This window comes from Lampetra planeri, chromosome 45 (assembly GCF_965212315.1).
Source record: "Lampetra planeri chromosome 45, kcLamPlan1.2.h2, whole genome shotgun sequence".
Classification (NCBI taxonomy): Eukaryota; Metazoa; Chordata; class Hyperoartia; order Petromyzontiformes; family Petromyzontidae; genus Lampetra; species Lampetra planeri.
Window position 1 is genome coordinate 9622650 of NC_136151.1, and position 72089 is coordinate 9694738.

Below are 72089 nucleotides of genomic sequence, written 5' to 3' on the forward strand. Positions count from 1 at the left end.
AACATTTATTAAATCCTTTATATTAAGTTAACTTACTTGCTTGCTTACGACCGTGCAAATCTTTCAGTCGTTTTTAACCCACTTCCCGTGATCCAATCGAGCTGACATTTTCCACACAGACTCGTTGTGCGTGACAATTAATGTTCGTGAAAAATGTTTTCCAAAATGTTACACTTTTTAGGACAAAAATATTATATTTAATTACCAATTGCTTAATGCTGCCATGCAATCATCTGACCCATAGGTGGCAGCCATCTCAAGCCAGAGGACGAGAGGACTCTAGCCGCCACGCATATAAAGGATTTATAGTGAAAAACTTTGTTTTTACGTGTTAATTTATTTTTAAGATAAAATTAATTAGCACATTTAATTTCTTAATTCTCAAAATTTTTAACAATCACAGTCTATACAATTCCAATAGTACCCTTTATCTGCAACGTCCTCATCGCTCTGTGGCCATTCCTTCATCCCTGCTTCACAGCCCTAACGTGACGCTCTTTGCTGCTAACCGATACGATAAGAATCACGTTCGTGGGAGTAGATAAATATGAGAAAAGTGTCGAACGGATTGTGCAGTGAAAATTAAACGGCAAACATTTCCGCAGGGCAATCACAGTTATTCACGCAACATCGGCAAGCGTAACTGACAACGTATCCATAACTGAATAGGTTTTATTTGGGTTAGATGTTTGACGCGATCTAACAAACCCTCACGTTATGAGTATTGGTCGCGAATGCCTACTGTGTTGAAATACTAAGGCGTATTCTTGTGAAGGTGTAGAACGAGCAGGCGTTAACAAGTGCTTATCCACTTTCTCCTCGCGATTCCAATGGGCTGTGGTGGTGGTGATAATATTAAGAGCGAGCGGCATTTATATGCTGCCTGGCTGGTTTCGACTTCAACTTTTGACGGAAATTCCCGGACTTGAACAAACGAGGATGTATTTGTGTGTGTGTAAAGGTTAAGACAAATCACAAACACACACGTCTGTGTCTAAGTGTGTGTCTGTGAATGACTGCTTTGGGTACGCGGTCCAGACCTCCCCAGAAACCCTGGCTGACGGAGGAGGTGTTCAGGTTAGTTGAGAAAAAGCGACAGGCCCACTCTCATCGGCTACAGCATCCTACGTCAGAGAATGAGGAGGTTTACCGCAGCCTTCGCTCGGAGGTTCGGAGAGCCGTAAGGCGCTGCAAGGATGGGTGGTGGTCGTGGGTTGCTGAGGAGATGGAGACTGCCTCAGTGGCCCGCGATCACAAATCACTATTTAACTCCATCAAAAAAGTAACTTGCAGCGCCACACCTATTACCATCATTAGGGGAAAAAACGGTGATCCAATATCCGACCCCCAAGAACAGGTTTGCAGATTTGGTGAGCATTTCTGTGAGGTCCTGGGGGAAGATAAATCCCTCTGCCAGGAAAACATGGCACAAAGTGGGGATAACCCTGATGAGGCTGCGGTGCCTCAAATATTGGAATAGGTCACCCCCTGCGAGTGGCTGGCTGAGGTGCCATCTGCTGAGGAAGTACTGAAGGCAATCCGGAGTCTGAGACCAAGAAAGGCACCGGGCAGAGATGATCTCCCAAGCGAAATACTCAGGGAGGGTGGCGTTTGTGCACAGACTGCCCTATATGACATCATAACAACAGTCTGGACCACTGGACCGGTTCCGCAAGATTGGAAGGATGCCCTGGTGGTCCCCCTCTTTAAGAAGGGGGACCGAACAGACTGCAACAACTACAGGGGCATCTCACTCCTCAGTGTGCCGGGAAAGGTCCTGCCAAGGATTATTCAACATCGCCTTGCTAGGCACGCTGAGGAGAGGCTTGCGGAGCCCCAATGCGGTTTCAGGAAAGGGCGGTCCTGCACATATGCCATATTTTCTGTCCGTCTGCTACAGCAGAGGTGTAGGGAATTCCAACAAGACCTACATCTCTGCTTTATTGACCTGGTCAAGGCCTATGATACCATCAGTAGGCCTGGGCTCTGGGTTGTTCTTCGTGCTTTCGGAGTCCCTGACCCTCTGCTCATGATCATTAAGGACCTTCATGATGGTGAGCGGGCCCGGGTAAAACTACGTGGCTGGGAGTCAGAGCCTTTCCCTGTACACGTTGGGGTGCAACAGGGATGTCCTCTGGCTCCCACATTATTTAACATCTATTTTGACCACGTAGTTCGTGAAGCCTTCAATAGCTGTACCGGGGGAATTTCTATTTGGTACAGATATAATGGGAGGCTGATCAATGCCCGGGTGCGATCAAGGGATGGCTCCCTATTGGTCAACCACGTTATGTATGCCGATGATTTGGTAATAGCTGCTCATTCAGAGGAGGAGTTGGAGACGCTGCTGCTGAGACTGGAGCGTGCCACTAAGAGGTGGGGCCTTACCATCAGCCCCACCAAAACTAAGCACCTGCCTGGGTATTTTGTACCATCGGACACTCCACCCCCACAACTCCCAATCGGTGATGGGGTGGTAGTGGAGAGAGTGGAGAGTTTCCCATACCTGGGCAGTGTGCTTATGACTGGCTCCAGTTTAACAGCAGAGGTCTCACTCCGAATCAGTCGAGCGGCAATATCTTTTCATCGGTTGCGTAACGCTGTGTAGAAGCTACCTGGTCTGTAGCTCCGAACGAAGCGTCAGGTCTTCTCGGCCACAGTCATTCCCTCCCTTCTCTATGCTTGCGAAACGTGGACCCCCCTAGTGCAGCATCTTCGCCGGTTGGAAACATTTAGGCTGGCCAGCCTACGATCCATCCTGGGTTTCACCAGGCTGGATTGTGTGAGGAGCTCACAAATCCTTGAAAGATCTGGGCAAAGTCCCATCGGTGAGCTCCTGCGGCAGGCAAGGCTGCGTTGGTTGGGTCATGTAGCCCGCATGCCCAGCCACCGCATGCCTAAACAGCTTTTGTTCGGCCGGATCGAGGGGGCTAAACGGGCGCGGCACGGGCTAGAGAGGAGATGGAGTGATGTGGTACAGGAGGACGTGGAGCTGAGTAGACTTGCCGATGACTGGTACCAGCGGTGTCAAGATCGGCCTCTGTGGAGGAGGCTCGTGAAGGAAGCTACTGGGCAGTTGGAGGCAGTCGCCCTCCAACAACAACGGAGGGCGGAGGAGCGACGCTCACAACAACGAACGGAGCGCCGGGTGGCTAAAGCACATCAAGTTGGTACAGTAGGGGGAACAGGTGGTGCATCAGCCAGTCATCTTGGTCATCTCGGTCAGTCGACCCGTGGCACCTGGGTCTGCCCCGTGACCTCCTGCCAGCGGGCGTTCGACACTTCACGTGGCCTCAAGGTGCACATGGCCTGGCACAAGCGTCGTGGTGACATCACCGCCACTTAGTGGCGAATAGCGGTTGTTGTTGTTGTGTGTGAAGGATTTAGACAAACACACACACCTGCATGTGTTTGTCTTAGCTTGTGGTAATGCACAGGTCACTGAGTGTGTCTGGGTGTACAGGTGTCTGTGTGTGGGTGGGTGTTGTTTTGCCGGACACACACAGATGTGTGTTTGCGACTTTGTCTTAACCTTTACACACACACACAAATACATCCTCGTTTGTTCAAGTCCGGGAATTTCCGTCAAAAGTTGAAGTCGAAACCAGCCAGGCAGCATATAAATGCCGCTCGCTCTTAATATTACCACCACCACCACCACAGCCGATTGGAATTGCGAGGAGGAAGTGGGTAAGCACTTTTAAACGTCTGCTCGTTCTACACCTTCACAAGAATACGCCTTAGCATTTCAACACAGTAGGAGCTCGTGACCCATACTCATAACGTGAGGGTTTGTTAGATCGCGTCAAACATCTAACCCAAAAAAACCATTCAGTTATGGATACGTTGTCAGTTTCGCTTGCCAAATGTTGCGTGAATAACTGTGATTGCCCTGCGGAAATGTTTCCATTTTATCTTCACTGCACAATCCGTTCGACACTTTCCTCATATTTCTCTACTCCTACGAACGTGATTCTAATCCTCGGACAATTAAATCGTCTGAAATTATCGCCCACGACTAAAACTACCCATTAACTCAACACTCTCCATATAGACTCAACACTGCCATTAGAATAACACTATCCATATAGATTCAACACTGCCCATAGACTAACACTACCCAAATAGATTCAACCTTGCTCATAGACTAACACTACCATGAATGGTGTCGTTATCGTATCGGTTAGCAGCAAAGAGCGGTCAGTGACCGCCGATCACGTTAGACATGTGAAGCTTGAATGAAGGAATGGCCACATAGCAATGAGGGTTTTGTAATGCTGCCGATCTCTCCTGTTACTGCAGCCCCTTCTCCCCCCTCCCACCCCCTCTGGGATCAATATCACAGAGGCGTTGTTTCTCTGTGTACATAAGTGTGTCTCTCTGTGTGTTTCTGTGTGTGTCTCTCTGCGTGTGTGTCTCTTTATGTGTCTCTCCTCTATGTGTGTCTCTCTCTCTCTGCGTGTCTCTCTCTGTGTGTCTCTGTGTGTCTCTCTCTGCGTGTGTCTCTCTATGTGTCTTTCCTCTATGTGTGTCTCTATCTCTGTGCGTCTCTCCTCTATGTGTGTGGCTCTCTCTCTCTCTGTGTCTCTCTCCGAGCTTGCATTTACATACAGTTCTCACCTGATGACGGTTGCTTGTGTTGCAATCGAAACGTCGTGATCTATTATTTATTATATTTTTTTTCTTTCTACGTGACTTTACCGAAATAACCAAACAGTTGGATGGGAGATGTTGTATAGACTGTGATTGTTAAAACAATGAGAATAAAGTAATAAAGCAATGAAATAATGTACAAATTAATCTTACCTTTAAAAGTATTTTTGTCTGTCTGTCTTTGTGTGTCCTTGTAACGCTTTAAACTGACAAACTGTTGGGTTTACGTTTCATCAAAGTACACAGATACAACGCACTAAGCCCACGAAAAAACACTCGCTATTTGTCTTAACCCTTGGTCCAATGGAAACGAATAAAATCACACTTTATAACCATGTGTGCGCCAAAGCACGCATCTGCGCATGCGCGGAAACGCTGACTCGCTGTTGCACGAGAAAGGCACATGAAGTCGATGAGCGGCGACGAGAGGGAGGTCTCCTTCGCTTTAAAAATGCCAAAAAGATAAAAAAAGCACAGTTACTGCTGCACATCTGCATGTTGAGGGAACTGCTGAACAGTGTGACGTCCTCTTGTCCCCTCCCCACCCCAATGTGTGCATTTAGTACTATAAAGTCGGTAGATACTACTGTAGAGTCGGTAGATACTACTGTAGAGTCAGTAGATACTGCTATAGAGTCAGTAGATACTACTGTAGAGTCGGTAGATACTACTGTAGAGTCAGTAGATACTACTATAGAATCAGTAGATACTACTATAGAGTCAGTAGATACTACTGTAGAATGAGTAGATACTACTGTATAGTCAGTAGATACTACTATAGAGTCAGTAGACACGACTTTAGAGTCAGTAGAGACTACTGTAGTGTCAATAGAGACTACTGTAGAGTCAGTAGATACTACTGTAGAGTCAGTAGATACTACTGTAATAAGCGGATGCCGACACGTTCCCGTGGCTGCGCTGCCCCGCGCCACGTGGCCTTCTCCCCGCTCTCTACCGCACCGCCGGCTGGCGGCGTGCTGGGGAGCGGCTGGAGGTCGAGCCGCCACGTGGCAGGTGGAGATGGCGGGGCAGCAACGGCGGGGAGCGCCTCTTCGATCTTCAAACACCGCCCATTAACCTTTCCCCGAGATCGAATCCGTACTACTGATAGTGCGTGGACTGCATGACAATATGTAAACGTAACCCCACAATAATGCAGGAGATGGCGCTCGCTTATTACATCACCCCCCTCCCCCCACCGTGGTGAAAAAATCTAGCTGTCCCGGCTAAGTAAAGATCGGTATGGAATAATGAGCGCCATAAAAAAATTAACATGAGACAACAAAAAGGCTGAAAATAGGCACAGGACACGCAGGTTAGGAGACATGAGTCCCTCAAAAGAACCGCAGCGTCTTGGAACGTGTCCGTGTAGCCGGTCCATCTGCCTGAGCCGGAATCAATACAGGAGCTCCCGCAGCCGGAAGCAGTGGCTTAGGAGAGGGCGGCACAGCCGGATCTAACGCAGGTGGGCATGGCAGAACAGGGTCGTCCGCCGGTCCCGTCGCCTCACTCAAAGGCGCTGTCGGCGGTAAAAACAAAAACTTTGGAGGATCAACTTGCACAGGGGTAGCAGGTTGGTTGGACATATCAGGCACCAGAAGACCTATTGCTGGAGATGATGATGACCCAACGGGAGCAACAAAGGGTTTCAACCACGATGGGTGAACAAACCAATGACGGTGGCCGTGACGGACGCGAACACCCTGCGGACACATAACCTCTATACATTTTTACCGAGCCCTGCCATGGTTTGTGCAGCTTGGGGGAGGTGCCAACGGGCACCTGCGGGCAATGAAGCCATGCCTCATTACCAGCAGACCATAGCATGTCACCCTTTAATCTCCATGCACAGCGTTCATTTCGTGTCTGGGTCCTGGAGGTATTCAACCTGGCGACCTCCCGCACCTCAGAAACATGCTTAAGGGACTCCTGGACATGTTCAGGAAGAGTCGTCTTAGGAGGTATGACCGGGGAACCCAACTGAACATCAACCGGTGGCATGTTCTCCCTCCTGTACTTGACGAAGAACAGGGAGTAACCCGTGGAAGCGTGTGGCGCCAAGCGGTATGCAGAGGGGACACTGGGTATCTACAAATCCCAGTCGATCTGCCTCTCATTGGCCGTTTGACACAGCATGGCGGACAGAGTACGATTCAATCGCTCAACCATACCGTCCGTCTGAGGATGGTAGGGAGACGTACTAATATTCTTGGTCCCCAAGGCATTGCATACGTCGTGCAACAACTTGGAATAAAAATTTCTACCCTGATCGGTGAGCAACTTTTCCGGCGCCCATTTATCCATTACGTATCCGTTCACAAAAGCCTCCACAATGGACAAAGCCGATTGATCTGGCAGGGGCCAAGCCACAGGCCAACGAGAAAAATATTCGATGCCCACGAGGAGAAATTTGTTCCCGCGAGGTGTAACAGGAGATGGACCCAACACGTCGAGGGAAACCAATTTATTGATGTGCGTGACCGAAATGGATTGCAAGGGCGGAATGTAATGTTGCCAGGGCGATTTCCTTCTGGCGCAATCGGGGCACGGTCGGAGTGCACAAGTGACATCGGGCGTCATACCAGGCCAAAAATAATCCCTCTGCAGGGTGAGCAACGTCTTCCGGACACCAAGATGGAAAAGGTGCTCACTCTGCAATGTGCGAATCAACCCCGCCCGGAGAAACTCCGGCACAACCAGCCGAAGCCGGCCCGACATCTCGTTCTGCCACATCAACAAACCCTCATGAACCAGGAATCGACCCTCCCTGACCGAGTTCAAATCACCCGCAGATGGCATGGGCCGTTTCCACAAGGGAGTCAAGGAATCATCCGAAAATTCTTTGCACAACCATACTGAACGTGGGAGGCGCAATAGACAATCGGCAGGCGGAACCCCCGTTTCATCCAGAAGGGTCTCAACTGCGGACATAACAACTTGACGAGACCCGTCGGCAGGAGTACAGTGGTTCGTACTCGAGCCGCAAGCACAGCGAGGCGTGTGTGACAACCGCGACAACGCGTCAGCATTGGTGTGATGGGCCCCCTTCCGGTATGTGACATCAAATGTAAATTCCTGCAAGCACTCCAGCCAGCATGCCAACTGACCGCCTAGCTGTTCGATCTTTAACAAATATTGGAGAGCCGCATGGTCAGTGTGGATAACAAACCTCCTTCCGTATAAATAGGGCCGAAACAGTCGAACAAAATTAACGATAGCCAGCAACTCCCGTCGTCTAACGCAATAGCGGGTTTCTGCCAGCGAGAGCACCCGACTATCGTAGGCGACGACACGTTCAACGCCCCCCTTCATCTGTGACAGGACAGCTCCGATACCCGTGTCACTGGCGTCGGTGTCAAGGATGAAAGGGCACTATAAATAGGGGTAGTCGAGAGTAGGCGCATCAGACAACTGATCACGCAGGGTATTGAACGCAGCCTCCTCCTCCGGTCCCCAGTAAAAACACTGATTTTTAGCCGTGAGAGCATGCGACGGCTTCGCAATGGAAGCGAACCGAGGGATGAAACGGCAATAATAGGAGGTAAAGCCCACGAAGCTCCGTACGTCTCCAACAAATAAACGGAGGTTCTCATCCTTTTTCTTCACTAAAACAACCGGAGCGCCCCACGGGCTAGTGGAGGGTGAAATAATGTCCGCGGCCAACATATCTTCGACAGCATGCTGTATGCTCTCTTTCTCGGACAGGCTCATTCGATGTAGATTTAAGCGAATGGGGCTAGCGTCACCTGTATCTATGTGATGAGATAACAAGGACGTGCGACCCAAAACTAAATCGTCCTTGCTGAAAACATCGGAAAATTACGACAACCCACGTAAATTTCCACGCTGAGCCGGAGACAGTGACGCGTTTTCATTACACAACTCGGCGATCCATCGATCATCTGACGGACACGCTTTGCTGACAGCGCATACAGTTTGACACGACGTGCGCTCATCACGGTCGGTGAAAGCAATGGTGGCATGAGCAAGGACAGTACCCGCCGGCACAACAATATCACCAAGTTCCCCATTAAAAACCTGCAGAAACGGAGGCTGACCTGCACAGAGGATGGTCTGAGCGCAAACCAGCGTCAACCCCCGCGTAGCAGTATTAGAAGGTGTCAACAAGACACCATTGACCGTGCCCTCGCAACAAATTTGCATGTGATAACGGAGCGGAACCAACATTTGAGAACCCGCCGGAACCGTAACAGTGGCATTCACCAGAGCCTGAACCGGCACGGTGGATGCCGTCCGAGGGAGCGGTGATGACAAAAAGCACAATCTGCGACCCAACAGCAGCTCAAGACAGCCCTGGTCAACGAGAATCTTGACTGGCATTCTCGACAGAAAATACGTGCCCAACAAACACGGCAAGGCCAACGTGCGCGAGATCGACACAGGACCCGATGCCTGGCCGTCGCCAATGGCGATACGTGCATCAACCTGCCCAACGATACCCATACTGCCCCCATTAGTCGCAACACACACATCATAGACCGGACGGATGCATGACACAGGAATGGACAATTGAAAAATAACATCTGAAATGATGATGGCAGATGCCCCCGTATCAACCAACACGCGGACATCGACGCCCTGAATAGCGGCCGTGACAATCGAGGATCCTGCCCCCGCGGCAACCACCGTTCGAGCAAATTTCCTCCACTGTGTCTGTGAGGCCGGCCAACCCTTAGCGACAGTAACCGAACAAGAAACATCACGCGAACCCCCTTGATGTGATGGACCCATCCCAACGACATGAGATGGGTGAGATGGCGAACGTGCCCGGGTGCCCGACATGTACCAACTTGCCTGTGTGGAGGGAAGTGAAGGCGGACGGTCGGCTGCAGGAGACGCAGTCAGTGATCCGGACAGTGATGATGGACGAGCTCAGCACTCCCTGGAGTAGTGGCCCACACGGCCACACTGGTAACACGTGATGGGAGGCGCGGTTGATAGACGTTTTGCGGACGTCGACCCTCCTTAGGTCGCCGGTTCCATGGAGGAGCCGCCGCCGCGACATCACCTTCCGACGGCGCATCCTCGGGGCTGACAACCACCTTGGATGGACACCAGCTGACCGGTTGACCATCAGGAGCAGGGTCCCCTGTCCATGCAGCCATCTGCGCCCACCACTTAAAATTCTCGTGTGCGTTCAGGCAACGCACAGCCCAGTGATGTTTTCGATTTGTGGCCGCACGTGGGAAGGACGGCTCCCATGTCCCTCGCCAGCGCCAACATGCGTTCCATCACCAGCGGATCCAATATCTATTGTTGTACGTTAGGGTAGGCATCAACTGCCAAGGCCATCAAGGCACTTCTGTAGGCGAGGGGCGACTCCGAGCTTCCATGCCTACAGTGCTGAAATTTCCATGTTCTGTCGTCCGGCGGCTCGTTGACTTCCGCCATGTCAGCAAAGTTTTCTTTGAGCGTCGTCTTCTTCTCCGGGAGGTTGGAACAAAAAATGGCCAACGTATCGTCATCCAAGCATGGTGGGCAAGGCAATCAACGCCTCCTCCTCCGACCAGTGGACCGATTTGTAAGCGGCCTCAAACCGCCACCTGAAGGCACTCCAGTCACCCCCAGTGGCCATGAACTCTCGAACTTGGGGCAGGTGTTGACCACGATCGGCGCTCTCCTTCGCAGCGGGTGTCGCGATGCTCCGCCGTGCGGCAGCGGCGAAATGATGGCTGCCCCACCGCTCTCTTCCGTGGTGTTCAAAATGGCGGTCATGAGATGCGTGGTCACCGGGGACTGTGAAACAGCGGCCGTCTCCACCCTGCCCGGGATGGCGGCCGTATTCACCAACGGGGGACCCTCCGAGGCACCGTCGTCAGCCCTCTGCACATCCACCCCCGGACGGTCCGCCACCGGACCTCCTCCAGCGGCGATCGGCGTGACGAGAGCGACGAGGTGGAGGAGCGCTGTCGTCAAAGCGCCCAGCTGCAACTCCACCCTTCACCACGTATCATCAGGGCGAAGCTGATGTGGAAACTCCGCCGCGCCATCTGCCGCAGATGCGACATCCGCACCCATCGTGGGCTCCATAACCGGGACCACGGAACCCGGAGTCAGCAGGAGCTGTGTCGCCGCCTCGTCGTCATCGTCAGAGGACACCGCCAGTGGTTTCTTGTTTTGCTGGTGCTTGGACATCGCCTCTTCAGCAGAGCACCGCCAGAAAAGTCCACTGTCTGACACCACTGTAATACTTTACAGAAAGAACCAGAGAGTATTGATTCCTGCAGTCACGAAAGCTTCAAATCAAGATTGAACCACTAATTAGTGGCTCCAACATGGTAAGTAACTTCGGTATATTTATTCTTAAGTTGCAGTACAGCCACTCCTCTCGCTCCGCGGATGCCGACCCGTTTTCGTGGCTGTGCTGCCCCGCGCCACGTGGCGCTCTCCCCGCTCGCTACCGCACCGCCGGCTGGCAGCGCGCTGGGGAGCGGCTGAGCGGCTGGAGGTCGAGCCTCCACGTGGCAGGTGGAGATGGCGGAGCAGCAGCGGCGGGGAGCTCCTCTTCGATCTTCAAACACCGACCCCTCACACTACTGTACCCCCTGATTATATTATTTTTTCCCAGGCTAAGCACCGCCTCTAGCCACACCCCTCGAGGAATCTTCGGGAATGTTCCAGAGGTTCCCATACTAGGTCCGCCCCTTAACCTTTCCCCCAGATAGAATCCGTACTACTGATAGTGCGTGGACTTCATGACAATATGTCAACGTAACCGTACAATAATGCACGAGATGGCGCTCGCTTATTACAGTTATGTAGTGTATACTCCTTTCCACTAGACTATACACTACAATACTATACACTACGCTATACACTACCGTATACACGACACTATACACTATACTATACGCAGCACTATACACCACAACTACACACTGTAGTGTGTATTGTGTAGCGTAGTACATAGTAGTGTATAGTAGTGTAGTGTATAGTGTGGTGTATCTTTTATTGTATATTGTGTATAATGTAGTGTATACTACAGTTTACAGTGTAGTGTCTCGTAGTGTAGTGTATAGTATAATAGTGTATAGTGTCTTGTACTTTATAGTGTAAAGTAGTGGTGTATAAAAGTGTAGTGTATTGTAGTGAATGGTAGTGTATGGAAGTGACTAGTAGTATATAGGAGTGTAGTGTATACTACTATACACTAGCCTATACACTATGCTACACCCATTTAAAACCTTTAAAACTGTCTGCCTCAGCAGATTCCCCCCTCTTTTTTCCTCCTGATGATGATCGCTTGTGTTGTGATCGAAACGTCGTAGTTTTTTGTTATTTTTGTTAATTTTTTCTATGAACCAATCTACGTGACTTCACCGAAAGACCCAATGAATATTAATTCCTGCAGTCACGAAAGCTTTAAGTCAATATTTACACACTGCGCTACTATACACTATTAAACAATATTATACAAACACTATACACTGCAATGTACACTTCACTATACACTACCATATACTACACTACTATACACCACGAATATAGACTGAACTCTAAACGAAACTATACACCACAACTAATCTTAATTTTAGAACTTTCGTGACTGCAGGAATTATTATTTGTTTCTTTCGGTTAAGTCACGTCTAAAGATAAAATAATAAATTAAATTAAATAATAGAATACGACGTTTCGATTGCAACACAAGCAATCATTATACCTGATGATGATTGCTTGTGTTGCAATCGAAACGTCGTATTCTATTATTTAATTTAATTTATTATTTTATCTTTAGACGTGACTTAACCGAAAGAAACAAATAATAACACCACAACTACTATACACCACGACTACACAATGTTGTGTTTTGTGTAGCATAGTGTATTGTGTCGTATATAGCAGAGTAGTTTACAGTGTATAGTAGCATAGTGAGTAGTGTGGTTTATAGTAGTGTAGTGTATAGTCGTGTAGTATACTAAGCACTCCAATGATATACATTACATTACTATACACTATGCTATACACTACGGTATACACTAAACTATACACTACATTACTATACACTGCCCTATACACTACAATACTATACACTGCACTATACACTACACAAGCTCACTAACCCACCGTGTTGCCCACAGGACTCTCCATAAAAAGGACAGCGCCCGTGGCTGCAATTGTAAGAGGCACGGCAACGACATGGGCTCAGAACAGAGCAAAGGTGAACTACAAACTATAACTACAGTCTATGGGTAGTGTTGAATCTATGGTCAGTTTTCTTAGGTTTTTTCGGTAAAGTCACGTAGGTAAAACATTAAAATTAATGAAAGTAAAATAAAATACAAATAAAAATCACGACGTTTCGGAGGCAACACAAGTCTCCGTCATCAGGCGGGACCGTCACAGCCAGATTTGCTGCATCAAGTGAGCCGAAAAACCCTAAGAATATTAATCATTGCAGTCACGAAAGCTTCAAATCTAGAATCTATGGTCAGTGTTGAGTCTATGATGTATTTTGAGTCTATGGGCAAATATATATTATTTTGTGAACTCTATCATTGCCATATTTCTTGTTAGTCATGGTGTGTCTTCTTTTACAGATCAGACAACCCCAGATGAACTCACCTGCCATATATGTGGGTGTTTATTTTACAATCCGGTGAGGTTGCCGTGCGGCCACAGCTTCTGCGAGGTTTGCATCGTGGTCCACTGGGAGTTGGAATCGACGCAGACGGAATTCCTGTGCCCACAAAAGGAGTGTGGGCAGCAATGGGAGAGCAAACCCATGCTGAGGAAGGATACGACACTGGAGACTCTGGCCGAGCAAGCGAGGGAGAAGCTCGTGTCTGAGAAACTTGATGAAATACAATGGGCGGCAAAGGAAGGAGGAGCAACGGATGAGGGAAACGCATCCTCACCACAATCATCCCCACCGGCACAGGGTGGTGGTGAGGAATGGGTGAGTGGTCCCAACTTCCTTCTGGTACGTAAGAGGTCGGGGGTTCGATCCCGACCCTGAAGACGCCTGTGCTAAATTTGGAGTATGCGTGCATATTTCTCTCTCTCCTCGTGGTTGCGTGAATTTTCTTTCCTCGGGCACTCCACCACTAATCCTTGCAGCGCCTTACGGCTCTCCAAACCTCCGAGCTGCGGTAAGCCTCCTCATTCTCCGACGTGGGATGCTGTAGACAATGAGAGTGGGCCTGTCGCTTTTTCTCAGCCAGCTTGAACACCTCCTCTGTCAGCCAGGGTCTCTGGTGAGGTTTTGACCGCGTTGCCAAAGCAACCATTGCAGCTGCATGAATCACAGTCCTAAACCTCGCCCATTTCCCCTCGGCATCAGGAGTAACGGTCGATGCCAATCCCAGCCGCAAGCGATGATGAAATTCTTGTTTGCAACTTTCATCAGCTAGCTGAGACCATGCCACGATGGGTTTGAATGGGGTCCTGGGTGTACACCCACCACCGGAGTGGAAGAATGGCAGGCGCATCTTACAGATGACAAGTCGATGGTCAGTGGGCAGATCAGCTCCACGGTAGGTCCTGGTGTCAAGGACATGGGCACACATCCGCTGTTCTGTCACTTTGTAGTCCAGCTGATGTTCTTGCTTGGACCCAGCATGCATCCATGATGTTGTGTGGATGTGCTAATGTCGGAACAACTTGTTGGTAATTACAAGCCAATGGTCTGAACAATAATCTAGCAGGAATGTCCACCCCTTAATCGACACTGGAGCCAGAACCAGTCCACCGGACCTCCTGAATGCCACAGAGATCTAGCAGTTACCGGTCCAACTCCCGACAGAGGAGTGGCAGCCTCTCCTCCACAGTGAGCATTGGAACATTTTACGTGGCCACTCACAGTTGCTTTTTGCCGTTACAGAGTTCACACAAATACTGGATTAATACGTTTAAAAGGGTACTCTGAAAGGGTTACGACTTTACGTGATTAGTTGTCTTTACGCCACTGTCAAAATTAATTTATATTGCATTCCCAATCCCTGCTTCACCTTTTGTTGTTGTTGTTGGTGGTGTTTTTGTAACAGTCGAAAGCGTGTAGCAAACTCGTGGAAATATTTGCGGAATGGAAGGCGAAGAGGATTGAGATCTTGAAAATGATCCCCGGCATGATCGTTCAGCTGAGGAAGAGAGCGCGAGATGGCAACATCTCCAAGGCAACCGGCTCTTCCGCGAGCATCGCTGGTGGCATCATACTCATCACCGGCTTAGCCCTCATCCCAGTGACCTTCGGTGCATCTCTGAGCCTCAGCATCGCTGGCACCGTAATTGGGGTTGTTGGAGGCATCACGACCGCGGGAGCATCGATCGCCGTGCTGGTGATGAACAACGCCTCAACCAAGGAGGCAACAGAAAATTTCGAGAAGGATAAAATTGCCAGCGAGAAGCTCGCCGAAGCGGTGAAGTCGGTTAACTCGACGGCCAGAGAGCTCGACGTTGTCGCCATCGGCACGCTGCTAGCCAAGAGAGTCTCCACTACGGAAGGCAACGATGATGAGGTATGCTCAGAACGCAGACGCCTCTGGGAAAAAATCAAAGCTGCTGCTGGAGGAATTTTTGCAACAGGCAGTACGGCTAAAGGAGCATACACCATCGTCGACAACGCATTCGATTTGGCCGGTGTGGCAAAAGTGGCCGCGGTCGGCGCCAACGCGGTCGACGATGTCGGATTTGCGGTGGCGAAGGGAGTGGCGAGCGGCAGCTTGAGGATAGCCGGGATCGCGGTGGGCTCCGTGCTCCTCGTCGTCGACGTCGGCAGCCTGATCTGGACCGGGGTCGATTTGCACAAGGGGACCCCGTCACAGATTGAAGCGCACTGGCAGAAGACGTATGACGACTTGAAGTTTACACTGATCCAAATGGAAAAAACCAACGATTACATCCAGAGAATGTAATCGTTGGTTTTGGGTATCCCCCTTGTCGATACGTACGGCAAGGTCTCAGAGTAGGCGGGAGGGGCTCAGCGTCCGCGGTTCCCGCTCGTACCACGACCAACCACCCCCGATTCGTACTTACACTTGGACCTGTATCGCCCACGCAAGAAACGAGTCTGCCCGGCTATAGCATATTTCCTATACAGTAGAGTTTACTCGTATATTCATATAGTAGTATATAGTAGTAGTAAAGTATAGAGTAGTATATAAAAGTGTATACAATGTATATCTACTCTGGTATAGGTGAACCCCAACTTACCCTAATTTGTGCTTACGAGGGCGTGATATCTCACTGCATATATACATAGTGAGACCTCACTATATATGCAAAAAGTGATACCTCACTGTATACACACGAATTGACAGCATTCTTCAGGAACCGCGTGTATCGACGGTTCTGGCTGTGTGATGGGCTTTGTGTCTCACTGGCGCGACCACCGTTATAGTGGTTCTCTTGCGTGGACGCGCTTGCCTCAGTGCAGTTGGCAGCGCCGCATCTTGTGTTACACATAGACATGACATTAACTTGCTAATCCTCCTAATCTCCCTGCCTAATCTCTCCCATCAACATAGTGCTAATCTCCCATTAACACTGCTGTTGAGCGCATATGTGACAATACTCTTATGCGGCGATGGATGTTCATTTCATGCTAATCTCTCTCCCTAATCTCTCTCTCCCTAATCTCCCCATTAACACAACTGACGTGCTTGCATCCGGGGATGAAATTCCTTTCCAGCTCAGACCCCGCTTGCTTGCCCATCGCCACATAAATAACCTGTTTGTTGTAACAGCTCTCTCGCTGGTTCAGCAGTTCCACTGCTGGATTATTTTTTCTGCCTGAGGACGACCGCTTGTGTTGCGATCGAAACATCGTGATGCATTATTTTTTGTTTTATTAAAATTTTCTACCTACGTGACTTTACCAAAAGAACCAAACAGTATTTCTGTTTGGTGTCTGAACATCTTAACACGACCTCCTGCTGTTTCACTACTGTCAGAGAGGGTACACAAAATCCATTCATAGTGGCGTATTTCGAATAATCATTCAAACTCTACACCTAACTCCAACAACAGCAACATCAAAATACAGAAATACAGGGTGCTTCAAAAAAGTGTTAACACTTTTGAGAATTTGCAACGATACCACAAGAAATGCTCCTCCAGGCTCTGTAGAACACCTGGAGAAGATTCCACGCAATGCGTTGACAATGATGATGATGAACAAGTGGGAGACTGACTTGTTGAAGCTATTAACAGCACATTTGTTATCACGTTACAGTCAATTATTATCCATTATTTTCCCATTAAAAACTATCGTCCCATGTAAGTGTTAAAAAATAATTTTAAGCAACCCTGTATATGAGCACCGCCTATATCACTGTCCACACTTACAAAAAACGTAAATACTAAAACGATTGAATGGTTAATTTATAACCAAAAATGTTTTAAATCACGTGCACACAAACACGTGTACACGCACCCTACACACACGTGTACATACACACACGTCTAGACACACACGTGTACACACGTGTACACCCACCCTACACGTGTATACACATACACGTGCACACACCTACACACGTGTACACACACACACTCACGTGTACACACATCCACTTACACGTGTACACACATGTGTACACATACACGTGTACACACACCACACGTGTACAAATATCACACGTATATACACACTACAAGTGCACACACATACCACAAGTGCACACGCATAATTTTCTATAGGTTTGTGTGTGTGGTAACTTTAATGTTGCTTATACCTTTAATTTGTGTAACCATTTCTTGATTTTTGGTTCCTGGTTTAGATTTTGAGCTGACGGGTTTCATGTTGACGTTGCTCGTACAATTTCAATTCACATTCATCGATTGCTTTAATTCATTCTTTTTATCCGACGGATTTAATTCGCTGTACTAAGTAACAACAATTATCATCGCCATGCATACGATGTAACCCTGAACGTGATTATGCAATGATACTTATAGTATTCAGCACAGCGTTGTGAAATGCAATGAGCATGGATGAAGATCAACATACAACTGACATTGTCAATGTCGAAGGCTCACTGCTGGCAGGAGGTCATGGGACAGACCCTGCAGAAGTGCCATGGGTTGCCCACTGAGATGACTGTCATATGCACCACCTATGCCCCCTACTGCACTTTATCTGCCCGGCACTCCGCTTGTTGTTTTGAGCGTCGTTCCTCTGCCCTCTGCTGTTACTGGAGGGCGACTGCCTCAAACTGCCCAGTAGCAGCGTCCCTCACGAGCCTCCTCCACAGAGGCCGGTCTTAACACCGCTGGTGCCAGTCATCGGCAAGTCCGCTCAGCTCCACATCCTCTTGTACCCCATCACTCCATCTCTTCTCTAGCCCGTGCTGCGCCCGTCTAGCCCCCTCTATCCGGCTGAACAAAATCTGTCTAGGCATGCGGGCTTCATGACCCAGCCAACGCAGCCTTGCCTGCTGGAGGAGCTCACCAATGAGACTTTGTCCAGATCTTTCAAGGATTTGTGAGCTCCTCACACAATCCAGCCTGCAGGTTAAACCGAGGATGGATCGTAGGCAGGGCCAGCCTCAATGTTTCTAACCGGCGAAGATGTTCCATTATGGTGCGGGGGGGGGCATGTTTCACAAACATAGAGAAGGGAGGGAATGACCGTGGCTGAGGAGACCTGGAGCTTTGAGATGTAGTTAACATTTGTCTACTGGCACTCAACGTCTGGCCAATATTTTAACCTCTAAGCTGTGACACTCCATGTGAAATGTACGTGAACTGCTTATCGCGAATAAATAGTGCGGTTTATTAATTAATAAAAGCCTCCGTCCAATCACCTCGTCCGTTTGACGGACTGCCTGACCTCTTGCCGAGACATTAATTGCTTTGTAAACGCACTACGTAGTGTGGAATTGTACAATTTTCAATGGGTGCAATTGTGAACAACATCCATTTTAACACGTGGGGCTTCGCAACAAATATCATCCATAAAACAGTTGTAAATGTTGTGGATTTGCTCTCCAACACACAGCTGGTGTAGTACTGTACTAGTATACTACACGAAACACTACACTATACCCTACTATACACTATACAACACACTACTATACACCACACTACTCTATACTACACTATACACCACACTACTATACACTACAATATACACTAGTGCTGTACTAGTAACGAATTGGCACGTTCTATTTACGTGACACTAAACCTTACTGATTGGCTGTGCCAGATGGTGGCAGGTTTAATGACACAACATTTATATATTTACGCTATCTGACCGACAAAAAAAACGTTTATTAAGTGTATCGGCCTCGTTGTGCGTTGCATTGCACCACTGTCCGAGTAGTTAACCTCGCATCCAATAAACCTTCAGAGCCAGGGTGAACATCCGACTCCAACGTATTTAATGAATGAGCATGAATGAACATCAATGAGCTTTGATGAGTATAAATGGCTTTCAATGAGTTTCAATGACTTTCAACGAGATTCATGGTTCTCAACGAGGTAAAACTGTTTGAAAAACAGAACACTAAATACATCATCCATTAATACTTGCAATATCAATACAATGAACACTGCTGCATCATAAAATTGTTTTAGATAACATGAATCTCAACAAAAGATACTGGATGGAACTGGCACCTACATTAGCACTGAGTGTCTATACAACAAGAGAATAAGCTACTGTGTTAAATAAGGTCACTTTGTGCAATCACCATACTGCAGCCTAAATGTACAGCGCTGCGTATAACACTGACCTGTGGATGAGAAACTTCTTCATCCTTGCTCTCAAGAACAAAATAAAGTTACATGGGCACAAGTCTGGCTCGACTTATTTAACTACAACTAATTTATTATCCAACTACAAGTAACATTCACGATAATTATCCAACTACAAATAACATTCACGATAATGATCGATAATTATCGTGAAAGTTATTTGTAGTTGGATAAGTCGAGCTACTTGCTTTATAATGCAAGACAGGTGTCGTTGTTAACTTGGCCCCATATTCATCGTAACAATTTAACAGCATTATAAAGGCATTTACAGCATTGCAACGGAAATTCCAACATTATAACAGCATTCCCAGTATTTTGAGAACATAAACGAACTTGCAGACAACGCTTCTCAAAGTCCCGCAATGTACAGATGCACCCATCTTCACAGAGACGCTAATTGTGCCTCCATTTTGTACTCTGCATAATGGCTGACACCCCCTGCTGGCCGCGTGGCATTGAGACCCTTAACCCAGAACATCCTAGTCACGTGACCAAACTCAGCACCCTCATATCAGGAAGATCCTGGATAAACACACTCCCCATATCTGTCGTGGGACAGACATATTTACTGTGTTGAATCGGACCTGGATCCAGGATCCAGGATCCAGGTCCGATTCAACACAGTACATAAAATCCGTGATCTGGTACCGTCTGTAAAAGATGTGGTTCCAGACATACAGTACCCTGGCGTCTACAAACTAAGTTGCCTCTGTGGTAGCAGTTACATTGGGGAAACCAAACGACATGTCTCGGACCGCATCCGTGAACATAAAGCTGACCTGAAACACGGTAGGACAAACACCTCAGCCGTGGCAGATCACTGTTACAACTCAGTGGGCTCACATGACATTGACTTCTCCAAGACAGAGGTTCTCTGCAAGCCATCTGGCTATCATGAGAGATTCGTTCATGAGGCGATCCACATATACAAACACAAAGACAATTTTAACCGAGAAGATGGATTCTGGCTTAGCAATCATTGGAAGGACGTAATAAACCATTTCGATACACATTAGGGTGGGTAGAATAATACATAGTGTTATTTTAAAATGTATAAAGTATAGGGTGGTTTACAGCAATGCAGTATATAATTTAATGTTGGGTTTATCTATGGCAGTATATAGTACGGTATATGCTCGTGTGATGTAAGAGAATAAAGTTTAGATGGAAGCATATTATATAATTTTTACGACGTAGAATTGTAATGTATTACTTGCTGTTAGTAACTCAGCTTATTGTAGAGTATAGTAAGTATACTGATGGTACTATGCAGTTTATACTTTAGTTTTTTATGTAGTTTATACTTTAGTTTTATACGTGGTTGTTTAGTAACTGCAGCTACATATCATTAACATTCCATTCCTTTGTTAATGCTACTCCCTGCACCCCCCCTTGGTGCTGCTGATCCTGCATAATGCATGGGCATAATATGACTTTGAAACCCCCCCGCCCACCTCCTACGCATTTCCCATGAATATGCTAAATTCCTCTTCATATGCACATTCTTTTTGTTAAGGCGCTCTTCCACCTCCAACCCAGCTTATATATAAGCTCCTAGCTTGGTAGCGTCTCATTCTTCACCTGAAGACGGCTGCTTGCGTTGTAGCGGAAACGTCGTGAGAATTATTTTATTTTATTATGTTTTATTTTTATTATTTTATTACTTCCCTTCTACGTGACTTTACCGAAAGAACCAAGAAGATGAATCCCTGCAGTCACGAAAGCTTTAAATCGAAAAAGGCCAGCGGTTGCCAAGGAGGAAACGAGGGGGGGGGGCATGAGGGCATCACGTGTCGACGGTGACGCGTGCGGTCGTTACGTGGTCGTGACTCAAGGATGTGCGAGAGCGGTTTGCATCGCCAAAGACGCCTCCCCCGAGGAGCTCCGGTAACCACGGCGAGTTGTTGCTTGCAGAGCGGAGACGAACATTGTTTTGAGATGGAGCGGTTTTACTGTCTGGATCGTTGGCAAATCTCGATATGGACACTTCGGACGTGGCTAACTTGACAGGCCTTGAGCAGAACCCCGTGGTTCAAGGTGTTTTACTCTGATCCGTGCAGCCGGGGGTGTTCTCCCAACTGCGAACAAGAGCTGAAGTCCAGCACGAGTTTTGTGGATCAGCACCGTGAACGGCACTTTGAGGGAGCTGTGCAAAGGGGCGACCGATTGTTTTTTTTGTTCGAGGGAAGGGAGAGGGCAACGTGAAAGAACTTCAACGGTGGAAGAGGGACGTCCACGGCGTCTTAAACTCGCATTGCGAGAAGATAGCGGAGCTGTGTTCTGGACACAAACCACTCACCGCATTGGTCTTGTGGTGCGGCGACAGGAGTTTGTTCAAGTACTTTGAGAAGGTCTTGGAAAGCCTTGACCTGACTCTTCATAGGGACTTAAAAATTGCAATTTGCCTGGGTACAGATATTGATGTGGGCCTATTCATTCAGACTTATGGGGAATCGCTAGAGGTAGGCACCTCAAATGTCCACAGCGTTTCAATTCCCAAGGTGTGCTCTTTCATTTCGGAAACGGATATATCCACGCCGCAAAAGAAATACCACATTCTGCCGAAGAGTGGCGAAGAGAACGTCGAGAAGTTAACGGTGGAGATGAAAGACGTGATCTGGCTGTGGGAATATTTCGATGTCCCCTACTGGAATTATGATAACAAGCCCCAGCACTTTGACTAGTCCAAGCTGGACAGTGAATTTGTGCACGGGCACGCGGTAAAATGGCACGAGATCAGCCTCGGCTACGACACGGACAGGGGACAGGTGAAAAAAACAAGAGATTGTGAATCGAATCCAAAGCTTAAATTCAAATCCCGGAGATCTTGCAAGATCACGCTTCACAACGAACCCAGCGCCCGTCGAAACACACTCGGACGCGGCATTTCGTGGCGTCGACACGAGAGTGACAATTCGACTACGCGTGCATTTGCGTCGTCTGTCCAAGGACACGGACGCCGATTTCATGAACACCTGCGGTTAAATTCTACGTCGGGGTTCGGCTTTGAGCACGGGAATCGAAGCGTACCGCGTGACGGAACTCGGGGGGAAAAGGCGCTGAGAGAAACGCAATCGCCGGAGCGAAGTTTCCCGGAATTCCGAGCAGGAGGCCTGCGGCACCTGCGGTCACAGACGCCTCGGCAAAAACATTGAACGGATGCACACTTGGGGGTCGTTTTTCATTGGACGTAGCGCAACATCGGTCGGTGAAAGAAACACACAGAGCACATTACGAGGCCATTTTTATACAAATTGGTCACCATTCGCCATTACACGACATCCTCGTTCAACGTGAGAATCTTATATCATCTTATATTTACATAGCGCCTTGAAATCCAAGGGGCGTTACAAGAGTTCTAAGTGGTACAAAGAGGTTAGGTGAAGGTGATGTGGTGGCATGAGAGAAGAGGCGAGGAGGGGAAACAGAAGAGGTGGGTAGGGATTGTTAGCAATAATTCACGTGTCTACTTGTACACCCACGCACACACGTGTACACCAACGCACACACACGTGTAGACCCACCCACACACGTGTACACACACACACACGTGTACACACACACCACACATGTACACACACACGTGTACACCCACCCCTTGCAGTGGTCTTTGCGCTGCAGTGGCACCCAACGATTATGCTGATGTAGATGTTACTCACGTCTGACATGGTTATTGTTCACAATAGTGGTGTTTTTGTGGATCAGATCGCGTCAATGTATGCATCTTGTGTCGTTAAACCCGCCACCACCCAACACCCAATCAGTAAGTTTTAGTGTCACGTAAACAGACCGCGCCAATTCGTTACCAGTGTAGTGACGTAAATTAAGTCACTGGTAGGGCCGGCCGCCGATTACAAGGTGGAATTGTGTGCCTCAAGCCTCTCTCTGGCACCGGAGCAGCTGCGGCGTGGAAGCGTGGCCCTAGAGGACACGGTTCGGAGAACAGTCATGAGAGAGGCACGTGAGGGCGTGACAGGCTGGGTGACCCCGAGAGGGCACGTGACTGGCGTGGGGTAGCGAGGGGGGGGGGGCAAAAGGGGGGGCTGGAGGGACACGTCAAGCTCCCACGGGGACCTTCTGGGAAGTTCCAGAAGGAGGGAGGATCAAGGAGAGGTCCCCGGGAGACATTGTGGCTGTCTCTTGGACGATCTTCGGGTCTTCGATCGTCACGCTCGGCATCGTGGGTTAGGCAGTACGTTCCTGACCTGACTCGGTTATGTAGTTACACCTGTTGGGGTCTAGTTAACTAGGAGTGTGTTAAGCAGTTACCGTGTTGGGTGTTATAATAAAACGTGTTGCTTCACAGTTCAAGTGTGTGCCTCCTTGGAACCCACTACACTAGTACAGCACTAGCAGAAAGTAGTGTATAGTAGTGTAGTGTATAATATAGTGTACAGTAGAGTATAGTGTAGTGTACAGTGTTGTGTTTAGTGTTGTATAATCGTACATCACTACACCGGTTGTGTGTTGGAGAGCAAATCCACAACATTAACAACTATTTTATGGATTATATTGATCGCGACAGCCTACGTGTTAAAATGTCTGTTGTTCACAATTGCACCCATTGAAAATTTTATAATTATACACTACGTAGTGCGTTTACAAAGCAACAAATGTCACAGCAAGAGGGCAGACAGTACATCAAAAAGGACGAGCTGATTGGACAAAGGCTTTTATTGAGTAATAAACCATGATTAGTATTTGCAATAAGCGGTGCACGTACTTTTCACATGGAATGTCACAGCTTAGAGGTCATAATATTGGCCAAATGTTGGGTGCCCGTAGTATAATGTTAACTACATCTCAAAGTTCCAGGTCTCCTCAGCCATGGTCATTCCCTCCCTTCTCTATGCTTGAGAAACGTGGATCCCCCCCCCCCCCCCATAATTGTACATTTTCGCCAGTTAGAAACATTGAGGTTTCCCTGCCTACGACCCATGCAAGGTTTAACCTGCAGGCTGGATTGTGTGAGAAGCTCACAAATCCTTGAAAGATCTGGACAAAGTCCCATCGGTGAGCTCCTCCGGCAGGCCCGCATGCCCAATCACCGCATGCCCAAACAGCTTTTGTTCGGCCGGACCGAGGGGGCTAAATGGGCGCGGCATGGGCTACAGAAGAGATGGAGTCATGTGGTACAGGAGGACGTGGAGCTGAGTGGAGTTGCCAATGACTGGGACCAGCGGTGTTAAGATCGGCCTCTGTGGAGGAGGCTCGTGAAGGACGCTGCTACTGGGCATTTGGAGGCAGTCTCCCTCCAGTAACAGCAGAGGGCAGAGGAGCGACGCTCAAAACAACGAGCAGAGTGCCGGGCAGATAAAGCGGATAGGTGGTGTATTTAAAAGTCATCTCAGTCGGTCAACCCATGGCACTTGCTGGGTCTGTCCCGTGACCTCCTCCTGCACTTAGCCTGGCACAGAAATACAACCCATGGCACCTGCAGGGTCCGTCCCGTGACCTCCTGCCAGCAGCGAGCCTTCGACATTGACAATGCCAGTTGTATGTTGATCTTCATCCATGCTCATTGCATCTCACAACGCTGCGCTGAATACGATCATTATCCTTGCATAATCTCGTTCAGGGTTACATCGTATGCATGGCGATATTCATTGTTGTTACATATTACAGCGAATTAAAAATGCGTCAGATAATAAGAATGAATTAAAAGCAACGAGGAATGTGAATATAAATTGGACGAGCTACGTCAACATGAAACCCGTCAGCTCAAAATTTAAAACAGGAAGCAAAAATCAAGAAATGGTTACACAAATTAAAGGTATAAGCAACATAAAAGTTACCACACACACACAGAGGTTTAGAAAATGATGTGTGTGCACTTGTGTGGGTGTGTGCACACGTGTGTGTGTGTGCATGTGTGGTGTGTGCGTACACATGTGTACACGTGTGTGTGTGTACACGTGTGTGTGTGTACACGTGTGTGTGTACACGTGTAAGTGGATGTGTTTAAACGTGTGGTGTGAGCGGGTGTGTACACGTGTGTGCGTGTGTACACGTGGGTGGGTGTGTGTAAATGTGTGTATGGGTGGGTGTAATTGTGTGTGTGTACACGTGTTTGTGTGTGCACACGTTTGGTGTGTGTGTACACGTGTGTGTTGGTGGGTTAACACGTGTGTGGGTGTGTGTACACGTGTGTGGGTGTACACGTGTGTGTGTATATGATATTATTGTTTTGGGTTATAAATTAATTATCATTCAATCGTTTTACTATTTACGTGTGGACAGTGATGTAGGCGGTGCCTCTGGAGACCACCTGGAGAAGATTCCAGGCGCGCGTTGACAACGATGGCGAACAAGTGGGAGACTCTTTGACTTTTGAAGCTATTAACATTACATTTGTTATTATGTTTACAGTCCATTATTATCCGTTCTTTTTCCATTGGACACGATAGTCCAATATAAGTGGTAAAACAATTGAAGCACCCTGTTTATCGATGTTGTTGTTGGGGTTAGGGATAGTGTTTGAATGATTATTAGAAATACACCGCTCATTGTGAACAACTTAGAATGGGTGCTGTGTACCCTCTCTGGCGGGAGTGAAACAGCAGGAGGTCATGTTAAGATGCTCAAACATCAAACAGAAAACTTTTGCAAGGAATCAAGTTTCTGCATTCACCACCACACGGAACTTGTGGTGACCAGACAAACAAAATCCATGTCTCAGGTCATATATTGATGGCAGTGTCATTGAAACTGATTGGTCGACACGAGTGACAAGCAGCAGGCTTCTTTAGGGGCTAGTCTCACTGCCAGTGTCAGTAGACCAGGTATATAATATATTGTCACTTATGTATAAAGTATCTTTAATTATAATGTAATTATAACGTTATATGGCATTGTCTTAGTAACTGATTGGCCTACAACAGAGGCAGCAGCCTTCTTTAGGGCCTAGTCTCACCACCATTGTCTCACTACCAGTGTCAGTAGACAGTATAATATATTATTACTTAGTAGACATTGTCTTTATAATAATGCAACTACAATGTTACATGCCATTGTCTTGGTAACTGAATGGCCTACAGCAGAGGCAGCAGACTTCTTTAGGGTCTAGTTTCCACCAGCAGTGCGAGACCAGAGAACGACGCCAAAAGGCGACCAGCACAAGGACCATTCCACACGTCTCGGGGCATTGACAGCTCGGGGAGGGCAGATACACAATGGTCTCACTTCACAGCCCTGATCGTCTCGTTCTAAATCAATGGGGGGAAAGCCAATTTACGGTTTGCTAAATGTGCGTCTTTACACGCGGTTCCTGAAGAACAAAGTCAATTTGTGTCTATACGGTGAAATCTTACTATATATATACAGTAATGTTTCACTGTCTATGTATACAGTGACGTTTCACTGTATATATACAGTAATGTCTCAGAGTGTGTATATATATACACAGCAAGGTCTCACTATACTGTATACACAGTGAGGTTTCACTCTGTTTATACTAACGTCTCAGAGTATACATGAATACAGATAGGTCTCACTGTACATATACAGTTAGTTCTCAGTGTATTTATGTACACTAATGTTTCACCGTCTATATATAGTGAGGTCTCACTATATACAGTAATGTCTCAGAGTGTATATATCTGTGTGTGTGTCTATACAGTAATGTATCAGAGTAAGTATATATATGTTTGTGTGTCTACACAGTAATGTATCAGAGTGTATATTTGCGTGTGTGTGTCTACACAGTAATGTCTCAGAGTATGTGGTGGGGGTCGGGTTCTGTGTGTCCCCTCCTTAGCACGAATTTCCATAAGTTGGGGTTCACCTACACGAGAGTCGATATACTTTGTATACCCTATTATATACTACTATGTTACTATACTACTATGTGCTACTTTATTAATATACTACTATATGACTATACGAGTGTATTCTACAGTATATGAAAGATGCTATAGCTGGGTGGACTCGTTTCTTGCGCGGGTGATACGGGTACAAGTGTAAGTACGAATCGAGGGTGGTCGGTCGCGGTACGAGCGGGAACCACGTATGCTGAGCCCCCATCGTGTACTCTGAGACCTTGCCGTACGTATCGAGGGGGTGGATACCCATCATCTAATTCCTATTTCTCTCGAAGTAATCGTTGATCTTCGCCATTCCGATCAGGTGCAACTTCAAGTCGCTGTACTTCTCCTGCCAGTGCTCTTCTATCTGCGACGGGTTGTTCCTGTGCGCGCTGATCGTGGCCGAGATCAGGTTCAGGATGTTGACGCCGAGGAACACGGCGGCCACCGCGAATCCGGTTATCCGCATGCCGCCTTTCGCCACGCCCTTCGCCACCGCCAACGCGACGTTGTTGCCCGTGTTGCTGTAGCCCGCCGCACCCACCTTCACCAACGCAGTTGAGCTTTTGACGATGTCCACCGTGCCGCCTGCCATCTTTCCGCCCACGGTGACTTTGGCTGTTTCCGCGGTGCCCGAGGGCGCTTCTGTGCCTCCCTTGACGGACACGCTCTCGGACACCAGCGTGTCCATGGTCACGACGTCGCGCTCGGTTGCCACCGAGTAAACCCAACACACCACTTCGGCGAACCTCGCGCCGGCAATTTTATCATTCTCGACATTCGCTCTCGCCTCCTTGGTCGAGGCTTTGTTCATCACCAGCACGGCGATCGACGACCCCGCGGCCGTGATGCTTCCGGCCACCCCCGTGGCCGTGCCGGCGATGGTGAGGCCCAGAGACGCGCCGAAGGTCAACGGGGCGAGGGCCAAGCCAGCAATGACCATGGCACCGCCGACGATGCCCGCAGAAGCGCCGGTCGCTTTGGAGATTTTGCCGTCTCGCTTCCTCTTCCTCAGCTGAACGATCATCTTGAAGAGCATCTTCAAGACCTCAATCCTCCTCGTCCTCCATTCGGGAAATGTCTCCACGAGCTTCCTGCATGCTTGGGACTGTTGTGGAAGCGAAGATGATGACAGCAACAAAAGGTGGAGGCATTGAAATGTGACAGTGGCGTCATGACAAGTAATCACGCAAAGTCGTAACCCTTTCTTAGTGCCCTTTGAAACGTGTTCACCCAGTGTGTGTGTGTGTGTCTTTGTGTGTGTTTGGGGAGGTGGAAGAAGTAGTCACACCCTGTGAGTGGCTGGCTGAGGTGCCATCTGTTGAGGAAGTACTGAAGGCGATCCTGGGTCTGAGACCAGAAAAGGCACCAGGCAGAGATGATCTCCCATGCGAAATGCTGAGGGAGGGTGGCGTTTGTGCAGAGACTGCCCTACATGACATCATAACAACAGTCTGGACCACTGGATGGGTTCCGCAGGATTTAAGAAGGGGGACCGCACAGACTGTAACAACTACAGGGGCATCTCACTCCTCAGTGTGCTGGGAAAAGTCCTGGCAAGGATCTTTCACCATTGCCTTGCCAGGCAGGCTGAGGAGAGGATTGCGGAGCCCCAATGTGTTTCCAGGACAAGGGGGTCCTACACGGATGCTATATGTTCTGTCTGTCTGCTACAGCAGGGGTGTATGGAATTCCAACAGGACCTAAATATCTGCTTTATCGACCGGTCAAGGCCTATGATACCATCAGTAGGCCTGGGCTCTGGTTTCGTCTTCGTGCTTTCAGATTCCCAGACTGTCTACTCAGTTTTTCATTAAGGACCTTCATGATAGTGGTCAGGCCCAGGTAAATTTGTGTGACTGGGTGTCGGAGCCATTTTTTGTTCTGAAGATTTCCACAGATGCACTGGTGTATTTTCCATATGATAAAGATGCAATTGGAGGCTGATCGATGCCCGGGTCCGGTCAAGGGATGGCTCCTTATTAGTCAACCATGGTATGATGTGTGCAGATGATCTGGTGAGTGGGTGAGTGAGTGTGTGAGTGGGCCAGTAGGGGGTACAGCTAGTGGTGTATTTCTAAGTCATCTCAGTCGGTCAACCCATGGCACCTACAGGGTCTGTCTCATGACATCCTTCCAGTGGGCGTTCGACACGTTGTAGAGACCCATAGAGATGCATAGAGACCCATAGAGATACGTAGAGACCCATAGAGACACGTATAGATACAAAGATATCCATAGAGAGACACATAGATACACAGATACCCATAGAGATGCATAGAGACCCATACATACATAGAGACCCATAGAGAGACACAGAGATACATACGATACATAGAGACCCATAGAAATATATCGAGACCTATAGTGAACCAGAGAGCCATAAAGACCCATAGAGACCCATAGAGATACAAAGAGACCCATACTAAAACTAAACGATGTTTATGTTATCAGGTGTGTAACGACATAAATGGGCCATTCTATGGCGACAGTGGGTGTACTATACACAAGGGCTCACTAGAGGGCAGATTCTGGATGTCACGGAGGTCGGGTCAGGACATGACAGTCTGGGTGAACCCGCGAGAGCACGTGACTGCACAAGGGGGCACGGGGGCCTGCCAGAAGGGGGTGAGCGGGCCACGTGATGTGGACCCAAACTCTTCTGCAAAGGATCGAGGAAAGGGGGCGTGACCACGAGCGGAGCCCGGCCACGTCACACGAGAGAGAGAAGCCGAGCTCCGAAGGGGAGCGTGGCTATTCAACCCGGGAAAGAAGTCGTCTTCTCCGATCTTCGCTCTTCAGTACGCGACAACACGACGGCGTGTCGGCAGTTCTAGTTCAACCTTATTGGGAATCCGATCAAGTGGTTAGTTGGTTAGGCCACCACCTTACGTAGTTTACCTGAAATGTACATAGTCGCTCGGAATGTACATTGGAACGTTGAATAGTGTTGGTTGTGTTAGAGAATAAAAACGTGTTGCCTCCCAGTCTTGGTGTGCGCCCGATTAGAACCCACTACAGGTGTAATGCCCCACTGATCTGCAATCTCCAACTATGCAGTAGCCAAGTCATCGTCAGAGTTGAGTTTGAACCCACGACCTCCTGTACACCAGGCGAGGTAGTCAACATATCCTAGCCACCGTGATGACGAGAGAGAGAGAGACAGCAGGCTCCAAATATACAGCGGCAGGCAGGTCATCGTCAGGGTTCCGGGATCGGAATCCCAACGACCTCCAGCGTACCGAAACGGAACGGCGTTCCGACCAAACTCACCCGCTCATTTGCCCGCCACGCCGATCCGTCGCCGCAAAGTTTCGACGACACGAGGTTCTCCCTCGCTCGCTCCGCCTGCGCTCTCAGCTCCTCGTCCGTCCGCAATTTCGGCTTCCACTCCCAGCGCAGATTGCACGTCCACTGCGGGCAGGGGCATTTCTTCCGCGTCCGTTCCAGCTCCCAGTGGACGTCGAAGCAAATGCGGCAGAAGGTGTGGCCGCACGGCAGGAACACGGGGTCGTAGAAGATGCCCTCGCAGATCGCACAGTTGAGGCTGTAAGCCTTGCGTGGTTGGTTGGAGGTTGATTTCGCCTGCCCTGTAAAAGAACACACCCCCCCACACACATAGCCATCATCATCATCTCGGCACACATCGTCACACGCGTCACAAATCATCACACGCGTCACGCATCAAACACACACATCACACATCATCATCTCACACATCACACTCATCTCACACATCATCACACATCATCAAACACATCGTCACACATCATCACACACGTCACATCACACACCAACACCACCACGAAAGATGGGGATGATAGGGTAAAAACAGCCTATTTCTGCCCATATACTCAACACTACCCATAGACTCAACCCTACCCATAGACTCAACACTGCCCATAGACTCAACACTGCCCGTAGACTCAACACTGCCCGTAGACTCAACACTACCCGTAGACTGAACACTGTCCGTAGACTCAACACTACCCATAGACTCAACACTGCCCATAGACTCAACACTGCCCATAGACGCAACACTGCCCATAGACGCAACACTGCCCATAGACGCAACACTGCCCATAAACGCAACACTGCCCATAGACTCAACACTGCCCATAGCCTCAACACTGCCCATAGACTCAACACTGCCCATAGACTCAACACTGCCAGTAGACTCAACACTGCCCGTAGACTCAACACTACCCGTAGACTCAACAATACCCGTAGACTCAACACTGCCCATAGACTCAACACTGCCCATAGACTCAACACTGCCTATAGACTCAACACTACCCATAGACTCAACACTACCCATAGACTCAACACTACCCATTGACTCAACACTGCCCATAGACTCAGCACTACCCATAGACTTAAAACTACCCATAGACTCAACACTGCCCATACACTCAGCACTACCCATAGACTGTAGTTGTAGTTTGTAGTTCACCTTTGCTCTGTTCTGAGCCCATGTTGTTGCCGAGCCTCTTAAAATCGCAGCCCTTGATGTGGAGAGTTCTGTGAGCAACACGGTGGGATAGTGAGCTTGTGTAGTGTATAGTGTAGTATATAGTAGTGTAGTGTAAAGTAGTGTATAGTGTAGTGTATAGTAGTGTAGTGTATAGTAGTGTATAGTGTAGTGTATAGTATTGTAGTGTATAGTATTGGAGTGTATAGTGTAGTGTATATTATTGTATTGTACAGTAGTGCAGTGTATAGTTGTGTAGTGTATAGTAGTGTAGTGTATAGTAGTATCATGTTGAGTGTAGTGTATAGTAGTGTATAGTGTAGTGTATAGTATTGTAGTGTATAGTGCAGTGTATAGTAGTGTAGTGTATAGTAATGAATAGTGCAGTGTATGGTATTGTGGTGTATATTGCAGTGTATAGTCGTGTAGTGTATAGTAGTGTAGTGTATATTAGTATAGTGTATAGAAATGTAGTTAATAGTAGTGGAATGTTTGGTGTAGTGTATAGTCGTGTAGTGTATAGTGAAGTGTATCGTAGTATAGTGCATAGTAGTGTACAGTTTGTGTATAGTGTCATATATGGTAGTGTATAGTGTACTGTAAAGTGTAGAGTATAGTAGTGTATACTGTATGGTATAGTAGTGTACCGTGTATTGTGTAGTGTATAATAGTGTACAGTGTAGTGTATAGTGGTGTATATGAATGTATAGTGTAGTGTACAGTAGTGTAGTGCTTGGCGTAGTGTACGGTGTAGTGAATAGTAGTGTATAGTGTAGTGAATGGTAGTGTATAGTGTCGTAATGTACGTATCCCTTTTCCAAAAATTAATACTGAGTGTGATATTGTCTCTTTTGAATGTCAAAGCTCCTTGTGGCGATAGACGCGTTCCCTGCGTCCCGAACGTCGCAAAACCCAGATGACAAACCCATACAGCGCCAGAATGGGAAGCGAGGGGAAACACTTTACTAGAGGCTTTGATCGGATGGCCATGATGAACATCACCAGAGCCTGAGGCCGGTTCTTGTGAAGCCTCAATATAAGTTCGCTTCCCAGGAATTAAACCGAGTCGACGTAGCAGAAGGGCAAACGCGTCAAATGGCAGGGCCATGGACGAAATAACTCCTTGTGTGGGCAAGGGGTGACCCCTGACACATTTACGAGAGATATGTTTACGGTCAAAGCAGAATGTCCCTTTGTCGCTCCAACGACTCTCTGAGTTAACAAACCCCGGTGCCTGGAAAGTTTAAACGTTCACAGTGACAACCGCCGCACATTAAAATAATCGCAAACGTCGTGGTTACAACTACTACTGCTGCACGGTAATCTAATGATGGGATCCATTGTTACATGGCAATGCAGCACAATCGGGAGGTTTTAAACGCGACTCGTTTGCTTGTCCTTATTAACAATCGCAGTTATGACATACGGTCTGGTTTGAAGCATGCTTGCCAACAGGGACACTCAATTGATATTAATAACGTTGAAGTGTTGTGTAAAACGAATTACTACTGGCAAAGACTAATTAGAGCATCCATTGAAATTGAGAGAAACAGAAATAACTTTAATCGCTTAGACAGCTACAAGCTTAGTGCGGCCTGGAAGCGTATTATTAAATAATACATATTACAATTCCTTATAGGGGAAACAAATACAAATTAACTGATTACTAACGTAGCATATAATTACAATAACACACATTACAACTGATTACTAATCTACAACTCACATCGTAACAATTGCCTGATTACTAATTTAGTATATAATTACAATAACCCCCCCTCTGCCTCAAATCGTTGCAACTGATGAGTTAAATTATGACGTCACCATGCTGCTGCTCTATTTAAGACCGGGAGCAAGAGCAGAGCCTCATCATTCATGCGAATTGCCCGATGATGCAGGATGCAATTATCAGCGAAACGTCGTACGCAAAAATTGTAAATGTTGCGGTTTCACGCTTCAACACACTGGTGGGCTAAAGTCATGAACTATTTGTCTTTTGTCAAAGTGACACTTTTTTTTGCTGATTGTCCGTGTCGGGTGGTGGAGGGTTACGACACATTCATAAATGACGCGATCGAACCCAAAAACGTTGATTATGAATAATATTGGTCGCGAAAGCCTACTTGTTAAACTATACGGCTGTGTTGAGTCTCTGGGTAGTGTTGAATATACATGGGCAGAGAGTAACAACCGATCACGATCTGATCAGATAATTGTATTGCCGTCGAATGATTGTACATCGAGAATGAAACACAAATATTCGCAGGTTAATCACAGTTATCAAACCAACGTCTGGCGAGCAAAACTTACTTTAGTGTATAGTGATGACAACGTATCAATAATTGGTGGGGTTAGATGTTTGACGCGATCTAACAAACCCTCCTAGCTTTGAGTATTTATCGCGAGCGCCTGCTGTGTAGAAATGCTACGGCGTCATATTGTGAAAGTTTACAAAGAGCAGGCGTTTTAAAGTCCTTACCTCTACTTGCGATTTCAAAGGCCTGTGGTGATTGTAATGTTAAGAGCGGGCGATATTTATATGCTGCGTGGCTGTTTTGGACTTCAATTGTGACGCAAATTCCCGGACTAGAACACGACAATACAATTTCCAAGAAGCACACATAAACACACACACCTGTTTGTGTGTCTTTGTGTGTGTGTGTGAAGTACAAAGATCGATGTATTTTGTACTCCCACGCATTTCCTACGAGGTGCAAACGGTTGGCGGAGTCGAGATCAGCACCGATGTGATCAATGCACATGGAACGACTAAGTAGCTTCGGGTCTAATTAAGGGGGGAATGTGGAAGGCGGGAAGCCTGCGAGTGGTGTTTTTTTTCACCTTATTGTCGTACGGCTGCTGTAGATGCAGAGCCAACGACTGCGATTTCACACTCAGCTGGGTCAAGCAACGGATAACATTTGGCTGAATGGGTGGGTGGATGAGTGAGTGGGTGGGTGGACGAGTGAGTGGGTGGATGAGTGGATAAGTGATTTGGTGAGTGGGTTAGTGGATGAGAATGTGGGTGATTGAGCGAGCGTGATTGAGTGGGTGAGCAGGTGGGTGATTGAGTGTGTGGGTGTCGGGGTGGGTATTGGTGTGTGTGGTTGGATATCGATGAGTGTGGGTGAGTGTGGTTGTATCTGTACTAGATGGAAATTCCTCCGGTACAGCCGTCGAAGGCTTCACGAGCTACGTGGTCAAAATAGATGTGAAATAATGTGAAAGCCAGATGACATCCCTGTCACACCCCAAGGTAAACATGGAATGGCTCCGAATCTTAACCACGGAGGTCTACCCAGGCCTGCTCACCATCATGAAGTGGATGATATCATTGCCCAGGATAACCTCGCTCTTAAGGGTTTGGAACACATCACTGCAGACGTGGCAAAATTGGAAATCGCTGGAATCCTCAAAAACGCTAAGACACCTATCAGCAACATCAGTAAGGATGAGCACTTTGAGCTTTCTCAATTAAAAAAGAGAGATGACATCGTCATCCTCTCAGCCGAAAAGGGCAATGCCACAGTCATCATGGACAAAACCACATACAACAACAAAATTCAGGACCTACTTAATGATGGTGGCTATACACAAATTAAAAGAGATCCCACCAACAGCCTCGTTACGAAAACCAACAATATCATCACTGATTCGACATCTTTAATCGAACCAACCAAGCGGGTTTCCTTAAAAACCTCTGCTGCTAGACCACCCAGATTGTATGGCTTACCAAAAATGCGTAAAGAAGGTACACCTCTCCATCCTATCGCGTCCACCATTGGCTCACCCACCTACAAACTGGCCCGAGACCTTACAACCAGTCACTGGTAAGACCGCCTCAGTTGTACTTAACTAAGCTCACTTGGTATCGATATTTTAGGACATCTCACTATCTCCAGGTGATTTGCTCGTTAGTTTCGATGTAGTATCTTTGTTTCCCAAAGTTCCTGTGCCTGACACCATTGTAATCATTGAAGATTTGGCGCAACAAGGACGGAAATTTGATGTACCGGCCCTGGTGAAACACTGCTTCACCAACACTTACTCCACCTGGAATGGAACATTCTACAAACAAGTTGAAGGTACCCCAATGGGTTCTCGCGTATCTGCGGTTGTAGCCAATGTTTTCATGGGAAATTTTGAGACAGACGCCATCCAGGCATCCACTCTACGTCCGTCCTTGTGGAAGAGGTACGTAGATGACACGTTCGTTATCTGGCCACATGGCCGACCGGCTCTGAACCAATTCCTCAACCACATCAATTCCATACACCCAGCCATCAAATTCACCATGGAGGTGGAAAATAATGGCAAGCTACCATTCTTGGATGTTATAATCTAAAAGAGACCAGGTGGCTCAATGGGCCACCTTGTCTACAGGAAAGTAACCCTTACAGATGCCTACCTAAAACCTGACTCACCACCATCCGTCCCAGAAGAATTCCCTCATCAAAACTCTACACCATAGAGCTCGTATTTCCGACCATCACCACCTATCCAGTGAACAGAAACACGTACACCAAGCTCTCAAGACGAATGGATATTCAGACTACACAATCTGTAAATCTATCACCCCAACCGTTGGGAAATAACCATCTGAAGACCCAATCAAAACCATCACCTTGCCATACATAACAGGGGTCGCCAATTGTTTTGATCAAATAATGAGCAAACACAAGATTTAACACGGTACGTAGAATTCGTGATCTGATCTCATCTGTGAACAATGTGATCCCTGACATGCAATACCCCAGCGTCTACAAACTAAGCTGTGTCTGCGGCAGTAGTTAAATTGGGGAAACTAAGCGACATGTCTCGGACCGAGTCCATGAACATAAAGCAGATCTGAAACACAGAAGGACCGATACCTCAGCCGTAGCTGATCATTGCTTTTATGCGGTGGGCTCACGAAGGTACTTGCAAACCCACTGGCTATCAACAAAGATTCGTTCATGAACAGGTGTAATGTGACTATTTTATATATTTTCATTAACAATTACTATTCCGCCATACTGCCTGCAATAAGCAGGTAAAACGTTATGATGCAAGGGATACAACCAAAGCCACACCCGACCGCTTTTGTCTTCCCAGTTGCAATCTTTTACGTGACAGACCAGTTAATCATTTAGGCTGAGTTGACCTAAGGAGGAAGTCATAAAACAGCAGGGATCCGGAGAATTTAACTGAGTAAACCAGGCTACAAAGAGTCAAAAGACATTCCAAAGGGTAATTGTTCTCAATTGCATCCACACGAGCCTTGAGATAACCTCTGGAGGAAGGGAGGTGGGGGGGAATGTGGGCGCGGTGGCAATCATTGGCTCCGGGCCACTAAAAACCGACCAGATGAATGTTGGGGGCGTCAAGGTGGGAGGGTAATTTTATCAGGGTTACAGCGACAGGCACCAGGAGTTTCTGCAGAGCCAGAACCGGAAATGAACTCGGGCTGACATCGCTCCCTCTCGATGCACCGCGCGTTCAAACGTCGGCAGAAGATTCGGACCTTAATGCGTCCTTAGAAAATGAATGAAGCGATCCATAAATTCTTAGTTGGTTGCGAGTGGGACTCTAACGCGCCGAGCCGGGCTCCGTAGGGGTGAGGGATGAACCTGTACGTGAACACCCAGAGAGGTGAAGGCCTTCCCACTATGACCATAAAGATCCCCCGTGTAACCGTAACAGACTGTAGGGGCAAGTGCTGCTAGCGAGCAGCACCTATGAAGGCCGGCACGGCACACGAGGATGTGGGTGGCCAACACCACGCCCGGCCACCTTTGTCTCCCCAGTGGCGATGGCCCATGACCGGATAATCGTCACTGGGTATTGGCCGTGAGCGGGAATCGAACTCGGGTCACCTGGTTCGAAGCGCAACGTGCTAACCGCTACACTACCACTCCCAACAACACACAGACACATACACAAAGACACACAAACAATAGGCACTCCGAAGGGCAATTAAGTGGGTCTGTGCCCACACAATTCGTAAGATGACCTCTGGTGGGAGGGCATTTTATGGGGGGTTATCGCATCAGGTGCCAGGAGGTTTGCAGAACAAGAACCGAGAATGAACTCAGGCTAACCCGCTGGATGCATCTCGTTGTACAGAGATGAGTGGAGGATGTTGGGCCATGAGGTGTCCTAAGTAATCAACCACATGATCTAAACATTCGAAATGAACAGCACCCAAAATTGTAGTTATCAGTCGGCGAACCGAGCCTACTGATCGACGCTCCCCTCCCCCCGTGGGACTTGAGGTATTTGCGGACACAGAGAAAACAGAAGATTGAAGACGCCTCGTGACCACACAGATGGCGGGTGCCAGGTTCGCGCGGTGGTGGAGCGTTGATCGCGATCGCCGACCCTGATGCACAAAGCCACGGAATCGAGATGAATGCTATCGTTGAGGTAGTAGCTATTTTTTGTTTTGATCGCTTAATCTTGCTAATTCGATAGTTGATTCCCAGCCCCGCTCACTTCAGCACTCCCCCCCCCCCCTCTATCTCTCCCCCCTTGCTCCTGCCCCCTCTCTAACCAATATAGCTTACTGTTACAGCAGCCCTTTTGCCCACTTCAACAATTGTTTCTTGCTGTGGTTGTCCCAACTTGATGACGGACGCTTGTGTTGCGCCCGAAACGTCGTGATTTAGTTCAATTTATTTGAAACCTACGTGACTTTACCAAAAGAACCAAAGAGTATGGAGCCCTGATGTTCCTGGAACCATTAAATAAGCATTCTATTTGTGAACCCATATGCTTGTATTAATACTCAATTTTTTTAATAGTAGCTGTTTTTTACCTTTTAATCGCATAATCTTGCAAATCTGATCGTTGATGTTCTTATAATCATTTGATAAGAATTCAATTAATGAAAAAATATTAAATAAAAAAATGTGTATTTTTATATTTTATCATATAAAAAAAACAATATATACAATAGCATCCAAATAGTCACAAGGGGGAGCCAAAGAGTCACAAGTGGACAGACAAAGAGTCACTGTATCAAGTAACCCCGGTTGAGGTTCTCCAATTGTACCCCCCCCTTCCAGCCCCCCCCAACCGTACCAGTCCCTGACTAGGCCTCGGCAAGGTAAGGTAAAAGTTAAAAGGTAAAAATAACGAGCCTACCTTTACCCTACCTTTTACCTTACCACAATACAATCACTATACCCTACCTTTTACCCTTTAGCAGGTAAGGTAAAAGGTAAAAGTTATAAGCAACGAGCTTACCTTTACCCTACCATACAAATTACCCGATTACAGGGTAATTACTAGGGAACTACACATGAACAAGGTTTATAACGGTAAATGCTGGGTAGAGCGCTTTAATCATATATAATACTCTCGATGATTCCAATTTTACACGCTTGTTGTTGTTGTCGTTATTGTTGTTGTTGTCGTTATTGTTGTTGATGTATCCTCAAATCTTGAAACTGAATTTTTACCCACTTCCTAATGTGGTATCGACTGCAAACTTGGTATACTTAGGTCATACTGATGACAATACTATATCCTATCATAAAAAAAATGTTTTTAAACATTTTTTATGTTATGTTTCGGCTTGGGTCTAATTGTCGACGCTCAACTGACGTTGGCTGTAATTGGCCACGGCCCCTTACGTTATGGCGAGCTTCGAGACCACTTCCTGGAGTCCTGCCATTACTAGTACGTTTCATAAAAGCGTGTTTTTAATAAAGTTTGTTTTAATATAACTGATTAAATTTAGGCCACGGACTGCGCCACGGAGCTTTTAGCGGTAAACAAAGCACCGTATTTACCGGGTAATACTTTGCGCTACCTTTACCCTACCAGGTAATTCTTCCGAGCTACCTTTACCCTACCCTTTACCATTTTACCCGGTAAAAAGGGTAAATTACCTTACCTTGCCGAGGCCTATCCCTGACTACCACATTTAGATAAGCCCCTCCCCTTAACTTGTATTTAAGAGCTTGTCTCTTGGATTTCTCTTCACTTGATACAGTAAATTTAGCTGTTACGGTCCCACCTGAAGACAGAGACTTGTGTTGCCTCCGAAACGTCGTGATTTAATTTATTTATTTTCATTTATTATTATTTTATAATTTTTTACCTACGTGACTTTACCGAAAAAAACCTAAGAGTATGAATCCTTGCAGTCACGAAAGCTTCAAATCTCGGTTTCAATCGCGACGGGTGAACGAACCAACGCCAGCGACTGTGACGAACGCGGATACACTGAGGACGCAAAACCTCAACAATTGTCATGGGCCCCTGCCATGGTTTGTGGAGCTTGGGAGAGGTGCCAACGGGCAATGAAGCCACACACCGCATCCCCAACCGACCACGGCATGTCCGCTTTTGACCTCAGTGCACAACGCTCATCCCGAATCTGGGTCTTAGAGGTATTCAACCTGGATTTGAAGCTTTCCTGACTGCAAGGATTCATTCTCTTAGGTTTTTTCGGTAAAGTAACGTAGGTAAAAATAAATAATAAATAATAAACTAATAGAAATAATAACATAAATAAAATAATAAATCTCGACGTTTCGGAGGCAACACAAGTCTCCGTCATCAGGTGAAACTGCCGGAGGCTTGTGTTGCTTCCGAAACGTCGTGATTTTATTTAGTTATTTTCATTTATTATTATGTTATTGTATTATTACTTTACCTCCGTGACTTTACCGAAAGAACCTAAGAGTTTGTATTCAACCTGGCAGCCTCCATCGCCCCCGAAGCCCGACTAAGGGACTTTCGGATGTGTTTAGCAGGGACGATTTCGACTTGGGTCGGACGTCCTTGTTGTCCCATCACGTAGACACGAGTGATGCCAGCCCCATTCGCTTGAACCCGCATCGTATGCGGCTGTCGATGACATGTTGGCTGCGGATATTATTTCCCCGTCCACGAGCCCGTGGGGCGCCCCGGTGGTTTTGGTAGAGAAAAAGTACGGCAACCTCCGGTTTTGTGTGGACTTTCGGCGTCTTAATAAGATTTCCGTGTAGTGTAGTGTATAGTGTAATGTATAGTGTATAGTGTAGTGTATAGAGTAGTTTATAGTGTAGTGTATAGTTTAGTATAGTGTATAGTGTAGTTTATAGTGTAGTGTATAGTAGTGTAGTGTGTAGTAGTGTAGTGTATAGTGTAGTGTCTATTGCAATGTGTATAGTGTAGTGTATAGTGTAGTGTATAGTTTAGTATAGTGGAGTGTAACGTGCTGCGTACAGAATAAACGTTACGATTCACAAGTATCACGGTGTGACCAGCAGCGTCTCCATTGGCCTGTAATAAGCCAGGGCATAAACAAGGGCTTGACAGGGAACGCGAGGCGTGGGTGGGCGTGAGGACGCTCGCTAACCGCATGGCGTGGGGGATGCCGCTTTAACGACCTGAAAGTTTCAGGTGACCAGAGTTCAGATGCCGCGAGCACTCGGAGGCCCGCAGCTGAGTGAACAACCACGAGATTTGTGAGGAATTTGTGTCACGATGTCTCCCCCGACTTGTCTGCCATCAATGTTCCGGGCGATTGCCATACCCGGTCAACCCCTTGACATCCTATGCACTACACTACACTATACACTACACACTACATTGCACACTACACTATACATTACACTATACACTACACCATACACTACACTATACACTACACACTACATTACACACTATACACTACACTATACACTATACTACTATACACTAAACTATGTACTACACGATACACTACACTATACACTACACTATGCTACTATACACAACACTATACACTACACTATACTACTGAAGTACCGGTGAGGACGCTTGACACGGAGGTTGAGGCACACGTGTATTTATTTCACAAGTTGTCGCGACAGGACAGCACTAGAGGGGGTATCGGCCCCCTCACCCGGATAACTGGGATACACCGCTAGCTATCCCTGACCTACCCCCGAGTCCTCCACTAATGGGCTAGGGGAGGCTATCTGGCCCGACACTGGTGAGTCAGGCTACGGTACCCGGAGTCCCAGAGTGCTGACTCTGGTTCACGGGACCACGCCGCTGGCTCGGTCCTGCGCGGCCCTGACAAGGGCGGCGTCTCAGGGGAGTCCAGGGCTCTAGCTACCCGGGTCTTCAATCTTCCCTCCTTTGTTCTAATACTGGGCCACGAGCTCTCTCTCTCATCCCCCTTTATACCCCCCTTCAGGATCACAACCCCGGGCAGCCCTACCCCCAGGCTGCCTGATGCGGACGTCGTTGCGGGCACCGCCCCGTGCACTCCCGTAGCTCCGCCCACTGTGTTTGTTCCCCGTATGATCCCATGTACATACAGCCCCTCCGTAACAGCTCTACATCACCCCCCCCCCCCCTGTACAGCTCGCAGCCGTCCCGGCTGCAACAATTTCAATAAAAGTACATTTACCCCTTGACCCTCGTGTGTGCCTCATTTTTTTTCCAACAGAACGCGAATTGAACAACAACAATAACCATACCCCCGAAGGGAATTAAACCGACGCACCCCCCCCCCCCCCCCCCCCGCATAAATACGAAGTCCGTAAAAACACGTATATACAAATAGCCGGGAACTCCCCAGCACTCACACAACACACACACCACACCCACACAACACACACACAACACACACACAACCCAACAATGTGCCAGGAGCACCCCACCAACGCCGCGCACCGTAACCATAACACGTGAAATAAAAAAAATATTTTTCTTCTTTTTTCTTTTTGTGTATCACAAGAGTCTGCGCGTCCTTGCCGCAGGCCCGTCACACGGGGCAATCCCGGATGGCGGACCACCCGGTGGCAGCAGTCCCTTTCGAGGTGAGTCCGCGATCGAAGTCGCGAGACCCTCGGCATCCCCCGTGTGGGTTTCTAGGCGCGAGCCCATCATTCCTGGTGCACCTGAGGGCGGAACAGCCTGCAACACGTTAGGCGAGAGCAGCCGAGACGGACCCTCCGAGTCGGTCGACCCCCCACATGTTTGGCCCTGCGCGTGTGGAGTGGGGCCTCGCACCGCAACGAAGGGTTTCAGCCTAGAGGGGTGAACGAACCACCGGCGCTTCCCCCATTTGATACGAACGCACTGAGGCCGCAAAACCTCGACCACCTCGACGGGGCCCCGCCACGGCCGCACCAGCTTCGAGGAGGTCGCGAGTGGTACCTGGGGACAGTGCAGCCATGCCCTGTCCCCTGGCTTCCACTGCAGCACGCGCGCGCGAGCCAGTCTGAGGCGCTCATTCGCCTTTTGACGCCTGTCAGAATTTAGCATGGCAGCATCCCATGCCTCAGTCAGTTTTTCAAGGTTAAATTTAACGTGTTCGTCCAATTTTGTCTTACCCAGCGGCGCGGGGATCTGCAGCTGTGCCCGAACAGGTGGGTCAGGTTCGCGGCCATACATGAGAAAGAAGGGTGAAAATCCCGTCGCAGCATGGGGGGCCAATCTGTATGTTGCCAGGACCCCTTGAATTTGCAAGTCCCAATCGGTCTGTGAGTCCGAAACTTGTTGCGACAACATAGACGTGATGGTGCGATGCAGACGCTCGACCATCCCGTCAGTTTGCGGGTGATAGGGAGAGGTACGAATCTTTGTCGTTCCTAGGAGATCACAGACTTGTTTGAGGAGTTTCCCGGAAATTTTTTTACCCTGGTCGGTCAGCAGCCGCTCCGGAGCACCTTTGTCCATGACGTAACCTTGGACAAAGGCGTCCACGATGGCTGCTGCCGACTGATTGGCCAGGGGCCAGGCCATAGGCCAGCGCGTAAAGTACTCAACCCCTGTTAACAAATATCTATTTCCCCTAGGGGTGGCGGGGAATGGCCCCAGAATATCTAGCGCGACCAGTTCGTTCACCCTGGAGACTCTGATGGACTGCAAAGGCGGGTTTGACTCCCGTGCTTGTGGTTTCCGCTGCGCACACCGAGGGCATGCTGCCAACAGATCTGTGACATCCCGTGTCATGCCCGGCCAAAAAAAGTCAAGCTGGAGCAATGCGAGGGTCTTTTGGGTACCCAGGTGGAGGAGGCGCTCATGAGCAGCCCACACCACCTTACACCGTAACCCCGAAGGGACCACCAGCCGGTGACGATGGGATTTCCCGTCCCAATGCATAAGCAACCCCGCGTGCATTTCCCATGCGTCAGCATCACCCGTCCCACGCCCCCTCTCCCCGGTGCGACGACGCAACGCGAGGAGGGAGGTATCCTCCATCTGGAGGCGCCCCCATTCATCAACGGGCAACCCAAGCAGGGAATCTCTTCCCTGTTCCGCGATATCATCGGGGACCAATGTTTCATCATCGGCGGAGGCCGCCAGGACCGGAACTGGCATGTCCCCTGCTGGCCTGCAACGCCCCGACCCCAGGAGGCATGCGCATTCGGAGGCGGTTGGCATGCGCGACAGAGCGTCCGCGTTGGTGTGGCGAACGCCCTTACGGTAGGTGGTTTCGAAATCGAAATCCTGGAGGACCTCCAACCATCGGGACAATTGTCCCGATGGCTGTTGAACCTTCAGGGCGTACTGCAGTGCCGCATGATCTGTACGGACGGTGAAATGCCGACCGTACAGATATGGGCGATACTGTTGGATGAAATAGACAATTGCCAACAGTTCCCTACGGGTGACACAATATCTTTGCTCCGCTGGAGACAACACCCGACTGCCGTACGCAACCACCCGTTCCACGCCGTCAACCACCTGGGAAAGCACGCCTCCAATACCCGTGTTGCTCGCGTCGGTGTCGAGCAAAAACGGTCTCGAAAAATCTGGGTAAATCAAGGGAGGAGCTTTTACCAGGGCGTCCCGAAGGGAGCAGAAAGCAGCTTCCTCATCCCGACCCCAGTGGAACCGAACCCCTTTAGATGTTAAAGCGTGTAGGGGTTTGGCAATTGTCGCAAAATTAGCGACGAAGCGTCGGTAATACGACGCGAAGCCAATAAAACTCCTGACCTCTCCCACCGAGGTGGGAGTCGGCCAGGAGCTGACACACTGCGTTTTGGCGGGATCGGTAGCAATACCTGAGCGCCCCACGATGTGCCCCAAATAACGCACCGACTCGCGTAACAAATGGCATTTTTGGGGCTTAAATTTCAAATTAGCAGCCCGCATCTTTAGGAAAACCGCCCGCAACCTCTGGAGATGTTCGTCAAAAGTTTTACCAAAGACAATAACGTCATCCAAATAAATCAGGCACGACTCCCATTGTAATCCAGCCAAAACCAATTCCATCAACCGCTGGAAAGTTGCCGGCGCTGAGTGTAAGCCCATCGGCAACCGGTTGAATTGGAACAGGCCGTGCGGTGTACGGAAAGCAGTTTTAGGCTTCGAATCATCGTCCAGAGGAAGCTGCCAGAATCCCGAAAGTAAATCTAGTGTGGAGAAGAATCGCGCTCCCGCCAAGGCGTCCAGCGATTCGTCCATCCGTGGGAGCGGGTATGCGTCGGCAACCGAAATTTTGTTAAGGCGCCGAAAATCCACGCAAAACCGCAACGAGCCGTCCTGCTTTTTAACCAGGACGATTGGTGCTCCCCAAGGGCTGGTGGAGGGAGAAATGATGTCGGCGGCTAACATGTCATCAACAGCCGATTTGACATGTTCCTTTTCGGCAGGACTCAACCGAAACGGATTTTGGCGAATTGGCGCGCTGTCACCCGTGTCAATATGGTGACGCAGCAGGTGAGTGCAACCCAAATCGTATTTATTCCGACTGAAAACGTCGGAAAATTCCCTCAGTAGCGATCTAAGCTGTTGGCGCTCTGAATTAGACAGGTCCATCGATCCCGCACAAAGCGCGTCGAGCCACCCTTCATCGCTGTCCGAATGTGGTTGCGTCCGGGAAGCAGTGCCAACGTGGTTCGCGACAGGTTCCTCGCAGGGCACCGGCGTCGCGTGAGCAAGCACCGTCCCTTGAGGAACCACCACTGTCTGCGACCCCACATTGAGGACCGCGATGAAAGGGTCCCCGTCCCCTCTTACGACGGTCTGGGCCGGAATTAAATGAGGTCCATTAACCCCGGCCCTAAACGGTCCCAGCATAACACCCTGATCCCCTATGCCCTTAGCGAAGGGCCTACGAAGTTTCAGAGGCACTAACATTTGAGCTCCCAGCGGCACACGAACTGTTTTAACGACGAACGCCGGTACCGTCGCGAACGCCGTCCGAGCCGCAGCAGGGGAAGGCAGGAACGCCATGCGTCGCCCCGACGGAAGCTCAATGCATCCTTGGTCGATCAAAATCCGAATCGGCATTTTGCCTAAGAAGTCCGTCCCCAGCAGGCACGGAACCGCCAGCGAGGAGGAAACAAAAATCGGCCCCGACAATTTGATGTCCCCGATACAAATTTGCGCTCGAATCTGTCCCATGATGCTGAGAGAGCCCCCGTTAGCGGCATAGAATGGGACGTTAACCGGCAGTAAAGGACGGCTCTGTACAGGTAGAATATTGTAAATTAACTCCGAAATGATTGTCGCCGATGCCCCCATATCGACCTGGATGCGTACCTCTACCCCGTCAATGTGTCCGACCACGGCCGACGACCCCGACGACGCGGCCACCACGCGATGGGCTAACACGGACCACTGCTTGGGCTCGATTTGAGTCCCCGCAGTGATCCGTGTTGGCCCGTCGCAGCGCAACATCGGCCCCCCGTTCGTTGTGGTGCGAGAGTGTGCGACAGGTGGGTGCTTTGGCCAAACATGTGTGGTGCCGCGACTCGCCGGATCATGTTGCTGGAGCTTGGGAGGAGGAGGGCCGGCGTCCCGTCGAGGCGTCGTCCCGCGCTGTCGAGGAGAGCGGCACCCCGAGGCGACGTGGCCCCGGACGCCGCAGTTGAAACAACGCGGGAGCCCCGGCGGAGATGATGGACGGTCGAAGCGGCTCGACCCGTCCCGGCCCGACCGTGCTCCTGTCGCCTGTTGCCGTCGATGGTCGACGGCGTAGAGTTCCTCCGTCGGAAGGGTGGCTGCAGCCACCGCACGCCCGGCCGATGCCCTGCTGGCTTTCCGCCGCAGGGACAGAAGGTTGGCGTGAAGGAGCCGTGCAGCCTGGAGAGAAGTCATCTCCGCGTCCTCCTGTGCGACGACAGCGATGTCCAGGTCGTCTGCCAGGAGGAGGATCTTTTCCGTGACCATCGCGTCCACGCCGTCGTCGTCCATACGAGGAAAGGCTGTCTTCGCCATCGCCAGGAGACTCGTTCTGTATGCCAGGGGCGACTCCTTTTCCCCCCGCTTGCGATCGTAGAACTGCTGTCGGCATTCTGCTGAAGGTCCATAGACCCCGGCCAGCAGCTGTAGCGCCATCGGTAGCGTAGAGTGCTTCTCCCTCGGCGCCGATGTGAGGGCGGCGAGCGCGTCGCCGTCGAGGAGCGCCGGCAGCGCGCAGAGAGCCTCAGCATCCGACCAGTTAGCCATTTCCTGGTGGGCGAGGAAGCGTCACCGAAAGCCGCCCCAGTCTCCCTCCGCGCCGACAAACTCTTTAAGCGGGGGCAGTCTCTGGTGTAGCGCAGCGGTTGTTGTGGAACCCCGCAGGTTGTTGTCACCACGACTCGGCTGTGCTTCGGCGCGAACGGCCGATGGCATCGCCTGTCGCAGCCGCGATGACGCACCCTCCGCCGGCGATGACGCGGCAGCCCCAGCGAGGCCGATGTCGGAGCCGATGTTCAAGCTGGCCACGCCCTGAGCAGCCGCTGCGTCGATGGAGGGAAATTCAAAGTTTGAATCTTCGGAAATGGCGGGAAGGCGCTCCGGTCGTCGGCTCCCCTCGCCCCGTGGTGGACCACCAGCGCCAGCCTTTCGTGAGCCAGCCGTAGCGCGTCTGGCTGCGGCCCCTCTTCATGCCGATGCCCCGGTAAGAACGCGTCAGGCCCCGGCTGCACCATGTCTTGTTGAGCCGTCTCGGGCTCGACGATCTCAGCAGTGTCCTCCTCCTGCGGTACTCTGGCTCGAGTTGTCTGGCGCGTTTCCATGTCCGTAGTTCTTCTGACACCAGATGAAGTACCGGTGAGGACGCTTGACACGGAGGTTGAGGCACACGTGTATTTATTTCACGAGTTGTCACGACAGGACAGCACTAGAGGGGGTATCGGCCCCCTCACCCGGATAACTGGGATACACCGCTAGCTATCCCTGACCTACCCCCGAGTCCTCCACTAATGGGCTAGGGGAGGCTATCTGGCCCGACACTGGTGAGTCGGGCTACGGTACCCGGAGTCCCAGAGTGCTGACTCTGGTTCACGGGACCACGCCGCTGGCTCGGTCCTGCGCGGCCCTGACAAGGGCAGCGTCTCAGGGGAGTCCAGGGCTCTAGCTACCCGGGTCTTCAATCTTCCCTCCTTTGTTCTAATACTGGGCCACGAGCTCTCTCTCTCATCCCCCTTTATACCCCCCTTCAGGATCACAACCCCGGGCAGCCCTACCCCCAGGCTGCCTGATGCGGACGTCGTTGCGGGCACCGCCCCGTGCACTCCCGTAGCTCCGCCCACTGTGTTTGTTCCCCGTATGATCCCATGTACATACAGCCCCTCCGTAACAGCCCTACACTACTATACACTACACTCTACACTACACTATACACTACACCATACACAACACTATACATGACACTACACACTACACTCTACAGCTATACACTACACTATACTACTATACACTACACTACACACTACACTGTTCACTACACTACTATACACTATACACTACACTATACACCTCACTATACACTACACCACTACATACCTGTCAACCCCTTATCAGTACCCTACATTATTACAGACCCATTCAGACCGTATTGGTCATCGTGTACCCCTTGTGAACCTCAACGTTCATTCTACAAAGCCTGCATTGAAACGGCTGAACGCTGTGTGGGTCTCAACACTCTGTACATAAACACGGAGTGAACCGTGTGGGTTGACAGAGATAAGTGAGTCTATGGGTCTCTATGAGGTTAGTCTACGGGTCTCTGTGTGGTGAGTCTGTGGGTCTCTGTGTGGTGAGTCTATGGGTCTCTATGAGGTGAGTCTGTGGGTCTCTGTGTGGTGAGTCTGTGGGTATCTGTGTGGTGAGTCTATGGGTCTCTGCGTGGTGAGTCTATGGGTTTCTGGGTGGTGAGTCTATGGGTCTCTGTGTAGTGAGTCTATGGGTATCTGTGTGGTGAGTCCATGGGTCTCTGTAGGGTGAGTCTATGGGTTTCTGTGTGGTGAGTCTATGGGTCTCTATGTGGCGAGTCTATGGGTCTCTGTGTGGTGAGTCTGTGGGTCTATGTGTGGTGAGTCTATGGCTCTCTGTGTAATGCGTCTATGGGTCTCTGTGTGATGAGTTTTTGGGTCTCTGTGTAATGAGTCTATGGGTCTCTGTGAAAAGAGTATATGGGTCTCTGTGTAATGAGTCTATGATTCGCTGTGTGGTGAGTCTGTGCGTCTCTCTGTGTGGTGAGTCTGTGGGTCTCTATGTGATGAGTCTGTGGGTCTCTGTGTGGTGAGTCTGTAGGTCTCTCTGTGTGGTGAGTTTATGAGTCTCTGTGTCGTGAGTCTATGGGTCTCTGTGTTGTAAGTCTGTGGATCTCTCTGTGTGGGTGAGTCTGTGGGTCTCTGTGTGGTGAGTCTATGGATCTCTGTGTGGTGAGTCTGTGGATCTCTCTGTGTGGGTGAGTCTGTGGGTTTCTGTGTGGTGAGTCTGTGGGTCTCTGTGTGATGAGTCTGTGGGTCTCTGTGTGGTGAGTCTATGGGTCACTCTGTGTGGTGAGTCTGTGGATCTCTCTGTGTGATGAGTCTGTGGGTCTCTGTGTGGTGAGTCTGTGGGTCACTCTGTGCTGTGAGTCTATGGGACTCTTTGTGGTGAGTCTGTGGATCTTTTTGTGTGGGTGAGTCTATGGGTCTCTGTGTGGTGAGTCTGTGGGTCTCTGTGTGATGAGTTTGTGGGTCTCTGCGTGGTGAGTCTGTGAGTCTCTGTGTGGCGAGTCTATGGATCTCTCTGTGTGGGTGAGTCTGTAGGTCTCTCTGTGTGGTAAGTCTATGGGTCTCTATGTGGTGAGTTTTTGGGTCTATGTGTGGTGAGTCTGTGGGTCTCTGTGTGATGAGTTTGTGGGTCTCTGCGTGGTGAGTCTGTAGGTATCTGTGTGGTGAGTCTATGGGTCTCTGTGTGGTGAGTCTATGGGTCTCTGCGTGGCGAGTCTATGGATCTCTCTGTGTGGGTGAGTCTGTATATCTCTCTGTGTGGTGAGTCTATGGGTCTCTGTGTGGTGAGTCTATGGGTCTCTGTGTGGTGAGTCTGTGGGTCTCTGTGTGGTGAGTCTGTGGGTCTGTGTGGTGAGTCTGTGGGTCTCTGTGTGGTGAGTCTGTGGGTCTCTGTGTGGTGAGTCTATGGGTCTCTGTGTGGCGAGTCTACGGGTCTCTGTGTGGTGAGTCTATGGGTCTCTGTGTGGGTGAGTTTGTGGCTCTCTGTGTGGTGAGTCTGTGGCTCTCTGTGTGATGAGTCTGTGGGTCTCTGTGTGGTGAGTCTGTGGGTCTCTGTGTGGTGAGTCTACGGGTCTCTGTGTGGTGAGTCTATGGGTCTCTCTGTGTGGGTGAGTCTGTAGGTCTCTCTGTGTGGTAAGTGTATGGGTCTCTGTGTGGTGAGTCTTTGGGTCTATGTGTGGTGAGTCTGTGGGTCTCTGTGTGATGAGTTTGTGGGTCTCTGCGTGGTGAGTCTGTAGGTCTGTGTGGTGAGTCTGTGGGTCTCTGTGTGGTGAGTCTGTTGATCTATGTGTGGTGAGTCTACGGGTCTCTGTGTGGCGAGTCTACGGGTCTCTGTGTGGTGAGTCTATGGGTCTCTGTGTGGGTGAGTCTGTGGCTCTCTGTGTGGTGAGTCTGTGGCTCTCTGTGTGATGAGTCTGTGGGTCTCTGTGTGGTGAGTCTATGGGTCTCTGTGTGGTGAGTCTGTGGGTCTCTGTGTGATGAGTCTGTGGGTCTCTCTATGTGGTGAGTCTGTGGGTCTCTCTGTGTGGTGAGTCTGTGGGTCTCTGTGTGGTGAGTCTGTGGGTCTCTGCGTGGTGAGTCTGTAGCTCTTTGTGTGGCGAGTCTATGGGTCTCTGTGTGGCGAGTCTACGGGTCTCTGTGTGGTGAGTCTACGGGTCTCTGTGTGGTGAGTCTGTGGGTCTCTGTGTGGTGAGTCTGTGGGTCTCTGTGTGGTGAGTCTACGGGTCTCTGCGTGGTGAGTCTATGGGTCTCTGCGTGGCGAGTCTATGGATCTCTCTGTGTGGGTGAGTCTGTAGGTCTCTCTGTGTGGTGAGTCTATGGGTCTCTGTGTGGTGAGTCTATGGGTCTCTGTGGGGGTGAGTCTGTGGCTCTCTGTGTGTCGAGTCTATGGGTCTCTGTGTGATGAGTCTACGGGTCTCTGTGTGGTGAGTCTATGGGTCTCTGCGTGGCGAGTCTATGGATCTCTCTGTGTGGGTGAGTCTGTAGGTCTCTCTGTGTGGTGAGTCTACGGGTCTCTGTGTGGTGAGTCTGTGGGTCTCTGTGTGGGTGAGTCTGTGGCAGGCAAGTTGACACAACGAAGTCTTTGGGCAGTGCCCGTGATGCCCAGCCCACAACATCGCCTCTCAGCCTTTTCACTCAGCGTGGCGACGCTCATGATTATTTATCCTTGAATTTGTATTTGTAAATTAAACTCCGTCCACTATTATCGGTCAACGTGTCCCAAACTTAATAATTCTCTTTTGCCCGAAGCCTCGGTGCCTCGATGGGCACTAATTCACCTGGAACGCGCTGACTCTCGCGTTCTGTCTCCGCTGTTTGCCTCATTTGTGTTGACTTCCATACTACACCAGACACTACACTACTATACAGTACACCATACACTACTACACTATACACTACACCAGACACTACACTATACACTACTACACTATACACTACACTACTATACACCACACCAAACACTACACTATACATTACTACACTATACACCACACTACTATACACTACGCTACTATACACTACACACTACCATATACTACACTACTATATACAACACAACTATACACTACTACACTATACACTACTATACACTACACTATACACTACACCACCATACACTACTTACACTACGATGTACTGGCTGGTGCCGAATATAAAATAAATTGGTTATTAAAAATAAAAATTGACTCCTCATCCCCCCACAGCCCCCTCGACTCCAACCCCCTACATCGGAACCCCCCCCACAACGTTGTCTTCATCGCAGCAACAGAAAGAAAAACACGTGAAGAAAAATTGATAGACGGAAAGAAAATTAAAGACAAGGGAAAAAAAGAATGTTAAATAAGGAATAAACGAAAAAATGAGAAAGGAAATTTAAGAAAATGCAAGGAAGAAAAAAGAAAGATGTTTTTTTAGGAAGAAGAAAAACGATGAAAAGAAGGAAAAGAGGAAATAAAATTTAAGAAACAAAGTAGAAAAAAATAAAGAAAACTAAAAAAATATATAAAGTACATTTTTTTTAAAGAAAATGAAAATTAAAGAAGAAAAGAAAGAACAACAAAAGATAAAAAAAGAAAGAAAACTAAAAAGGGAAAGAAAAAAGAAAGAATAAAAGAAAAAGGATAATATTTGATTACAAGAAGGAAATAAAAAAGAAATAAAATGGAAGAAAAAAAAGAATGAAACTAACAAAACGTGAATTTTTTGAAGAAGCAAAGAAAAAAGAAAAAAAATATGAATAGAAAGAAAAATGAAATATAACGAAATCAAAATATTTAAGGAAAAGAAGGAAAAATAAAATAAAGAAAAACAGAAGGAAAGAGGAAAGGAAAAAAGCAAAGAAAGAAAAAAATTAAGTCAACTTCAAAACGTTAAAGTAAAAAAAAGAAGGAAAGACAAAAATAAAAATTGAAATAAAAAAAAACTTAAGAAAACTAAATAACGTGAAATTTTTTAAGAGAATTTAAAGAAAGTAAAAAAAGACAAAAAAAACAGAAATTTAAAAAAATCGAACGAAGTAAAAATATTTAATGAAAAGAAGGAAAGGGATTTCTAAAGAAATAAAAAAGAAAGAACTCACACCTGTTCTGAAGTCATGGGGGGGGGGGGCACGCGCCGGTGGGCCACGTGCGTCGGTTGACCACGTGGCCCACGTGGGTCGGTTGACCACGTGGCCACGTGGGTCGGTGGCTATAAAAGTGCGAGAAGTTCCAGCGAGAGGAGGGAGGAGGATTGGAGAGTGACGTCGATTCCCTGTCAAGAGTTGAGCCCCTTGTGGTGAGTGGTGAGCGAGAGTGGTGAGTGGTGTGAGAGGTGAGTGGTGTGAGAGGTGAGTGGTGAGCGAGAGTGGTGAGTGGTGTGAGAGGTGAGTGGTGTGAGAGGTGAGTGGTGAGCGAGAGTGGTGAGTGTTGAGAGGTGAGTGGTGAGTGAGTTGTGTGAGGTGTGAGAGGAGAGTGGTGAGTAGTGAGTTGTGAGTGTGCGAGATGATTGTGAGTCGTGAGAGGTGAGTGGTGTGAGAGTTCACTGGTGAGTGTTGAGTTGCGAGTGTGAGCGGGAGAGTCGTGATTTCGTGAGTGTTGAGTGGTGAGTTGTGAGAGGTGAGTGGTGAGTTGTGAGTGGTGAGTTGTGAGAGGTGAGTGGTGAGTTGTGAGAGGAGAGTGGTGAGTTGTGAGAGGTGAGTGGTGAGTTGTGAGAGGTGAGCGATGAGTTGTGAGAGGTGAGTGGTGAGTTGTGAGAGGTGAGTGGTGTGAGTAGTGAGTGTGAGAGGTGAGCGGTGAGTTGTGAAAGGTGAGTTGTGAGAGGTGAGTGGTGAGTTGTTAGAGGTGATTGGTGTGAGTGTTGAGTGTGAGTGGTCATTGTGCAGTGTGAGTGTGAGCGGGTGAGTAGTGAGGGAGTGTGTGGTGAGTGTGCGAGGTGAGTGATGAGTTGTGAGTGGTGTGAGTTGTGAGTGATGAGTTGTGAGTGGTGAGTTGTGAGTGGTGAGTTGTGAGTGATGAGTTGTGAGTGGTGTGAGTTGTGAGTGATGAGTTGTGATTTGTGAGTGATGAGTTGTGAGTGGTGAGTTGTGAGTGGTGAGTTGTGAGTGGTGATTGTGAGTTGTGAGTGGTGATTTGTGAGTGGTGAGTTGTGAGTGGTGAGTTGTGAGTGGTGTGAGTGGGGATTTGTGAGTGGTGAGTTGTGAGTGATAAGTTGTGAGTGGGGTGAGTGGTGATTTGTGAGTGGTGAGTTGTAAGTGATGAGTTGTGAGATGTGTGAGTGGTGATTGTGAGAGGTGAGTTGTGAGTGGTGTGAGTGGTGATTGTGAGAGGTGAGTTGTGTGAGTTGTGAGTGTCAGTAGTGCGTGTGAGTAGTGAGGGTGAGTGGTGAGTTCTGAGTGGTGAGTTGTGAGAGGTGATTGGTGAGTGTTGAGTTGTGAGTGTGAGAGTGGTGAGTGTGAGAGTGGTGAGCTCCTGAGTGGTGAGTTCCTGAGTGGTGAGTGTGAACGGGAGAGTAGTGACTGTGTGAGTGTGAGTGGTGAGTGTTGAATGTGAGTGGTGAGTATGCGAGGAGAGTATGAGTCGTGAGTGGTGAGTTGTGTGAGTGGTGGGTGTGCGAGGTGAGTGTGAGTCGTGAGTGGTGAGTAGTGAGTGGTGAGTTGTGTGAGTGGTGAGTTGTGTGAGTGGTGAGTGGTGAGTTGTGAGTGGTGAGTTGTGAGTGTCAGTAGTGAGTGTGAGTTGTGTGAGTTGTGAGTGGTGAGTGATTATCGCGATTGAAATCGCCAAAGTAAATGTTCGAATTATTCTTTTCTTGAATGACATGTAAGCCCATGCTCACAACGGCCTCGCGATTTGCACCGCTGTAGCTACTACATGTGTCGTAGCTACATGAGTGGTAGCTACACGTGTAGTAGCTACTACACGAGGAGTAGCTATTACACGTGTAGTAGCTACATAAGTAGTAGCTACTACACGTGTAGTAGCTACTACTTCTGTAGCTACGACACATGTAGTAGCTACGACACATGTAGTAGCTACGACACATGTAGTAGCTACGACACATGTAGTAGCTACTACACATGTAGTAGCTACTACACATGTAGCTACTACACATGTAGCTACGACACATGTAGTAGCTACTACACGTGGTGTAGCTACGACACGTGTAGTAGCTACGACACGTGTAGTAGCTACGACACGTGTAGTAGCTACACGTGTAGTAGCTACATAAATAGTAGCTGTAAGAACCATAAGACAAAGAGTGAATGTATTATTTCTGTGTATACATTTGATGTACATCCGTCATACATTTGTTGACAGACTGCTTATATTTGATTTGGAATATTCCAACTGTTTAGAAACAGCCCCCCCCCCTCCTGTGGTTGGACGCTCCGTTGGTTGAACCCGTGACGTCACTTCCGATCTCACAGTATAAATGAGAAGTTGTGGGAAGAGTTGGGCAGGGAGCGAGTGGACACAATCCTTGAACGTGACACTGCAGTGTGACACGGCAGCGCGTGGACAGGCGAAGATATCAACTTTAGACATCGCTCGTTTTTGTGCAACTAATAAATAAATAAAGAGTTTTGATTGAAGACACCTCAAACAAGCGGAAGTTAAGGCGTCTCTTATTTTTTGGTATAAGAAAGCTGCGCCTACAGTAGTAGCTACTACCACCCACCACACCCACCCCACCCGACCCCACCCACCCCACCCACCCGACCAACTCCTCTCACCCCACACACTCCTCCCACCCCACCCACTCCACCCCACCCACCACACACCACCCACCCCACCTACCACCCACCACCCACTCCACACCACCTACCCACCCCACCCTACCCATGCCACGCAGCCCACCCCACCCCACCTACCCACCCCACCTACCACCCACAACACCCACCCACCCTACCCCACCCACCCCACTTACCATCCCACCTACCACCCACAGCACCCCAAACACCCATCAGTGACTCTGCACATAGCGACTCTTAGACTCTTAGAACTCCACCGCTGCACTCACCTACCGTTGCCTCATACCCGCTCACCCATCTGTCAGTTATCATCACCCACCCTTCATCTCCCGTTTCCCCGACGCCAACCTCCTGCCTCAACGTGCCCACCTGCTCGCCCTCGTTTGCACCCGCTTATCCCCATAGTTACCGGTGGTTTGTCGGTGCAAACCTCGTGTCGCAACGCGCACACACCTGTTCGTCCTCAGTTGCACCCGCTTAACTGCGCGCACCGCGTACATCTCTCCTCTACACCAGTAACGAATTGGCCACGCTCTGTTTGCATGACAAACCCCTACCGGTTGGCTGTGTCGGCGGTGGCGGGGTTTTAACGACGCATTTATATATTCACGTGGCGATCTAATCCAGAAAAAAAAACCCTCTATTATGGATGACGTAGGTCGCAAAAGCCTCCTGCGCTTTAAACGGAGCTGTAATTATCGCGGACGAGGGCTCTCTCGACCTCAAAACAGCGACGCTCGTCAATGCTCAAACCTTTTGTCTTCGAGGCTTGAACTTTTTTTTCGATGCCAGCTATTTTACCGGTCGATAATTATCTGACCCAACGTCTGTTCCTTTTTTTGGGAATCGCCATAACGACGTCGGCTAAAGCAAATCTGTCTATGAAAAACATTGCGCGCGTAGATTGACGCAGAGCTTGCGGGTGACCGTCGCGATGTTCGCGCGCGCGTGTGTGTCTTGCGCTGAGCAGGTCGAGAGAGGAGAGAATGCCGTACCCACTGGCCATACACACGTGCGGAGGACAAGGCGGCACCAACTTCAGCTTCGACGGCAGGAACAACGGGGCGACGCTTGAGAAGATCTGGGTGTGGGTGGGCGGGTGGCAGGTGAAGTGTGTGAAGGCCTGGCTGACCAACGGAACCTCCGCGCAGTACGGCAGCCCGTCGGGATCCCACAGCGAGTTCGTCTTCCAGCCCGGCGAGCTCTTCTCGTCGCTGTCGCTGTGGGGCAACGGCGCCGGCACGCGCCTGGGCGCCATCAAGTTCAAGACCAGCAAGGGGCGGGAATTCTTCGTGAAGATGACCGACTGGGGGCTGAAGACGGAGTACCCCGTCGACGTCGGATCGGGGATCTGCCTCGGGATTCTGGGCAAGGGCGGCTCGGACATCGACTGCATGGGCTTCGTGTTCATCAATTCGGTGAAGCGGTCCGAGATGATCAACGTGACGTACCCAACGCTGCACCGGGAGCTCCCGAAGGTCCAGATGGAGGAGATCAAGTCCATCAGCTACAAGAACCGGGGCTCCGTCCCGCAAACCTACAAGGTGGAGACCTCCAAGACGCTGACCAAGACCTCGTCGTGGTCGATCGCGAACAAGCTCGAGGCGACCGTCAGCATCAGCGTCAAGGCCGGCATCCCCGACGTCGTCGAGGTGGAGAGCGGCTTCAGCTTCACGGTGGGCACCGAGAGCACCCGCAGCGTCGAGAACTCCGAGTCGAAGACCGAGCTCCTCTCGTTCGACGTCACCGTGCCCCCGGGCAAGACGGTGTCCATCGACATCAACATCGGCCGCGCGGAAATAGACCTCCCCTACAAGGGCACGGTGCGCATGACCCTGTTGAACGGCGCCACCTTCGACGTCCCCATGGAGGGGGTCTACAAGGGCCTCGCCTACACCAAGGCGACGGCCGAAACGCGGGAGAAGTGACGAGGGCCGGCACCCGCCCCCCTCGCGAGGGCCTCCGAGCTTCTTCCACGCTTCTTCCGTGCTTCTTCTGTGCTTTGCCAGCGGCGCCGCCGCCGCATGCCACGCCGCCGCCTACCTGTTCCCTGCGGAGGCCGAGCGTCGCAAAAAAACGGTGCTGAGGGAGGGTAATTTGTTCGATGGGCTGCCGGAGGAGGAGGAGCCGGGGAAAATTCCCCCGCGGCAAAAGCGAAAACGACGAGGGAGAGGAATAGAAAGAAGAAAAGTGACTATGACGACGCACGTTGATGACGACGCACGTTGACGATGGCCGATAGAGTCTGCACCGCCGGCACAGAGTCAAGCGCAGAATCAATCAGTGGACTCGGTCCCCTCAAAGGAGGGGGGAGGGACGTTCGATCGAAATTGGAGAGCGTTGGCCACCACCACCGCCCCCACCACCACCACCGCCACTGCCACTGCCCCCACCAACACCACCAACGTACGAATGGCACCAAACTAAATAATAGAGATGCAAAAACTATAGGATGTTCACCCACGTAATTGACCAAATGAATCACGTGCGTTTGGACGGCTATTTTACTGAAACGCCCGAACACACAAACAATGACGACGACGACCGCCATTTGCCACCAAGCGGCGGTGATGTCACCACGACGCCTGTGCCAGGCTAGGTGCACCACGTCGAAACCACGTGAAGTGTCGAACGCCCGCCGGTAGGAGGTCATGGGACAGACCCAGCAGCTGCCATGGGTTGTAGTGACTGAGATGACCGGTAGATGCACCACCGGCTGTAGGGGGGCTACTGTGCCAACTTGCTGTATTTTATCCGCCCGGCGCTCTGCTCGTTGTTGTGAGCGTCGCTCCTCCACCCTCCGATGTTATTGCTGGAGGGGCGACTGTCTCTAACTGTCCAGTAGCCTCAACGTGCACCTAGCCTGGCACTGCCCAGTAGCAGCAGCGTCCTTCAAGAGGCTCCTCCTCCACAGAGGTCGATCTTGATACCGCTGGTACCGGTCATCGGCAAGTCCACGCAGACACGCGCGTGTGTACGAGTGTGTGCGAGTGTGTGCGAGTGTGTGCGTGCGTGCGCGTGTGTGCGAGTGCGCGCGTGTGTGTGCGCGTGTGTGCGAGTGTGCGCGCGTGTGTGTGCGTGTGTGTGTGCGCATGTGTGTGCATGTGTGTGCAAGTGTGTGTGCAAGTGTTTGCGCGCGTGTGTTTGCGCGTGTGTGTGTGGACTTGCCTTCAACTTCACACCGCGAAGCGCAAATCAGGAGGAAGGTGGTGGCCTCGAATTGGCGACAGCTCCTCCAACGTTGACGTCCAAAACGAGTTGGGGGGTGGGTGGGGGTGGGGAGACCCCCCCCCCCCACCCCCACCCACCCCCTCTTATCGCGTCCGTCGCCACCAATTCACGTTATGAGTCGCGTGCTCTTTGAATCGTGGGAAAGTGCATGCAAGCAGAAAGGGGGTCACGCGCACGTTTGACTGCTCGTGATTCGGTGCTACGGGATGGCTGTGCAGGGTGAGAAATAAAATAAAATGTCTTTGAAAAAGAACGCCGGAACTGCGGTTGCTCTGGGGTGAGGGGTGGCATCGTCCGAAAACCCAAAAAAACCCACCACCTGGGTTCGAATCCGGACGCGGTTAAGCCAGGACTTTCGGCCGCGGCGAGTTGGTGGCCACAGGAAGAAAAAAATGTCATAAAAAATTATAATAATAAAAAATAAAAAATAAAATTTTAAATAAATAATAAGAAAAAATATAAATAACAATTTTTAAAAAATAATAAGAAAAAATAAAAATAATGCTTTTTATTACATAATAAATTTTTTTAATATTAAGAAAAAATATAAATAATAATTTTAAAAAAAATCATTATTTTTTAAAATAATAAGAAAAATAGAAATTATTATTTTTCTAAAATAATAAGAAAAAATATAAATATTTTTAAAAATAATGATTTTAAAAAATAATAAGAAAATTTATCTTTTTTAAAACCTGTGGCGGAGAACTCACGTGGCGCCGCTGACATTTTTTTCATTTATTCGATTTTCAATCGCACGTGATTAAGACGGAATTCTCGATTCTCCGTGTCTCTCCCTCTCTGCCGAGTGATCGACACCGTCGCTTTGAAGGGGAAAATGCGGGCTCAGAAGTCCCATTTGGGGCCGTCCATAAATGACGTCATGCACCTGGGGGGTGGGGGGTCAGACATTTGTGACGATGTGTGACGACGGGGGGGAGGGGTTGAGAAATGTGACGTCACATAAAAACACGTAAAAATGCGCAACTTTAAATAAATATAGAATTGTTATAACAACACGAATCGTCATAACAACACTCCTACAACATCAGAGTACAGCACCACGTTAAATACGCACTACAATGACAATACTTTAAAGCGATTTGAAGCATGTTTTATTTTCAAAATGTAAATGTGGTTTTTTGGGGGAGGGGAGCAGAGCTTTGTGACGTCATATTTGAGGGGGGGAGGGGTCTGACTTTTTGTGACGAGGGGGGGGGGGTCAAAAATCGTCCAAAATCGCGTGACGCCATTTATGGACGGCCCATTTTCGACGAACCGCTCGCACAACGCGAGTGGCTTATTGTACGTTTATGACCGTACGAGGAACCCACGCGGCAATGGATACCCACGGTGATTTATAGGCATTAATCCCCTCCCAACTCGCCCAAAGAAGCGCTCACAAGTGGTGCCATCACGTCTATCCCCTCTTATTCATTAAGCAAAGCAGGATTTCTCCACAAATCCGCGGCTGTCGCCTGATGAAGCCGGTCGTTGTGATTACCGGCGAAACGTCACGGGGCTCGGATTGTAAATGTCGTGGCTTTGCTCTCCAACACACAACCGGTGTGCTGTACTAGTGTACTACACTACACTATACACTACACACTACCATACACTACACTGTACTACACTATACACTACTATACACCAATATACACTGCACTATACACTATTATACACCACTATACCCTACACTATACATTATAAACTATACACTACACTGCACTACACTATACACTACCATACACTACCATACACTACACTATACTACTATAAACTACACTATACACTACCATACACTACACTATACTACACACTACACTATACAAACTATACACTACACTATAAACTATACACTACACTATACACTACAATACAAACTATACACTACACTATACACTAAACTATACACTACACTATACACTACACTATGAACTATACACTACACTATACGCTAAACTATACACTACAATGTGCACTACACAATAAACTACTATACACTAAACTATACACTACACTATGCACTATACACTACACTATAAACTATACACTACACTATAAACTACTATACACTACACTACACACTACACACGAGTGCTGTACTCGTCACGAAATGGCTGCGCTTCGTTCCCATGACACCGAAGCTCACCGATTGGCTGCGTCGGGCGGTGGGCGGGGCCCTAATGACGTCGACGCGGTCACGTGACCTGAACTTGATCTTAGCGTGACGACAAGAGAGCGACGACAGTGGGGGTGGTGGTGTAGTGGTGGTGTAGCGGTGGTGGTGTAGCGGTGGTGGTGGTGTAGGTGTAGTGGTGATGGTGGTGTAGTGGTGGTGTAGCGGTCGTGGTGGTCTAGTGGTGTAGTGGTGATGTAGTGGCGGTGTAGGGGTGGTGGTGTAGTTGGTGGTGGTGTGGCGGTGTAGGTGTAGTGGTGGTGGTGTAGTGGCGGTGTAGCGGTGATGTTAGTGTCGTGGTGGTGGTGGTCTAGTGGTGATGTAGTGCTGGTGTAGTGGTGGTGTAGTGGGGTGTAGGGGTGGTGGTGTAGTGGTGGTGTAGTTGTGTAATGGCGGTGGTGTGGTGGTAGTGTAGTGGTGGTGTAGCGGTGACCTCCTACCGGTGGGAGTTCGAGACTTCACGTGGTAGCCTCAAGGTGCACATGGCCTGGGACAAGCGTCGTGGTGACGTCACCGCCACTTAGTGACGAATGGCGATTGTTGTTGTTGTGTCTCTGTTTGTGTGACTGTGTGTGTGTATCTACCGATGTGTGTGTCCGGCAAAAACAACCCCCTACCTCCTCGTGGTGCCGGACGGTAACGCTGTGGTGGGCAGTGCCCACTTTCCCTTCATGCCGTTTGTAACCACCACAGCGTTTCTTTACGACAATTTATATACTGTGTGTGTCTTTGTGTGTGTGAAGGATAAGTCCGGCAAAACAACCTCCTACCTCCTCGCGGTGCCGGACGGGCAACACTGTCGTGGGCAGTGCTGTGGGGGGAGGTCCAATGCCCATTGGCCTCTCCCCTCATGGCGTCTGTGACCACCACAGTGGCTAAACGGGGGCTCTGGACGGGTGCGAGGGGCTGGTAACCCATCCACCTTCAATTAACCACCACTAAACTACGAATTAAACATAAACCTGTAACTAATAAGCTTGTGCCGGAGGCCCCGGGGGGTCAGGCTTTTATGACGTCTCCTGGCCAAACCCCATTTGGCGGAGCCAGGAGATTGAATTTTCACCCTCGGGGCTCCTCCAGAAACAACGAAAAACCATTGCGGATGGCCACGTGGAATGTTCGAACGCTCACTGCGGAGGAGAGGCTGCCACTCCTCTGTCGGGAGCTGGACCGGTACCGCCTGGATCTCTGTGGCATTCAGGAGGTCCGGTGGACCGGTTCTGGATCCTGCCACCATGAGGGGTGGACAGTCCTCTACTCGGGGCAGGAGACTGCCAAACAACAGGGTGTGGCTCTTCTTCTGAACAAAAGAATGAAGGGGGCGTGGGAGCGTGGCGGTGAGGTGTGGGAAGCTGTAAGCCCCAGGACACTTTGGGCTCGCCTTCCCATCAATCAATCCGTGGAGGGATGCAGGCAAAGCCGATGAGTCAGACGCTTTCTATGACCTCCTGTCACAGGTTCTGACTAAAGTGGCCACTCGGGACAGAGTCATCTTGTTGGGTGACTTCAATGCCCGAGTTGGTCATGATGCTGGCACCTGGTCTGGAGTGATTGGAAGGCATGGGCCAGATCAGCTCAATAATAACGGTAGGAGGCTGCTAGATTTTTGTGCAGCCCATGGGCTTGTAATTACCAACACGCTCTTCCGGCATCGGCGCATCCACACAACATCATGGATACATGCCGGGTCCAAGCAAGAACATCTGCTGGACTACATTGTGACGGACCAGCAGATGCGAGCCCATGTCCTTGACACCAGGACCTATCGTGGAGCTGATCTGCCCACTGAGCATCGACTTGTCATCTGTAAGATGCGCCTGCCATTCTTCCACTCCGGTGGTGGGTGTACACCCAGGATCCCATTCCAACCAAAAGTGGCCTGGTCTCAGTTAGCTGATGAAAGTTGCAAGCGAGAATTTCATCATCGCTTGCAGCTGGGGTTGGCATCGTTGTTGTTGTCGTTGTTGTTGTTGTTGTCGTTATTGTTGTTGATGTATCCTCAAATCTTGAAACTGAATTTTTACCCACTTCCTAATGTGGTATCGACTACAAACTTGGTATACTTAGGTCATACTGATGACAATACTATATCCTATCATAAAAAATATGTTTTTAAACATTTGTTTTATATGTTATGTTTCGGCTTGGGTCTAATTGTCGACGCTCAACTGACGTTGGCTGAAATTGGCCACGGCCCCTTACGTTATGGCGAGCTTCGAGACCACTTCCTGGAGTCGTGGAGTTCTGCCATTACTAGTACGTTTCATAAAAGCGTGTTTTTAATCAAGTTTGTTTTAATATTACTTATTAAATGTATGCCACGGACTGCACCACGGAGCTTTTAGCGGTAAAAAAGGCACCGTATTTACCGGGTAATACTTTGTGCTACCTTTACCCTACCGGGTAATTCTTCCAAGCTACCTTTACCCTACCCTTTACCTTACCCCTTGGCATGTCGACACCTTTACCCTTTACCTTTACCCTTTTACCCGGTAAAAAGGGTAAATTACCTTACTTTGCCGAGGCCTAACCCTGACTACCACATTTAGATAAGCCCCTCCCCCCTCCCCTTAACCAGTATATAAGATCTTGTTTCTTGGATTTCTCCTCACTTGATACAGTAAATTTAGCTGTGACGGTCCCACCTGAAGACAGAGACTTGTGTTGCCTCCAAAACGTCGTGATTTAATTAATTTATTTTCATTTATTATTATTTTATTATTATTTTTTACCTACGTGACTTTACCGAAACAAACCTAAGAGTATGAATCCTTGCAGTCACGAAAGCTTCAAATCTCGGTTTCAATCGCGACGGGTGAACGAACCAACGCCGGCGACCGTGACGAACGCGGACACCCCGAGGACGCAAAACCTCAACAATTGTCATGGGCCCCTGCCATGGTTAGTGGAGCTTGGGAGAGGTGCCAACGGGCAATGAAGCCACACACGGCATCCCCAAACGACCACGGCATGTCCACTTTTGACCTCAGTGCACAACGTTCATCCCGAGCCTGGTTCTTAGAGGTATTCAACCTAGATTTGAAGCATTCCTGACTGCAAGGATTCATTCTCTTAGGTTTTTTCGGTAAAGTAACGTAGGGAAAAAAGAATAATAAATAATAAACTAATAGAAATAATAACAGAAATAAAATAATAAATCTCGACGTTTCGGAGGCAACACAAGCCTCCGTCATTAGGTAGAACTGCCGGAGGCTTGTGTTGCTTCCGAAACGTCGTGATTTAATTTATTTATTTTCATGTATTATTATTTTATTTTCATTTTTTACCTCCGTTACTTTACCGAAAGAACCTAAGAGTTTGTATTCAACCTGGCAGCCTCCATCGCCCCCGAAGCCCGACTAAGGGACTTTCTGATGTGTTCAGCAGGGACGATTTCGACTTGGGTCAGACGTCCTTGTTTTCCCATCGCGTAGACACGGGTGACGCCAGCCCCATTCGCTTGAACCCGCATCGTATGCGGCTGCCGATGACATGTTGGCTGCGGACATTATTTCCCAGTCCACGAGCCCGTGGGGCGCCCCGGTGGTTTTGGTGGAGAAAAAGGACGACAACCTCCGGTTTTGTGTGGACTTTCGGCGTCTTAATAAGGTTTCCGTGTAGTGTAGTGTATAGTGTAATGTATAGTGTAGTGTATAGAGTAGTTTATAGTGTAGTGTATAGTTTAGTATAGTGTATAGTGTAGTTTATAGTGTAGTGTATAGTAGTGTAGTGTATATGAGTGTAGTGTATAATGTAATGTATAGCGTAGTGTGTAGTGTATATGAGTGTAGTGTATAGTGTAGTGTATAGTGTAATGTATTGTGTAGTGTATATGACTGTAGTGTATAGTGTAGTGTATATAGTAGTGTATAGTGTAGTGTATTGTGTAGTGTATATCGTGTAGTGTATATAGTAGTGTATAGTGTAGTGTATAGTGTAGTGTATATGAGTGTAGTGTATAGTGTAGTGTATATAGTAGTGTATTGTGTAGTGTATATGAGTGTAGCATATAGTGTAGTGTATATAGTAGTGTATAGTGTAGTGTATAGAGTAGTGTAGTGTATAGTGTAGTGTATATAGTAGTGTATAGTGTAGTGTATAGTGTAGTGTATATGAGTGTAGTATATAGTGTAGAGTGTAGTATAGTGTAGTGTATAGTAGTGTAGTGTATAGTGTAGTGTATAGTAGTGTAGTGTATAGTAGTGTAGTGTATAGTGTAGTGTATAGTTTAGTATAGTGGAGTAAAACGTGCTGCGTACAGAATAAACCTTAAGATTCACAAGTATCACGGTGTGACCACTAGCGTCTCCATTGGCCTGTAATAAGCCAGGGCATCAACAAGGGCTTGACAGGGAACGCGAGGCGTGGGTGGGCGTGAGGACGCTCGCTAACCGCATGGCGTGGGGGATGCCGCTTTAACGACCTGAAAGTTTCAGGTGACCAGAGTTCAGATGCCGCGAGCACTCGGAGGCCCGCAGCTAAGTGAACCACCACGAGATTTGTGAGGAATTTGTGTCACGATGTCTCCACCTACTTGTCTGCCATCAATGTTCCGGGCGATTGCCATACCCGGTCAACCCCTTGACATCCTATGCACTACACTACACTATACACTACACACTACATTGCACACTACACTATACATTACACTATAGACTACACCATACACTACACTATACACTACACACTACATTACACACTATACACTACACTATACTACTATACACTACACTATGTACTACACGATACACTACACTATACACTACATTATGCTACTATACACAACACTATACACTACACTATACTACTATACACTACACTCTACACTACACTATACACTACACCATACACAACACTATACACGACACTACACACTACACTATACAGCTATACACTACACATTACACTATACTACTATACACTACACTACACACTACACTGTTCACTACACTACTATACACTATACACTACACTATACACCTCACTATACACTACACCACTACATACCTGTCAACCCCTTATCAGTACCCTACATTATTACAGACCCATTCAGACCGTATTGGTCATCGTGTACCCCTTGTGAACCTCAACGTTCATTCTACAAAGCCTGCATTGAAACGGCTGAACGCTGTGTGGGTCTCAACACTCTGTACATAAACACGGAGTGAACCGTGTGGGTTGACAGAGATAAGTGAGTCTATGCGTCTCTATGAGGTTAGTCTACGGGTCTCTGTGTGGTGAGTCTGTGGGTCTCTGTGTGGTGAGTCTATGGGTCTCTATGAGGTGAGTCTGTGGGTCTCTGTGTGGTGAGTCTGTGGGTATCTGTGTGGTGAGTCTATGGGTCTCTGCGTGGTGAGTCTATGGGTTTCTGCGTGGTGAGTCTATGGGTCACTCTGTGGTGAATCTATGGGTCTCTGTGTGGTGAGTCTGTGGGTCTCTGTATGGTGAGTCTGTGGGTCTCTGTGTGGTGAGTCTATGGGTCTCTGTGTGGTGAGTCTATGGGTTTCTGGGTGGTGAGTCTATGGGTTTCTGGGTGGTGAGTCTATGGGTCTCTGTGTAGTGAGTCTATGGGTATCTGTGTGGTGAGTCTATGGGTCTCTGTAGGGTGAGTCTATGGGTCTCTGTGTGGTGAGTCTGTGGATCTCTGTGTGGTGAGTCTATGGCTCTCTGTGTAATGCGTCTATGGGTCTCTGTGTGATGAGTCTATGGGTCTCTGTGTAGTGAGTCTGTGGGTCTCTGTGTGGTGAGTCTATGGGTCTCTGCGTGGTGAGTCTATGGGTTTCTGGGTGGTGAGTCTATGGGTCTATGTGTAGTGAGTCTATGGGTATCTGTGTGGTGAGTCTATGGGTCTCTATAGGGTGAGTCTATGGGTTTCTGTGTGGTGAGTCTATGGGTCTCTGTGTGGTGAGTCTGTGGGTCTATGTGTGGTGAGTCTATGGCTCTCTGTGTAATGCGTCTATGGGTCTCTGTGTGATGAGACTATGGGTCTCTGTGTAATGAGTCTATGGGTCTCTGTGAAAAGAGTATATGGGTCTCTGTGTAATGAGTCTATGATTCGCTGTGTGGTGAGTCTGTGCGTCTCTCTGTGTGGTGAGTCTGTGGGTCTCTATGTGATGAGTCTATGGGTCTCTATGAGGTTAGTCTACGGGTCTCTGTGTGGTGAGTCTGTGGGTCTCTGTGTGGTGAGTCTATGGGTCTCTAAGAGGTGAGTCTGTGGGTCTCTGTGTGGTGAGTCTGTGGGTATCTGTGTGGTGAGTCTATGGGTCTCTGCGTGGTGAGTCTATGGGTTTCTGTGTGGTGAGTCTATGGGTCACTCTGTGGTGAATCTATGGGTATCTGTGTGGTGAGTCTGTGGGTCTCTGTGTGGTGAGTCTGTGGGTCTCTGTGTGGTGAGTCTATGGGTCTCTGTGTGGTGAGTCTATGGGTTTCTGGGTGGTGAGTCTATGGGTTTCTGGGTGGTGAGTCTATGGGTCTCTGTGTAGTGAGTCTATGGGTATCTGTGTGGTGAGTCTATGGGTCTCTGTAGGGTGAGTCTATGGGTTTCTGTGTGGTGAGTCTATGGGTCTCTGTGTGGCGAGTCTATGGGTCTCTATGTGGTGAGTCTGTGGATCTGTGTGGTGAGTCTATGGCTCTCTGTGTAATGCGTCTATGGGTCTCTGTGTGATGAGTCTATGGGTCTCTGTGTAGTGAGTCTGTGGGTCTCTGTGTGGTGAGTCTATGGGTCTCTGTGTGGTGAGTTTATGGGTCTCTGCGTGGTGAGTCTATGGGTTTCTGGGTGGTGAGTCTATGGGTCTCTGTGTAGTGAGTCTATGGGTATCTGTGTGGTGAGTCTATGGGTCTCTGTAGGGTGAATCTATGGGTTTCTGTGTGGTGAGTCTATGGGTCTCTATGTGGCGAGTCTATGGGTCTCTGTGTGGTGAGTCTGTGGGTCTATGTGTGGTGAGTCTATGGCTCTATGTGTAATGCGTCTATGGGTCTCTGTGTGATGAGTCTATGGGTCTCTGTGTAATGAGTATATGGGTCTCTGTGAAACGAGTATATGGGTCTCTGTGTAATGAGTCTATGATTCGCTGTGTGGTGAGTCTGTGCGTCTCTCTATGTGGTGAGTCTGTGGGTCTCTATGTGATGAGTCTGTGGGTCTCTGTGTGGTGAGTCTGTAGGTCTCTCTGTGTGGTGAGTTTATGAGTCTCTGTGTCGTGAGTCTATGGGTCTCTGTGTTGTAAGTCTGTGGATCTCTGTGTCGTGAGTCTGTGGATCTCTCTGTGTGGGTGAGTCTGTGGGTTTCTGTGTGGTGAGTCTGTGGGTCTCTGTGTGATGAGTCTGTGGGTCTCTGTGTGGTGAGTCTATGTGTCATTCTGTGTGGTGAGTCTGTGGATCTCTCTGTGTGATGAGTCTGTGGGTCTCTGTGTGGTGAGTCTGTGGGTCACTCTGTGCGGTGAGTCTATGGGACTCTTTGTGGTGAGTCTGTGGATCTTTCTGTGTGGGTGAGTCTATGGGTCTCTGTGTGGTGAGTCTGTGGGTCTCTGTGTGATGAGTTTGTGGGTCTCTGCGTGGTGAGTCTGTGAGTCTCTATGTGGCGAGTCTATGGGTCTCTCTGTGTGGGTTAGTCTGTAGGTCTCTCTGTGTGGTAAGTCTATGGGTCTCTATGTGGCGAGGCTATGGGTCTCTGTGTGATGAGTCTATGGGTCTCTGTGTAATGAGTCTATGGGTCTCTGTGAAACGAGTATATGGGTCTCTGTGTAATGAGTCTATGATTCGCTGTGTGGTGAGTCTGTGCGTCTCTCTGTGTGGTGAGTCTGTGGGTCTCTATGTGATGAGTCTGTGGGTCTCTGTGTGGTGAGTCTGTAGGTCTCTCTGTGTGGTGAGTTTATGAGTCTCTGTGTAGTGAGTCTATGGGTCTCTGTGTTGTAAGTCTGTGGATCTCTCTGTGTGGGTGAGTCTGTGGGTCTCTGTGTGGTGAGTCTATGGATCTCTGTGTGGTGAGTCTGTGGATCTCTCTGTGTGGGTGAGTCTGTGGGTTTCTGTGTGGTGAGTCTGTGGGTCTCTGTGTGATGAGTCTGTGGGTCTCTGTGTGGTGAGTCTATGGGTCACTCTGTGTGGTGAGTCTGTGGATCTTTCTGTGTGGGTGAGTCTATGGGTCTCTGTGTGGTGAGTCTGTGGGTCTCTGTGTGATGAGTTTGTGGGTCTCTGCGTGGTGAGTCTGTGAGTCTCTGTGTGGCGAGTCTATGGATCTCTCTGTGTGGGTGAGTCTGTAGGTCTCTCTGTGTGGTAAGTCTATGGGTCTCTGTGTGGTGAGTCTTTGGGTCTATGTGTAGTGAGTCTGTGGGTCTCTGTGTGATGAGTTTGTGGGTCTCTGCGTGGTGAGTCTGTGGGTCTCTGTGTGGTGAGTCTATGGGTCTCTGCGTGGCGAGTTTATGGATCTATCTGTGTGGGTGAGTCTGTAAAGCTCTCTGTGTGGTGAGTCTATGGGTCTCTGTGTGGTGAGTCTATGGGTCTCTGTGTGGCGAGTCAGTGGATCTCTGTGTGGGTGAGTCTGTGGGTCTCTGTGTGGTGAGTCTGTGGGTCTGTGTGGTGAGTCTGTGGGTCTCTGTGTGGTGAGTCTGTGGGTATCTGTGTGGTGAGTCTATGGGTCTCTGTGTGGCGAGTCTACGGGTCTCTGTGTGGTGAGTCTATGGGTCTCTGTGTGGGTGAGTCTGTGGCTCTCCATGTGGTGAGTCTGTGGCTCTCTGTGTGATGAGTCTGTGGGTCTCTGTGTGGTGACTCTGTGGGTCTCTGTGGGGTGAGTCTACGGGTCTCTGTGTGGTGAGTCTATGGGTCTCTCTGTGTGGGTGAGTCTGTAGGTCTCTCTGTGTGGTAAGTCTATGGGTCTCTGTGTGGTGAGTCTTTGGGTCTATGTGTGGTGAGTCTGTGGGTCTCTGTGTGATGAGTTTGTGGGTCTCTGCGTGGTGAGTCTGTGGGTCTCTGTGTGGTGAGTCTATGGGTCTCTGCGTGGCGAGTCTATGGATCTCTCTGTGTGGGTGAGTCTGTATATCTCTCTGTGTGGTGAGTCTATGGGTCTCTGTGTGGTGAGTCTATGGGTCTCTGTGTGGCGAGTCAGTGGATCTCTGTGTGGGTGAGTCTGTGGGTCTCTGTGTGGTGAGTCTGTGGGTCTGTGTGGTGAGTGTGTGGGTCTCTGTGTGGTGAGTCTGTGGGTCTCTGTGTGGTGAGTCTACGGGTCTCTGTGTGGCGAGTCTACGGGTCTCTGTGTGGTGAGTCTATGGGTCTCTGTGTGGGTGAGTCTGTGGCTCTCTGTGTGGTGAGTCTGTGGCTTTCTGTGTGATGAGTCTGTGGGTCTCTGTGTGGTGAGTCTGTGGGTCTCTGTGTGGTGAGTCTAAGGGTCTCTGTGTGGTGAGTCTATGGGTCTCTGCGTGGCGAGTCTATGGATCTCTCTGTGTGGGTGAGTCTGTAGGTCTCTCTGTGTGGTGAGTCTACGGGTCTCTGTGTGGCGAGTCAGTGGATCTCTGTGTTGGTGAGTCTGTGGGTCTCTGTGTGGTGAGTCTGTGGGTCTCTGTGTGGTGAGTCTGTGGGTCTCTGTGTGGTGAGTCTGTGGGTCACTCTGTGCGGTGAGTCTATGGGACTCTTTGTGGTGAGTCTGTGGATCTTTCTGTGTGAGTGAGTCTATGGGTCTCTGTGTGGTGAGTCTGTGGGTCTCTGTGTGATGAGTTTGTGGGTCTCTGCGTGGTGAGTCTGTGAGTCTCTGTGTGGCGAGTCTATGGATCTCTCTGTGTGGGTGAGTCTGTAGGTCTCTCTGTGTGGTAAGTCGATGGGTCTCTGTGTGGTGAGTCTTTGGGTCTATGTGTGGTGAGTCTATGGGTCTCTGTGTGATGAGTTTGTAGGTCTCTGTGTGGTGAGTCTGTGGGTCTCTGTGTGGTGAGTCTATGGGTCTCTGCGTGGCGAGTCTATGGATCTATCTGTGTGGGTGAGTCTGTATATCTCTCTGTGTGGTGAGTCTATGGGTCTCTGTGTGGTGAGTCTATGGGTCTCTGTGTGGCGAGTCAGTGGATCTCTGTGTGGGTGCGTCTGTGGGTCTCTGTGTGGTGAGTCTGTGGGTCTGTGTGGTGAGTCTGTGGGTCTCTGTGTGGTGAGTCTGTGGGTCTCTGTGTGGTGAGTCTATGGGTCTCTGTGTGGCGAGTCTACGGGTCTCTGTGTGGTGAGTCTATGGGTCTCTGTGTGGGTGAGTCTGTGGCTCTCTGTGTGGTGAGTCTGTGGCTCTCTGTGTGATGAGTCTGTGGGTCTCTGTGTGGTGAGTCTGTGGGTCTCTGTGGGGTGAGTCTACGGGTCTATGTGTGGTGAGTCTGTGGGTCTCTGTGTGATGAGTTTGTGGGTCTCTGCGTGGTGAGTCTGTGGGTCTCTGTGTGGTGAGTCTATGGGTCTCTGCGTGGCGAGTCTATGGATTTCTCTGTGTGGGTGAGTCTGTATATCTCTCTGTGTGGTGAGTCTATGGGTCTCTGTGTGGTGAGTCTATGGGTCTCTGTGTGGCGAGTCAGTGGATCTCTGTGTGGGTGCGTCTGTGGGTCTCTGTGTGGTGAGTCTGTGGGTCTGTGTGGTGAGTCTGTGGGTCTCTGTGTGGTGAGTCTGTGGGTCTCTGTGTGGTGAGTCTATGGGTCTCTGTGTGGCGAGTCTACGGGTCTCTGTGTGGTGAGTCTATGGGTCTCTGTGTGGGTGAGTCTGTGGCTCTCTGTGTGGTGAGTCTGTCGCTCTCTGTGTGATGAGTCTGTGGGTCTCTGTGTGGTGAGTCTGTGGGTCTCTGTGGGGTGAGTCTACGGGTCTCTGTGTGGTGAGTCTTTGGGTCTCTCTGTGTGGGTGAGTCTGTAGGTCTCTCTGTGTGGTAAGTCTATGGGTCTCTGTGTGGTGAGTCTTTGGGTCTATGAATGGTGAGTCTGTGGGTCTCTGTGTGATGAGTTTGTGGGTCTCTGCGTGGTGAGTCTGTGGGTCTCTGTGTGGTGAGTCTATGGGTCTCTGCGTGGCGAGTCTATGGATTTCTCTGTGTGGGTGAGTCTGTATATCTCTCTGTGTGGTGAGTCTATGGGTCTCTGTGTGGTGAGTCTATGGGTCTCTGTGTGGCGAGTCAGTGGATCTCTGTGTGGGTGAGTCTGTGGGTCTCTGTGTGGTGAGTCTGTGGGTCTGTGTGGTGAGTGTGTGGGTCTCTGTGTGGTGATTCTGTGGGTCTCTGTGTGGTGAGTCTACGGGTCTCTGTGTGGCGAGTCTACGGGTCTCTGTGTGGTGAGTCTATGGGTCTCTGTGTGGGTGAGTCTGTGGCTCTCTGTGTGGTGAGTCTGTGGCTCTCTGTGTGATGAGTCTGTGGGTCTCTGTGTGGTGAGTCTACGGGTCTCTGTGTGGTGAGTTTACGGGTCTCTGTGGT

General features: G+C 49.2%; 2 protein-coding genes across 3 annotated transcripts; one reads left to right on the forward strand and one right to left on the reverse strand.

Annotated features, from left to right (window-relative positions):
• Positions 1–24254: 24254 nt before the first annotated feature.
• LOC144733161 (uncharacterized) lies at positions 24255–32240 on the reverse strand. 2 transcript variants are annotated; one of them, XM_078614945.1, is made up of 3 exons: positions 31624–32240; positions 30444–30760; positions 24255–28278 (listed from the first exon to the last, which is right to left on the reverse strand). In XM_078614945.1, exons 1-3 carry the CDS (start codon positions 31643–31645, stop codon positions 27442–27444), a joined length of 1176 nt encoding a protein of 391 aa, XP_078471071.1. In that variant the 5' UTR covers positions 31646–32240; the 3' UTR covers positions 24255–27441. The 2 variants fall into 2 exon arrangements, with proteins under 2 accessions (XP_078471071.1, XP_078471070.1); XM_078614944.1 differs by lacking the exon at positions 31624–32240 and having other exon boundaries at positions 30444–31088.
• A 22764-nt stretch (positions 32241–55004) lies between these two features.
• LOC144733240 (aerolysin-like protein) lies at positions 55005–58584 on the forward strand. The gene is made up of 2 exons (XM_078615028.1): positions 55005–55162; positions 56249–58584. The coding sequence occupies exon 2, from the start codon at positions 56265–56267 to the stop codon at positions 57204–57206; it is 942 nt and encodes a 313-aa protein (XP_078471154.1). The 5' UTR covers positions 55005–55162; positions 56249–56264; the 3' UTR covers positions 57207–58584.
• The last annotated feature ends 13505 nt before the right edge of the window (positions 58585–72089 follow it).

What these genes read in the sequence shown, in the direction of transcription:
- LOC144733240 (XM_078615028.1), top strand. Translation starts at nt 56,265, where the DNA reads ATGCCGTACCCACTGGCCATACACACGTGCGGAGGACAAGGCGGCACC.
- LOC144733161 (XM_078614944.1), bottom strand. Translation starts at nt 30,839, where the DNA reads ATGATTTGTGACGCGTGTGACGATGTGTGCCGAGATGATGATGATGGC. An exon ending in CGTGGCGGGCAAATGAGCGG is followed by an intron (nt 28,279 to 30,443) that starts GTGAGTTTGGTC and finishes CTTCCACAACAG; the next exon opens with TCCCAAGCATGCAGGAAGCT.